The sequence below is a fragment of the Barbatula barbatula genome (assembly GCF_947034865.1).
Source record: "Barbatula barbatula genome assembly, chromosome: 9".
Taxonomy (NCBI): Eukaryota; Metazoa; Chordata; class Actinopteri; order Cypriniformes; family Nemacheilidae; genus Barbatula; species Barbatula barbatula.
The window spans coordinates 4,059,561-4,116,531 of NC_136772.1; the positions used below are offsets into that span (position 1 = coordinate 4,059,561).

General features: G+C 37.2%; 2 protein-coding genes across 3 annotated transcripts; both read left to right on the forward strand.

Moving 5' to 3' along the window:
• Positions 1-317: 317 nt before the first annotated feature.
• tfpia (tissue factor pathway inhibitor a) lies at positions 318-17,652 on the forward strand. Its single transcript, XM_079464944.1, has 8 exons — positions 318-777; positions 9,840-10,043; positions 13,067-13,237; positions 13,483-13,560; positions 14,533-14,616; positions 14,944-15,012; positions 16,424-16,603; positions 16,711-17,652. Exons 1-8 carry the CDS (start codon positions 696-698, stop codon positions 16,776-16,778), a joined length of 936 nt encoding a protein of 311 aa, XP_079321070.1. The 5' UTR covers positions 318-695; the 3' UTR covers positions 16,779-17,652.
• A 706-nt stretch (positions 17,653-18,358) lies between these two features.
• calcrla (calcitonin receptor-like a) lies at positions 18,359-47,652 on the forward strand. 2 transcript variants are annotated; one of them, XM_079464950.1, is made up of 13 exons: positions 18,359-18,558; positions 36,253-36,339; positions 36,584-36,737; positions 37,530-37,643; positions 38,368-38,480; positions 38,584-38,675; positions 38,773-38,899; positions 39,074-39,227; positions 40,270-40,330; positions 40,902-40,968; positions 41,226-41,444; positions 42,545-42,586; positions 46,645-47,652. In XM_079464950.1, the coding sequence occupies exons 2-13, from the start codon at positions 36,274-36,276 to the stop codon at positions 46,906-46,908; spliced, it is 1,473 nt and encodes a 490-aa protein (XP_079321076.1). In that variant the 5' UTR covers positions 18,359-18,558; positions 36,253-36,273; the 3' UTR covers positions 46,909-47,652. The 2 variants fall into 2 exon arrangements, with proteins under 2 accessions (XP_079321076.1, XP_079321075.1); XM_079464949.1 differs by lacking the exon at positions 18,359-18,558 and having other exon boundaries at positions 36,232-36,339.
• Positions 47,653-56,971: the final 9,319 nt, after the last annotated feature.

The following is a 56,971-nucleotide window of genomic DNA, read 5'->3' on the forward strand; positions in this document are numbered from 1 at the left end:
TTAAAGATTAAACTTTACCCCATGATACACAGGTTTAGGTTGTCTGACTTCTTTTAAAGTTATTTATGTGCTTTTCATTTTACGCAATTCAACTCTCGATCTAAAAGCCTAAGAATAGAAAAAGAGACACCAAGAGACAAAGAGATCAATGTTAAAACTGAAGACACGTTATACACACAGCTGAATAAAATGCAAAAGATTGTCTTCGGAATTTCCTGTAAAATGATTAGGATTTGGATCCTTGTGTCCCTGTGGGTTTATTTGTCCGAGCTTCCGTTTAATAGATGGTGTTTTACTTCCTCTAAAAGTGAATCACTGTATCCAAAAAGATAAAAAGGGCACAAGCAGTGAGTCACTAATGAGCAAAAGTCTAGTTCCTGTAAATGTCATGGCAAGACCACCATACAAATTTAATGTAAGATCAAATTTCCCAAAACATTTTCAATCTTTTTTTTTATACCAAACTGCGATTTACTGAACAAGCAAGCAAACATCGAGTTTATAAAAAGTGATTTATGCCCACCCCTCCCCTTCACGATGAAGGTGTTTGAGTGGTAAAGCCATTCATTACGTACTAAGCAAGAACCCTTCGGCTTAACTAGCGGTCTCCCGGAAGTGCGTGACATTGCAGTCAATGAATAGTTGCTGAAGTCTGCACACTAAACTTTACTCGCTTCTCAAAGTGTGAGATTGGAATGGCTCCATTACTGGACTCGTCCTGTACGGCGCTGCTTCTCCTGCCTCTTATCGGAGTGTGTTTCACAAATTTTGCAACCGGTGAGTAACAATATGTTTATTATTGTAAATATATATTCTCAAAGGTGGGATAGGCTACGTATACAGCACGTCTCTATAGGATGTACCGAAGGCATTTAACACGGTTTGAGAACAGACAGATGACCCGCGCTGCGTCCGCTGGATGATTTATAATGGACAACGCAAAGAAAAGAGAGTTGCGCTTGTGAAAAGTATTTGCGGTCATAAGTTGAAAACTAACCCCTCCCTTAAACGACCACTATTGTTGTCATGAGAGTTGCCTGAAGTCAAATGGCACAATATGAAGTTTTTTAACAAGTGTTTAACGGTTAACGTGCTCTTGCGACGGACTTTGGACTGAAGGACGCTACTGAAGTCATCCCTTATGAAAATGTACCATGGTTTTACTACAGTTCAAATTGAAAAAGCATTACTGTAGTAAAACAATGGTTATCACAAAATAACCGTGTTTTTGAAAAACATGTGTGTCCATTTTATAGTAAACGGTGGTTTTGCCCCAAGTGATCAATGCACCAATAATATGGTTACTGCACTTGTACCACAAAAAAAGGGATGAAATTATTTGCTCGAACATGTGTATTTTTTACATTCACAAATAATAATTTGTGTTTCTGAAGTTAGCCTACTAGTTTGCCCATGGTTTCCCCCACTTGGCATTCAAACGTATAAATTACAGTGGGAATAAATAGATAGAAAACATACGAATTCACTGGGTGTTTTTACAATATTAAGGTTTCCTGATAGCTGCTGCTATGTAAAACTTTTGGGAGCATAGAAAAACATTAAAAATGCACTTTTAAAAAATGATATAACCCACATATTTTTTTTAATGGGCTAATGAAATAATCTGATAGCTATAATCACCATATCGTGTCTGCATTTAATCCATTATTAAATCATAATATTCAGCGAATGGAACACAATAGGTGTCAAACAAACCGATGTGAGGATTACGTTTTTTTAAAACATTAAATTGGAGTTTAGCCCATGTATTTATCAAAGACAATAATCAGTGCATCCTCTATAGTGTGCAAACAGCACATTGAGACTGTCAAGTTAAAACAAAAAGTGCATTCGTATTTGTTTTGCGCGAAAGTGTGTCTTCGCCATACGGTGAGTATTTACAAAAAAAAGAAATTATAAGGCTTTATATTCCCTAACGCACCTGTCGACTTTTGAGGTGAGAGTAGAAGAAATCCGTCCAACGTCATATTCTCAACGCTAGAAACGCTGTTGCGTCACAGTCCCACGAATCACATCGAGAGCGTGACATATGACCTCCTCGGAAAATAATTTCTGTCTTCTCTCAACACATATGTTTTCTTCTTTTATGTGTTTTGGCTGCAGTCGATGTATTGTAAACTTTTAGTCCCGCTTAACTGCACCGATCAATATGCTGATTCTCTATCCTCCATAAATCTCTGTAACTTCACTGAATGCTTAGGGGGTCACAATCTTAACCCAACGTTCTGCTGTTATGATGAAAGGATTAAATGATCTTTAAAAATAGATCGGGGCATGTAGGGGTACAATGAAATATTAATAGAGCGGCGTTCTTGATGTGGTAATGTTTCCAAATCTGCCAGCTTGACACTATTTGCTTCATACTGTTGCATCTCATTTTGAAGGATTTGCATCTTTGCCTTGAAGACCACAGTAAAACACAGTAGCCTATATAGATCGAACACCGTTTTTTACAAATAAATTGTAATCACTGTATTGCTCATTCGTCTAAACAATAATTATTTGCATAGTTTATAATTTCTTATAAAAGAAATAATAATATTTCCCATCCAATTCAGGGCCGCATACATCAGTCATCTCTATACTTTTGTCTTTGTTGTTGTCATCCGGCACAGTGTGTGTTACTTCGACCTCATGAATGACACTCATACTGTTTGTTGTGTGAATGTCCTGTGAATGTGAGACGTCAGACTCATGGATGTCTTTTCTAAGAATAATGGGCCTGTGCTGTAGTACCAGCTTTAAAGCTCACATCCGCTTTCACCAGATGTGACCTCCGTTTTCAAGATGCTGCAGTGCTGAGATTAAGTTGTTGATTTGGCTTGACAGGTTATGAACAAGTGATATTTAAGTAACCTTTTCCCTGAGGAAACTTGTAATGTATTCCTGTTATGCCAATTACATAACTGACAGTATAATAAATGTATATGAAAATGAATATATAACGTAGGTAAATTAACACAGGCTGAATGGTTTTAGGGGATGAATCACCCCAAAAATACAGTTCTGTCATCATTTACTCACCCTCAGATTTTCTTTTTTGGGTGAACAGTGTAATGTATTTTAAAGAGACACTATCTAATTTTGCGAAGTTATTGTCCGGATTGACTATTGTTAGCTTTTGCTTATGTAAATTAAAAGTTTCTAAAACCATCAGACAACTATCTAAAAAATAATACACAGTCCTGCCTTTTTTTTCTGGGTTAAACATACGACTGTTAGTCATGAGTCATTAGAGGAAAGCATGTCTCAGCCGATAGCTTTATCATTTTCCTGAGTTCTGACCCTTTTTCCAGACAAATTGCTTATTTGAACTTTCCCCGTTTATTGAAACACTTCACAGAATTGCAAAAGCTCCTCCCTTGGGGCTTTTTGAATGGTCTGTGAAAGTGAATGTGAAACGAGCGGTCAGGAAAAACCGTGTACCCATGATTAGATGTCAACAGAGACTGATATTGCTTTTGTCATTCCAAGCAAGAATGATGTCATATTATTAAATATAGTATGATATGATTGAAAATGTAACATCACTGTAGAGACTTTATATTAAATGTAACAGGTATGGACGGTCATATTAATTTATTTAGAAGATGGCACAGAAGGACGTTAACTAGAATGTGTGTGTCAGTGGGTGCCCGTCATCCTTAACCTCCCACACCGACCACACACAACACATCTTTTTTTAACATGCTCATTGCTCAAGCAAGTTTTTCATAAAAAAAATAATGCTGACATATTTTGTGCATCCATATGACTCTACTGAAGCCACTGTACAATAGCTTTGTGTAAAGTAAAAAAGTTGTTAGAATATCCTCTTGTGTCTCAGATCTCATTTAGACCTTTAATATTAAACCTGTTTTAATTCTTATTGAAGCAGCAAGTTTTGAGCATTTGAATGAGTCTACATGAGATTTGGGTAAAAATAAGATCAGACATTAAAAACGAAAACCTTTTTTGTGTTCCATGGTAGAAAGAAAAGTGCAGTGGGCTTTGAACAACATGCACATGAGTAAATAATGACAGATTTTAACCCTAAAGGTTTATCTTTGTATAAAGTAACAAAGTGATGATTTAGAGATACGGAAAAAAGTCACTCGAGTGATGTTTCCTCATGAGATGGTGTTGCTCAAACGCGGGCAGGTATCTATTACTTTAGTGTATACTGAAGGTCAATATCTTTGTGTGGATTGTAGAAAGCATGGTGAGATTATACCCACAGATCAGCAAGACTCTTCAAGTTATTGTGTATAAAAGAAGCACGGTGACTCTTTGTGAGTACATCATTAATTTGATTTCATTGCAAAACCAGCTAAGCAGCAGGGTTGAGTCAAGGCACGCTCTGAACATTGTTTTTTGTCTCCTTGTCAGATCCCAGAGGAAATTTGTTTTGAGCAAAGATCACATTTCAAGACTAACTTATTGCAAATGCCCGCCGGACTCTTTACTTTACTCATGAGTTACAGCACGGTTGAATGGTCTTAACGTTGGATAGCATGCATGCACACAGCAGATAAAGTCAAGAGACTGTATACATCAGCTCATGTGGGTTGTCTTATATCATAATTGGACATTGGTCAGTTTTTATACACTGGATAAAAATGAATTCTGGGATAAATATTTTTGCATTCCTTAGTTTTTTTCCATGCGTTATGTATGTGGTTTGCAGAATGATATTTTTTTCCATGATGACGTCAGTTTAACACTTCTGCTGGCTTTAAACAGATATTGGAAGATATTGTGTAATCAAGGAGCATGCTGATACAGCTGCTTTTTACTTTATAGAAGTCTTCAACATATTTGTGCATGCATCTTTCAGATCAATAAAACGAGGCACTACTTTTACCAATGCGCTTATTGACTGTTTTAATGGAAGGTGGTCAGTCTCTCCATATGAAGAGTTCATTTGCAAAAACAGATGACACAGTTTTTTAAGGTTTTCAAAAATCATGATATTTGTATTGTGCGTTTCAATAAATATCAATCAAATTCTAGTAGGGTTGTTTTGATTTAGTAATAATAAGAAAAGAAATAACAAAATGTATGTCATTCAAGAGCGCATTGGATTATTTTCTTATTCATGTCAAGTTATTTGGCTATGAATCCATTTTTACATGTATTATGCAGACATACAGTTGTTTCCTAAATGTATATGTGGGTCAGTTGAGGGTCAAGGTCCTGCATTCTGTTGCATTCCATCTTAATCTTTAGTCAAATATACCTTTTTACGTTAAGTCTTTATAATTTATAAAGCCTCTTACATACTTCCCTTCATTTCGTCTGTCTAAAACTGATGTTATTGTGAGATAAATAGTCTCAATTTCCCAATTTAAGTCCCAAACTTACCGCAAGGAGAGATAGAAATAAGCCTTCACCTTAGGCGATTAACCTGCTATTCTGTAAATGGTTATCTCAAACTGAGAGCTTACAGCATCCCTTGTGATGCCTGAGGTTATTTTTCCCCTTCAGGCTAACGTATGTCCACATCAGGAGCTCTGTATGGTTGAGGAGACCGATGGCCGCACACTTATTTAAAAAGCAAGAAACCTCTCGTGCAGTCGCATGCGGCCTGAGGATGATTAATTGGAGTGTATGGGATTATCTGCTTCAGTGGGCTCTGAACTGCAGACCTCAGATAATTGCATGAGGTGACAGCGAGGCGGATTTTCTGTCCCACAAGAGATTCGTGGCATCCGTCGTTACAGGGTTTTACTAGGTCACCCATTGTTGTTATCACTGAACGGTGGTAGAATAAACAAGTTCTGATGGATCAGGGATTTGGGGGAGTTGTGAATAAGCAGACCATTGTGCAGACAGAGATGATCTACGATTCCAGGCCTAGAGCTATAGATGGAGTCCATAGAACTCACAACAACTTGAGACTTAACTAGGTAACAGGTCAGTGCGCTTTAACAGAAGACCAACAAACAGACGTATAGTTTTCATAAAACAGCAATTAACAGATTTGATTGTTGTGTAACGTAATGACGAAATGTTTATCATCAAGATAAACTGGACAACTCCCTTGCCTTGCCTTTCCTTTTCCGTTTGACGTCTACAACCAAATCCTTCAACCATCATCTTCACAAACATGCTGACAAGCGATCTATAAATGAGTTCATATAATTGTGTCATTTTAAATATACACACTGTCAACATATACACTAAAAATGAGACACAATTGTGAAAAGAAAGTCATGACTACATACACACATGAACACACATGTTTCCACGCTGTAAAAAACACTTAAAAACTTAAGTTCAAAATATCCATTCAATTATAGAAATTATATTAAAGTAACTTAAAAAGTTCATTTATATTTAGAATAACTTTAGTTTATTACTTCAGTACAATTTTTGGGGTAAACAATTCTGTTAAGTCAGTTAAAGATCATTTAAGTTTAAATGACTTGTAAAGCCAATTTAAGGCTTAAATGTAAATATTTATGGTAACTTCTGAACTTTTTAAGTTGTATTTTACAGTGCATGTGCACTTTTTATAGCGGTAATGATTTGTACATTCTGTATAGACAGTTTCAGCAGCAACAACACAAACAAACGTAATGTGGCCCCTAAACGTAACATCTGGTACCTCTGCAAAGAATCAATAACTGTTGAGTAGTTTTAATTTAATTTAATACAATTAAATATTAACATTAACTAATATTAATGTAGATACAATATAAAATAAATAGTTTATAACCAAAGAAAGACTTTAAGTCAACTTAGGGACATGCACGTGTATCCGATGATACTATATACAGTAGGCATGGCCAAAGTCACGATATGCCCGCGGACTCTGGACTTGATCTGGTGCTGCTTGAATCAGATAAAGACAAACATGATTCAGACTTGTAGAATCACAACCTTTGGCTCTGAGTCAAATCACGCCATTGTTTTCTATGTCAACTGCCTAACGCACCTATCTGTAGCTTTATTATTAAAATTACTTCTGACAAACAAAAGAAGATGACAGTTTCTTATATGCCACGCGATGAAAACTGACTCACCGGTTACTAATTTATAGATGTTAAATACTTCACTCATCGTCATGTTGTGCCATTGTGTTATAGTTCAGATCTGTTAGCGGTATTAATCACTGCAATGTTACTCAGGTAACTAAAAAACAAACCTTAGGCAAACATGACATGCTGACAGCAGTGAAGATATTAAAATGCATCACAACCGTTTTTCCTTTTACGAGACTGAGAGTTCCTGAATGTTCTCTTCTTTTAAGATACTAGCTGAATTCCAGTTTGTGATAAAATCAACACCTACTATTCTTGACAGGTATATAAACAAGCCAGGACTGAGCCTCGACATGGGGCAACCTGCCCGAGTTCTGCATTAGCAATGACTTTGGCACATCACCAGTTTTGGTTGTCCTGACCGGTATCCAAATTGAGGCTGAAGCCAAGCACGGCAAAACATTCCAGCTTGGCTAAAAGAAGAGCTGGCCAATGACATTTTAGCACACAGATGTGTTTTTTCAATCAGTCCTTTCCATTTCAGAGATTACAATTTTTTGGAAGTCTCCAGGTCCGACTATTGGCTTGAATAAACGTCTATTTTATACTGTACGTTTAATAAACGGTATATTGGCATGGTTGGCTAGACAACCACATTATGTTAGATGTTAAAAAGCAAATGAGCATTCTGCAATTATGGTGGGTGCAAATCATTTTTATAATATGTTCATGTTTAGCTGGAGTAAATAAAAATGTGTTTGGATAACTGATGCTTTTGGATGCCAGTATAAAGATGGAAATTGTTGCTGTCCTTCTGAATCTTTTATGTCCAAATTCAGTTTTTAGGAAATGGAACAAAAACATTGAACTTGCATACTGCGTTGTCAAAGTTGACAAGCACTTTTTAATATGTTTTATTGGTTAGATATTTGGAAAACCCAGTGACAAACATAAATGGTACTAATAATAATAAACCTTTTTTTATCACAAAATATGGAGATGCAAGGTTTCAGAAGGACACCCGTGACATATTCTGTTGACAGAAAAGTCCCAAATGGAATAGCTTTGGTTTAGCGACGTCATTAAATGGTGAACAAACGGAGACTCCACTTCTTCTGCTTCCAAATTATGTCTTAAGCTGTGCGTAGATGCTTTCAAAACCAATATATCTAAGCAGAGGGAACTTTTTTCGGAAACATATTTGAGACAGAGCTGATATTTGAAACACAACTCATAACTCCATCTCTCATCCATCTCCAAATTTCATGAGCTTGACAGGTACTCTCTGTTTGTTTTGATGTTTATAAAAAGACAAATGGTTGTTATTTGGTCAAAGAAACAGACCATATTTCATAAAAGCAAAGACATGGAACGGTTTTGCCTTGGTATTTTATTTATGTTTCTTTAAAATATCAAACTTGCCTCTGCTGTTTCTCCTAAAAGTAAAAAAAATAATACAACTGCTAACATACTGTAAAATGGTAAACATAGAAAGCTCAGATCGTTTCTGTGTTGGAAATGTGAGCACAGTCTGAGACTCCAAGAAACTTTGCAGAAGAGAGCCTGTTTCTCAGGAGAGAGATATGAGAAACAGGACTCTTTTGTCTCCATTGCTCACCATTTAATTCCGACAATGCAACTAAGATATTAATCTCCTGTGACTTTTCTTTCTAATGGGATGGAAAACAATAGCATACCAGTTAAATAAATACGTACGCTATGGGACACGGCTTTCAGCACATGGTAAAATGTATCCAGAGGAAGAGATGAGAATGTGGAAAAGTACATCAGAGCTCTCTTCAACCCAAGGGTGGTACTGAGAGAGACTGTTTGGAGAGCCGTAGAGAGATGAACTGAATCAGGATGTGAAAGGATAAAGGATCCTGCTGCCAACAGGATGTTGTCACTCAAACACAAGACCATCTGTTACTTCATTTTTGGTGCTGTAGATTCAATACTTGTGTGAACCACTGAGAGTTGACTTTACACGGCGTGTTTTTAAAGGAACGGTTCACCTAGAAATATCCAAAAACTTTACTTGCTGGTCTTTAACCTTTTCCTCTAGAAGTAACAAAGTTTAATAGATATTTTCTATACAATGAAGTGAACGTTGACCAACGGGAGTCAAGCTCTAGAAATAAAAAAGGGTGGAAATGACTACATTCCAAGATAGCTTTGGGTTAAAAATAAACAAAATTCAGTTATTGAGCAAGTACATAAAAATACTTTACTCTGAACTTGTAGTAATGATTTAGGATTTGAGCTGTCAGGTACGATTTAGTGAGGAAAGTGTCTACAGTAACCTGCACTTTTATGTTTCAACCAGAGATGGCGATAGAGAGGCAGCAGATAAGGATTAGTTTGTATGGTATATTGTATGGAAAAGAACAGTGTAAACATTCTGTCTAACGTCTTTTGTCCCCAACCGATGAAAAAAAAGCTTTTAAAACATGAGGTTGAAAAGGATGATCTTTTATTTTTGTCTGTTCTTTTAACTCAGAACAGTTTTCCTGTATAAGGTTCACTCTTTGTAGGGATTAAGTGCTTACTGGGGAGAAGAAAAAATATTTGATTCAAACGGTCACAATTTACATTCAAGAGCACTTTTATCTTTCTTATTGGATGGAGAGTTCAAGAATGTAGGCGGTTAAGCGTTAAAATACCAGGGGCAGAACTGTGATATCCGTAATATCAATCGCCCTTCACTTTAACCATTTTGAAGTTTGCAGGGCAGGCCTTCAGTTCTAGTATACGGATACAAGAAAGCTCTTTAACCCCGCTAGGCGAGAACTTGGTGGTCTTTGAATTATGTGCAGAGCGAAATTATAACGTCTGGCTTCTTTCCATTCTCAGCAGATGGAGTGAGATCTGAACTCCACATTTTCCATCACTCATGTGCCCTGAAGAAAGATGAAGGGCCCTGCAAGGCGATAAAGGACAGATTCTACTTCAACATTGACAAAGGTCGCTGTGAGGGCTTTGAATATGGAGGCTGTCAAGGCAATGCCAACAATTTCGAGACTCTGGAGGAATGTGAGCAAATGTGTGTTGTGAACGGTAAGGCCATCCATGTCATGTTTACCTTACTGGTGCCATTCAAAGCAAATAAGCAGATCTCTAGTGAGATCAGGTTGTCCACCCAGCTTACAAACAACATTCCTGATAAGCGTATATTGGGTTCAATAAAATAAGGATGACTTATATAGACGCAAGCAAAAGGGTATGACAGGCCGTGCTCTTTTGTGAATATAGTCACAGCTAAAGCAACGCATAGTGGAGTATATTCACAATACAGCATTGCTTCAGGTAACTTCTACATTAACCGGTTACATTCCGATTAAAGTAGAAAACATCAAACGTAGCAGAAACGTATTGTTTTGTGTCAAATGTTCACATATAGACAGTAATCCCCTCCGAACGCACACTTTAGTGGGGGAGTAGGAAATAGTCATTACTGTAAAATGGAATCTGCCCAACAGCATCGATGCTTTAGTGACCAGTCAGAATCCTGGACTGGAACTATGTGGTGATTTTGTAATCATAGATGTAATGTGCATTCTATTATAACAAAGTTTTATGAGTTTACTATGAGAGATTTCCCAGCTGCTTATAAACAGGTCATCATGTAATACAGTGTAGGGATGTAATTATTGTCTGTTTATGGCACAGTTTAGACTCTTTTTAACTTAAACTACAACCCGGTATGGCCAAAAAAAACAAAGAAAGAAAGAAAGAAAGAGGATGGTTGGATAGACGAACAGATGAATGTCACATGGAAACTGTTACATGGAAAACACATGGAAAGTAAAAATGAATTGGAACAACTTGTCTTGAGAGATTTAAGACACCATCCAAACAGCCTTATTTAAAAGAAATGAAGGATACTTGTCTCCCTCCCCCAAAAAACAGGACAAATGTGAAGTTCACAGTAAAGTCAGGCCATGTTGGATTATTTACAGCACTTTGGTTGGCTGAGTCGTATCTCATTACGTTTTCCAGTAGGGGTCTTTGCGATTTCGACAGGCCCCTGCAACGCCTGAACTCTGCTGCCTCCTGTGAGAGGTCCCAACCATAATCAACACAAAACACACTCCAGCATGTGTCTGCTAAACAAGCTTCGCAGTCCTCACAGCCACAGAGTGGCAAAAACAGGCACTTTGCAGCTTTTTTTGGACAAACACCTCCAAGGACACGAGCACTCAAAAATGAACATGAAGCACTGCCAAAGATCCCCTGTGGAGACAGAAAAGGAAATCGACTGCTGTGTTTGGATTTTCTTGGTCTGCTTTCTTCACCACATGCTAAATTCAATATTGCCAAATGAGTTTCTAAATTCTGTGGACATCCATTTCTCCTGATCCAGAATAAATAAATGGGCCAGAACTTTTGCATTTTTACAGTGCTGAAAAAAAGACGAATGAAGACGAGGTTCTGAGAGAAACGTGCACATTGTAAAATCGCTGCACTTAATAAAATCACTGCAAATACAAAATGAAGGATATTTGTCTCCATCTAGTGATTCAAATGGCTAATGCACTTTAAATGTGCTTTGTCTTCTTAAGTGTTAGACATGTAGGCAAATAGACAGAAAAAACGCAAGATAAATTAGATTTTTTCATATCAGACACTAAACCACGTCTCAGCTCAACCGATAAAGCATTTCATTAACAGCGCCACTGTCCTTCTGAAACCTTATATCTGTATATTCCATCATTGTAATTTCTTTGTCATACATCATTATCATTAGTTGCCCTTTATTTCGTCACTGGTTTTTGCAAATATATAATCCATAAAAAATTACAAAGTGCTTGTCAACTTTAACAACACAGTAAATAATTATTTAAAAAGTGCAGCGAATTGAAACATCCAAGTTTTCAGGACAGATCAAATCTGTATATTCCTATACTGATAAAATGTACAGTATATCTTCAAATCACTGCAAGTCATTTTGGATTAAAGCGTCTGTCAAATGTGTCTTCCAAAGGAGTAAATGTGACCTTTTTCCTTTTTTTCGTAGATGCACTCGGTCTTCACTTCTTTACGTTGTCGTTTTTGATGAAATGTCTTTTAATAAAGCAATTTTGCTTTGAGGCCGGACTAATATTCACACAGCCGGCATATGTCATCATTCCCATTCTGTTCTCCTCCACACATCGTATCAGATGTGAAAACCTCATCCTGCCTGATCTGTCTTCAACAAGATTTTCGGCTTATTCACGGTGTTTACCCGTTCTTAATCGCATTTGAGCCGCTTTTGAGCAACAGAAACATCTGGCTTCATTCTGTGCGTGATCGGGTTAGCGCTGCTCATCAGCATCTCTATCAGAAAGAAACAAAACAAAAACACTCTGATGATTTCCGACAACGGATTGGATGAGAGTTGCCTTTCTCCATGATGGATTGCCACTTCTGTGAAATATTTTAATTAGCAGGGCCCATAAATAAAGTCTGCATTACCGAGCAAAACGTGGATACAAATTAATCTATTTTTGTAATTTGTGGAGCCCTGGAACCCAGCCATTCATTTCTCAACAGAATATGTGCTATAGGTGGAGTGGAACTATATCAATCACCTCAGATTCTGTGGGGCGGGTTTGTTAACGGGACGGGTGATGTAAGCCGTTGCTTTACTAATCAATTGCAATATTTGTCCAGTTTATTTATATAATACTCAATACCTGTATTTATATTTCATAGTCTCTATGTTGTGCAAATGTATCTTTATGTAATTAATCTTGCATCAAAAGTAATAGAGGTTATTTATCGTGTCATCATTTATTATTTAAAATTGCATCGACCAGTTCACACTTTTATTATTTTAAAGAGATGTCAATTTTAATCATTTCAACCACACATCCAACCTACCAATTTTATATGTACATTTAAATTCAATGTCAACAATTTCATTTGTAGACAGATTTTTATTAAGTCTAAGGTTCCCCTCGTGATATCAGGATACCTATATTACTGAAATCACAGACAAACTTCTGTCAGACATCTTATGCATGGCACTGCATAAACAAAGTCAATGAGGTCACATGTGATTCATGGTTTGTTACATCTTCTCTCTTGTTTCTTAGAGAATAAGAGTCCATGCCACCTGGAGGATGAACCGGGGCCGTGCCGGGGTCTGGTGCCACGCTATTATTTTGACAGCAAGAATCAGGAATGCAGAACTTTCTTTTATGGTGGTTGCTTTGGGAATGCCAACAACTTCAATACCATCAAAGAATGCCAGGCCAGATGTCATTGTATGTACCAGCACAAAAGCATCTCTCACTTATAGTTTTTGTACAAGCTCAGTTTTAAAACTCATTTACATGACAAACATATTTGCCCCTGGGGTTTCTGAGCTCCCAATAACCTTCATTTCAAACAATAATTTACTATTTTAATGTAGAAAAAAATATATTCAGCCTGGCCCAGTTCATAGGGGAATAAAAATGGTAAAAATACAACAAGTATTATATTTTATTATGTTCTTACTTCTCTTTAGCGGACTCAAAACACAAGGACCTGAATGCTCCATCAAAGCCAGTGGAAGAAGCCAAACCTGAATTAACCGTTAAACATGGTGAGAAAGAACACACAACCAACTTATTGACATTCATGCCAGTTATTCTTTTTATTTTTATTCGATGTTTTTTCTTTTGACCTTTCATTCATATCTTTTCATATTTTGTTGATATTGTTTATTAACACTTCTTTTTTATTTTGAGCTGTTATACCTGCATGTCACCAGCAAATGTTATTGATGACACTGGTGCACCTTTTTTACATTACGCTAAAAATAACACAAATTCAGTTATTGAGCAAGTACATAAAAATACTTTACTCTGAACTTGTAGTATTGATTTAGGATTTGAGCTGTCAGGTACGATTTAGTGAGGAAAGTGTCTACAGTAACCTGCACTTTTATGTTTCAACCAGAGATGGCGATAGAGAGGCAGCAGATAAAGATTAGTTTGTATGGTATATTGTATGGAAAAGAACAGTGTAAACATTCTGTCTAACGCCTTTTGTCCCCAACCGATGAAAAAAAAGCTTTTAAAACATGAGGTTGTAAAGGATGATTTTTATTTTTGTCTGTTCTTTTAACTCAGAACAGTTTTCCTGTATAAGGTTCACTCTTTGTAGGGATTAAGTGCTTACTGGGGAGAAGAGAAAAAATTTCACAATTTATATTCAAGAGCACTTTTATCTTTCTTATTGGATGGAGAGTTCAAGAATGTAGGCGGTTTAGTCTCATTTAACCAAGCGTTAAAATACCAGGGGCATCAAAGAATGCCAGGCCAGATGCCATTGTATGTACCGGCACAAAAGCATCTCTCTCATTTATTGTTTGTGTACATGCTCAGTGATTAAACTCATTTGCATGACAAAGATATTTGCCCCTGGGGTTTCTGAGCTCTCAATAACCTTTATTTCAAAGAATAATAAAAAAAGGATTTAGACAAATATATAATTTCAGCCTGGTCCAGTCTTTAGGGGAATAAAAATGATGACAACTGGTATTATATTTTATTATGTTCTTACTTCTCTTTAGCTGACTCAAAACACAAGGACCTGAATGCTCCATCAAAGCCAGTGGAAGAAGCCAAACCTGCTATACAATTAATTGTTAAACATGGTGAGATAGAACACACAACCAACTTACATGCCAGTTATTATTTGAGTTTTTATTAGATGTTTTTCTTTTGACTTTTCATTAATATCTAGTCCTATTTTGTTGATATTGTTTATGCTACGGTTTTATTTTGAGCTTTTATACCTGCATGTATGCTTGCTGCATCTCACAAGCAAATGTCATTGATGACACTGGTGCACCTTGTTTTGTGAAGACTTATCTATTTTTGAAAGTCAGTCAGAAAACATGCCCGAAGCAGTCTCCATTTACTTTTTTTGTATTCGAATTGTTGTATTATTACTCACTCTGTCATGCATTTGGTCCTTTTAGACGATGCGCCTTTGAATGTTTCACATTTGCCCCAGCAGAAAGACTCACAAGTGGCTGCACAGGAAGCAGGTAAAACCAGATAAATACTATATTCCCAAATCCTATGCATGTGAATGTTTGAAACACATAACTATATCCAGACCTATTGTGTAACTTTTAAATGTTAGGAAACAAAGCATTTAACTACATGTACACAATAGATCATTATGGGTGCAATTATATATCCTAAAAAGGCAGAATATTTAGTGATTTGTACTTTTAGAGGAACACAAAGGAGCCATTGGGGGTCGCAGTGACAGGTATCGTACATTTAAAAGTACAGTTTTGTACTTTTTTCTGACAGTGTAGGCAGCGGCGCTTTTATGTCAGGCTGTCTGTCCTCTGAGTATAGAGGGCAATACAGTAGCAGACATTTTTGCTTGTACTTTCTTATTTTGACAGTCTCGAGCGGTATTCTGCCCTACAGATCTAGGGCAGGTTATATACCTGTCTGATACAGAGATAGCACTCACAAACAGAGTCAAATTAAGAGTCACAAATACTACGTTTCATTGCTTTTAATGAATATTCATATTTGATTTGATACTCAAATTTGCAAAACGAAGTAATTTAAGTTTCTATATTTGAATACAAAAACTCTTCTACATTGCTGTATTTACATGGTAATTGGAACTGTTCATGTCAACCGTCATTTGCCTCTTTAACCACAGTTCGTAATAAATTGAGCGTTAAGAGATAAATTGAGTGAATTACTGCATGTTCAAAATAAAATATAGCAGCATCCATTGTCAACAGGATTTAATTGAACTATTTTATCATTTATAATTTACTTTAGGGGTTAAACATAATTGCAAATGAATTATATGAATTGCTTTATGAATTAAAAGGAACTACACAGTTGGATAAGAAACGTTTGCAGATACTGTATCTAATTAGATTAGATTAGATTAGATTCAACTTTATTGTCATTACACATATACAAGTACAGTGTAACGAAATGTAGTTTAGGTCTAACCAGAAGTGCAGTTAGCAAGTGCAGGATATACAGTTAGAATAAATACAGAATACAATAGTGAGAATATAATGCAAAGACATTGGTTTTTAAGGGTGACTTGAGTGTCCAATATACTTTTTGTCGCTGCATGTCATTATCCCATTAGTTAAGTGTATGTCTTCGCAAACTAACTAGCTGTAAGTTCATTAATGTTACATCACATCTGACAAGCAGAATGCATCCAACTTCTTTTGTTTTAATGTGAAACAGCATATTTGTTGCCTTAAAGTAAAACATAATAAAACAAAATAGAATAAATAATACATCAAATAAATCTATTTCTGCGATAGCAGGAAGCAATTCATAATATGATGTTTGCTTAGATAGATGTTTTTTTATTTAATACAATTAGTTGTTTGGTACCACTGCAGGACATTACTGCCATCTAGTGGCTCAAGTTCATCTTGTATTTTCATTATATTACAGAGTTTACTCCTCATCCCTTCTGCATGAGTCCTATTGTGAGGGGGGATTGTGATGGATTGGAGCGGAGATTCGTCTACAATCCCAGGACTATGAGATGCCAGATGTTTCGCTACAGTGGCTGTGGAGGCAACAAAAACAACTTTTTGCATAAGAGACACTGCATAAAGATGTGCTTGAAAGGTGAGTTCTTCCCAGCACTTGAACACTTGTAAAATAAAGAGTGTTTTAAATAAAACTTTTGTATTCTTTCAATGTGAGTTTGCATTTACTGTCATTCTTTCTTTTAGATCAGAGACAGAGAAAGCAGATACGAATAAAAACACGGAACTCCAACATCTTATACCAATATGTCTAAGATGTACATTACTCATGATACTGCTATGACGTGTCTGCTAGAGGCCGGACATAATTGAGAGCTCATCTGGGTATTATACCCTAAGACGGGGTCATTGGATGTAACAGATACCAAATTACAAAACTTTCGACACTGCACTCCAGAAACAGTTGTGTCAGCTATATTGTTGACTCATACATTTTGTAATGCATATATGAATTTTAACCTGAGTTTTAAATATAGACATTGTATTTTACTAAGATTTTTGCCCCATCTATTTTATTGTTTCCTGGGGATAGAACGACGTATTACCTGTCATTATAGATTACATATGTAGTTTGTTTTTACACTATTGACTATGTATAGCTGTTATTAATATTCACATATAAACTCTTCTTTCTGTAATTATTTTTTAAATTGTTCTCAATGTTCAGAACTGTGTTTACTTTAGTATGAACATTTTCTTAATACTTGTGTTGGCATTGTCCTATAAATTTGTAGAGCAATAAACCACGGTGTGTTGTGTGTTTTAAGATATCCCAACATAATAAAAAAGAACAAAAGTAAAGTTCAAAAGGTAACGTACGGTGTAGGGATCGGAAGAAAACTCACCCCTCCACAACTAAAATCCCAAACATGTTATGATATCATTGATGCAATATGACAACTTCTATTTGTTTTAAGTTTCAGATAATATAATTGTTAACTAGTCCAAATCAACTTTGCCTATTAAGCCACTGCATCGAAAAGTACATAATATTTGAGAGACAGATTTAGCTATTTGAGACATTAATATTGTATATTATGAATGCATCTTAATCATTTTCATAAGCTCAAAACGTTTAGCCTAAAATGTATGTTTTAAAGCGTTTGATTTATTAAAACATAAACGCTTAAACAAAATAGATCGTTTGTATTAGATTACAGAAGTGTGAAAACCACAAGATGGAGCTGTAATGCTTTGGACTCATTGGGGACTCCACCAGTAACATTAGAAATTTTAAATACACTATGAATATAATTACGAGTTAAATAAGTAAACCATAGTGCTACAAAGGCGTTTTACAAAAGTAAAAAGATAAAAAAAAACTACAAAGTGATTTTTCATTTTTGTATTGAAAGCGCCGGTGTGCCATTCGAGCGCATTTGAGGCGGGGATACACGTGACGAAACAGGAAGTTACTACAGTACCAAAGTCCCTCCAAGAAAAGTCTCCTCACTCAGCGACCAATTTGCACTACATTCGGGCGGTTATTTCAGACCATCGAGAAAGCCCCAAATCGTTCACATAAATCACAATAAAACTATATATTTCCAACCGACAATTCAATCTGACACGAAGCTCAAACTGCGCTAATACAATACGTTCCAGTTTGCTCCAGCGGCTGAGCGTGCGCGAAGTTTGCTTACAACTCATTACAGAGCCTCTCCTCAAATTATCATGGTTGTTTTCCCAATGACACACTTGAAAGAATCGACGGTCTTTAATCGCTGACGATTGTAGTTTTTTACTGAGAGCTGGGACTGCGTTGCCCTTTTGAGATTCGTAGTAATAGAACCGTGGCGTCTTGTAAATATCTATAGTCTTTACCACAGTGGCTATGTGTAGAAGCGGACAGCCGTCGTCATTCACTGGCTTCTGCTGCGCTCTACCGACCAGCGCACTCGTGTTCGTTTCATTCTTACGCACGGCACGCTTATGCACAAGTAACGAGCGTTTGTTTTCTTGAATATTAAGGAGGTGCGCACGTTTCCGTCTGAACATCTGCAGATCCCACCTTGGATTTGAAATAGGCTACAGGTAAGAAAATTACTGTTACAGACTGCCGAAATGCATGCAGGAATACGGACGGAATGTAGCCATATGACAAGTCCTTGAGAATTCATGACATAGATTAATAAGTGAAATTTTGTTTCAGGCTTATTGTAGCCTACATGTGTGCATTAACTAAGATATCAACCGCAATTTATTTATTTGTCTACTGGAGTTAATCGTGGAATGTCAAGAGGGGCAGTCTCTTTTATCGTTGTATTGTTGAAGTATCGTATGCATGGTAAATATTTAAATGAGACTGGACCTACAACAGATGCCTCCGAAAATATAGTACACTATGAGAAAAAGTGATGCATTTATATAGAAGTATGTTAATATGATCGATGGAGATGTTTTTGATGTTGCACATGAAAGGACAAACGGTGTTAAAACCCTGAGTTAAGACGAGAGAAAGAGTCATTCATTGACATTTACAAGTCATAACTGGGGTTTTGGGAATCGAAAATCAATTCCAATTTGGAATCGGAATCGAAAGGCTTGGAATCGGATCAGGAGACAAAAGGAATTGGAATCGGATACTTGAAGATTACAATTTTTATTCCTCTTATCAATTCCTGTCTGCATATTTAAGAAAAGTGTATCTTGTGCTCTTGTGTCAATTAACCATATTTTTACTATAGTAAGCATAGTTTGACTGTAGTATTTGCATTAAAAAGCAATGGGACCACACATTAACCATTGTTTCATTATAGTTACGAGAGTTTAACCATGATGTAGTTCAACTATGGTAATACAAATTGTAATAAATCCGAAAAAACATGGTTCTGTGTGCATATATGCACAAAACGGTGCTCACAAATATATATAGTTTTTGCAAACAATTCAATAAGCAGGCTAAGCGATCATACACATAGACATCTGAATGTTTTGCTTCAACTGTGGAATCGATAAGAATTGAAATCGAATTGGAATCGATAAATTCATAAGATTCCCAACCCTACATAACACATCACATCATTGTTTTGATTTTTGATATCAAGTAAGTCAAAACATAAATCTATTGTATATGTACTATTAACTCAAAAAGAAATTAACTCTAAGAATGGACACCTTTTCAAGCCATTGTACCCCGTACTAATGAATTCAATACAGTAAAACCGCCAGTGCCAGGAGCCCAGCAGATAATATAAAATACTAGTATCATGATGCAACTGTACCGAGACTGTTGACACTTTCTTACTGACAGAAGGATCCTGACAACCTCTCTTAAGAGAAATAAACCGTGATAATGAATAGCCAACAGTCAGGCTTGAAACTAGTGTGAATTTTTTGCTGCCTGGTTACATAAGCAATGCGGTAGAGTTGTTGGGGGATGGATTACTAAAATGATATTTTTTTTATTCTGCTGATATGGCGATGAGACATGAGATCTTTTATGGAGAATGCTGCCTTCTTAAACTCAAATCATTAGTGGAACTTGCTAAGGCAAACATCAGTATTGCCATTGCTCATGGGGTTAAAAGGACAGTTCACCCAAAAATGAAAATTCTGTCATGAACTACCCACTCTCTAGTTTGTTTGCTTAAACACAGAGAAATATATTGGGAAGAATGGTTACAAACCAAACAGTTCTTGGTCCCCATTAATTACCATTGTATGAAAAATGTATTACAATGGTAGTCAAAAGTGCCTCAGAACTGTTTGCTGTCCTACATTCCTTAAAATATCTTATTTTCTGTTCAACATTTTTCAAACGTGTGTACAGTAGAGGCCAAAAGTCTTTCCATTTCATATTTAAGATTTTATATTTAAAGAAATGTCAATGCAAGATGTTTTCGATCGAGACACTAACATTTTAATTAGTCTGGAACTTTAAGCCCTGTCTAGGAAAAGTTAGAAAAATCTTCATCCTTAAGTATTTAACTCTGCATCTTGTTCAGCAACATTTGTGCTACGGAAATTAACGGCACCTCAAATCTGGTGGCTTGTTGAGGGGAGGAGTACTCCTAAATTCATATTAGACTTTTTCAAATAAGGACACACAAAATTTAAACCACTGAAAATGTTCTATGGACTTGTACATCTTGCAACAATCCAGCCATGCCCTTAAAACTGCAGAGAATATGGTTGGGTGCACCCCTGGGGCGTCACTAGACCCCTTTTATAAGTTTTAACAATTTATTTGTCAGTGTAATCGGTTCAATTAATAACAGTGGCAAATACGGATCTATATGCAACGTAGTAACCTAATTCACTCTTGTAAAAGCGACAGCCTTGTGCACTGTTACAGGTCCAAAAACACAATCTTGTGGCGTATTTTCTCGCAGAAATCTATGTCCACGTGCTGGGAACTAACACTCAAATCAGGACGTTTTTGAATATAGTTGTTAGCTTTGTTTGTTTGCGCACAAAAAGTATCCTCGCCGCATTATATAAATTTATACCGAATCACCGGAGACTCATGGACAATTCTACAATGTCTTTTCGCACTTTCAGCTCTTTGGATATTGGTTGCATTGCAGTCTAAGGAGGAGTCAGAAAGCTTTAAAAACGACCTTAATTTGCATTTTTGGTAAAAATGAAGGTCATACAGATGTTAAAGGCGGGCTGTCCGATTTCTCTTAGCTGTTGTTGATGTTCTAATCACCAAAACAAGCACATCCCTACCCAGTGGCGTAGCGCAAACTGCGTTGGCCCACCCGCAAGAGTGGAGGCGGGGCCCCTCACCGCATAATTAGATGGGGGATTCACCTTTTCATTTAAAATCGTGAAATAGAACGGTGGAATTTAATAGTAGGCTATGTAATTATTTCGTATTTATTTATTAAGAACTTTTCACAAAAAAAATAAAAGAAACACCAACAATAAAACAGCAATTACATTAACTTGTTAAAATGCAAGGGAGCACATGACGTCAAAATATTTTTTCTATCTGCAGTATACAACAAAGATTCATGACGTTTAACATTCAATAAAGGTAATATATATTACCTTTAAAATCCTCCAAAGCGCCCCTTTCTCCTAGCATTTTTCTGCGCAAAGTCCTTGACAATGTCTGTTATGTCCATCTGTCGCGCTTGCTGGCTTTCAATGCTGAGTATCGCAAGTTCAGAAAGTCTGTCCTGGCTCATTGTGCTTCTCATGCAGGTTTTTATTAGTTTTAGTTTAGAAAAAGATCTCTCGCCACTTGCCACTGTGACGGGGACGGTTAAAAAAAGCGTCAGAGCTGGAGCCACATCCGTGACACTTGGTAGAATGTATGCTTCAGAATCAGCAGTTCTGCCAGATCTTTAAATGAGCCCATTTCAAGTTTTTTTTTATCTCAGAACGTAGGGCACTTCGAAACGAAAGCAACTGTGATGGAAATTCGGAGGAAATATCATCGTTGTAAGTCACTGCAAATATTTCGGCACAAGCACGCAACTCATCATCAGTTGCATGTACGAGTTCACTTGGACGTAAGAAGCGGAATCGTTTCGCTATTGTATTCAAGCCTTTGAAACGTTGTTTGAGCTGGGAAACAGCTGTGTCAATGCACGCGTAATTTTCGGTACTTTTGCATTGAATTGCTCTTTTCGGTGTTGGTTAGACCGTTTTTGAGCTCCGCTGACATATTTTCTTTTACTCATTTTGTGCTCATAAGCTTCACTCTCTAAACAGTTGCGGAAATTCTTAATCGTGATTGGTTAACAAGGACGACGGATATGGTCATAATCGCCAAACACGGTAGGCTGCAATTACCACCAAAATAAAAGTCCTATACATTCACGTTATAAAAACGGTTTAATTATTTATTCGAGTAATTTTTTTGGGGGCCCCCACAACGCGGGGCCCCCCCGCAGTGCGTGCCCTGCGGGCCCGTCCGCTACGCCACTGTCCCTACCCACATCTTTCGCTTTCATCAGCGCTCGGCTCGATTAATATCTGTCCTGTGCACCTTACTGCTGATTGGCTACATGGTTATTTTGGTACTCGCCCAGACTTTGTCTAAACAAGCATGATTGGGAAATCGCACGCCCCCCCTTTAAGTACTTGAGGGTGAGTAATTAATGGCAGAATTTAAATGTTTCGTTGGAGTTTAAAGTTTAGGACATTACATAAAAAGTTGGCAGTAAATATGGCTTAGATAACAATATGTGCTAATATAGGCAGTACAGTTTAATGCAGTACAGTACAGTTTGTTAAACAAGTTTAACAACTTTGTTTGGACTTTTAAAATATAGTTTCTTTTAAAGATAAAATATGCTCCTTATGTTAGTTGGAGACATAAAATGACTGGTTTCTTGAAATACTGTAATTGTAAATTCTTGAAAAGATGTAATTATTCATTGTTATCGTTGTGTAATGAATGCAGACGTGCAAGAAATAAATTATTATTATACTGCAGGAATAGTGGGTTACACAAGGGAAGTTTGCATAATGCATTTTGTTGGATACTTCTTGCACACAGCAGGTTTTTAGAAAATGAAATGGACCCCAGTTTTGCGTGGGCAAGCACAAGTACTACATTTGAATCTTAAAATCTCCTTTTAAGTCTTAAAATCTAAGCTACATTTACATGACTAATCATACTTTATGAAGAATTGCGCTAGGGTGTGAAAGGTTTGTTGTACAGATTCAGCTGCATAAGCTTAAAAAATCAAAGTGTCTTACTATTGAGTGTTCATCTCTAGGGAGGCTAACTGGCAAACTAATTTAATTGAAGATAATTGGTTATTTACATTCCGAAGATCAAATATTCACTACATAAAACAAGTTAAAATGAATGGATTATTATGTTTATAAAGGGAGTAATGCATTTAGCCGTGAGAGAGTTTCGTATTGATCTCAGTGCAGAGCCCAAAGCGTGTGTTTGTCAAGGTTGAGCGGTGCATTCATTGAGGGTTTAATGTCAGTGAAACAAAGCTGTGTGCCCGGCGACATTGCATTGAGTTAGCGTGCCATCACCATGGCTTACCTCCGTCACGGAAATGCAGAAGTAAACAATACCAGAATGCTTCAGTGTAAATATAGGTATCTGCATCCTGTCCTCGGTGGAAACGCAAAGTGTGTTTTCTATCCGAGCAATTTGCTTGTTGTCCCATTTGTTGGCCTGATAAAATATACACACGCTGCTTGAAGTGCATGCGAATGCAAAATAATCTGTGAGCGTTTGAGAAATGTTATCTACATATCCAGTGTTCGACTGTAAGAGAGACCATAATTTGTAATGCATTTTATATTACAATCAATGTTATAGCTTGAATAGATGCTTTGCGTTAATGATAAAAGATGATCATGTTGCTTCATTGCAGGGTTTCAGAATCTTGTTTTAGCCATTAAACCAGAGTCAGGCTAATGGGCCAATTACATTTCCTCACTTTTAGATCCATTAAATTACATGAGCGTTGAAGTGTGGCAAGCCGATTTATTGTAAACTGCTATAAAGAGTCCTATTTGAAACCCTTCTATTCATTCATTGTATAATCTTTTGTAAATTGTCACCTGCAAGATACACTTAAAGGGATAGTTCACCCAAAAATCTTGCCTCAAGCCTATTTTGAGAAATGTCTCAGTGGTTTTGTGTTCATACAATGGAAGTCAATGGGGGCTAATGTTGTTTGGTTATCCACGTTCTTCAAAATATCTTCTTTTGTGTTCTGCAGAAGAAAAGTAAGTGATGTGGGTTTGAAATGACATGAAAGGCCATGGTCAGAATTCTCATTTTTGAATGAACTATCCTTTTAATTGTTCAAAATATTCAATAAACCGTATGTGCAAAAGCATGAAAAATAGCAAAGACTTAATATAAATATTACAGTAATTTATTCAATTAAGAAATATATGTTTTAGAAATTAAAAAAGTTAAAAAACCAAAGCATTCATTTCAAATGTGTGTACAGTAGAGGCCAAAAGTCTTTCCATATTATTTATAAGATTTTTGATTTAGAAATATATATTTCTATTTAGAAATATGTTATAACATATAAGGCTATACGGATTTCCTTGCTTTCTTTAAACACAAGCTCAGATTTTTCCCAAACTGTCTATGCTATGATAAGCATTCTGTACATAAATTGCATGTGCATTTTTATTTCAGCCTTTTCAAATTATATTTTGATAAAACTGCATTAAAATAGAAATGTGCAAAAATTAATTTCTCAGTTTTAAACTGCCACCCTGCTGTCTAGACATCAACAGCTATTAAAAACCAATATCAACCGGACCCTTTACACAGGCTTACCTAGAGTACAACAGCCGTGTGTGAACATCCCTATATATGTCGACTGCCATATTGTCCTGCCATGTGATTAATCAGGACTATAAATGTAGCTGACGACAGAGAGAATGGGACGCTATTATTTAGAAAAAGGGACCATGGAGTTGAAGGACTTGTTGGACAGTGAAAACATTGCTTTTTAGAAGGCATGTTCCACGCTGATATACACTGAACAAACTGCCTCGGCTTTAAGATTTATTGGCCTCTGCCACCAATCAAAGAGAAAGGGGGATCCTGGGAGTTTCATGTGCCTGATTCTAGGCTCACCCACTTCCAAGTGGATCATTCTTCGGTTATCATGTGTCTACCGAACGCTTCCTTTAAAGTGAGATTTGATACATCACAGAATGCTTTAGGAGCACAAAATAGTACAGTATTTTCCTCTTCTAATTTGAACGCTTAACCAGCCCCCAACCCGCCCCGTCATTTTCTGCTTGCTGAAAGTTTGATCCGTGTTGCATAACTCATAGGACCGCAGGTTTGTTTAACCGGTTCTACTCACCCCGCTCTAAGCGGGCCTTGAACTGGTTCGGTCCGGCATTTGAGTCGGTCGGGTGCTCTAACAAGGAGGCTAAAGACCATGGCCTCCAGTGTATGTCGCTGTTAGGTTTACACACTGTACAGCTCTTCACTAGCTTCACAACTAGTCTAATAAGAAGCCAGCAGTTCAAGTTCAGGACTGAAGGGTAAAGACTGGACAATTAAAAATAGGCATGAATTTGATCAGGCTTCTAGTTTTATTTTGCTCCAAGGAATTCTAAGAGTGCAGACCGGTGGCCTGTGGAGTCGAGTTCTGTTGTGATCGTGGGTTTATGGTCTACAGGGGAAGTGGTCTCAAGCACAGAACTTGCTGTCTGTACTCCGCAGGATGTTTTTGGAGAGGTTCTAAGACACAGTGTTTCCCTAGTGTCCCTTCTTCAGCTGTCTAGCTTAATATCTCGACCCCAAAAAAAGTAATTGAAGTTAGAATGTAGTCTCAGCCTCAGACATCACGCCCACGGACCGTTGGCCAAACGTCTGATGCATAAGGCACATAAGGTTTCCAGTTTTCTGGAAACACTTCAGCACGTTCGAAGTCATCATCTAATGGGTTGAATTCCGTACTATTTCCATGAGACGCACGTGACGCGTTCTTTAACAGTCCGCCTGGAAACAACACAAAGGTTTCTGATCTAAGAAGTAAGCTTGTGTAAATAGTTGTGTTTACAACGGTTGCAATTCATCACGATCAACTAAACGGTTACATCATAAAAACATGCGAGATTCCTGGGATAAACTTATAATCACTGTTGTTGCTGTTAACTTTTGAAACATTTGTGAATGCACACCGGTCTGTAACTGCTGGGACATTTCAATGCCTCTTAACATGATACAGCACAAAACAAAACGTGATTGGTTGCTTTACCTGTCAGTCATAAGGCTTCTTGGGCGGGGCTTGGCCAAAGAAAGTGGCGAAAGCTTCCAGACCTTCTGAATGAACTGAAGGTCTGGTTGCGTGAGACTAGTTACAATGTGACTTAGAATTCTTACCATACAATGGAAGTGGATGGTGACCAGGACAAAAAGCACCCCTAAATGTAATCCATATGACTTACAATCAAGCTTACAATGAAAAAATTTACGTTTTTACTATGGTATTAGGTGGTTCAAATACCCATGTGAGATCTATCTTCAAATTTGTAAAGCATTTGTTTATTTTTACTGCAGGATTTTTCATAGTCAGGTAAGTGCCATTTTCAGGATTGTCACATCCATAACGCCACATTTTGAAAATTAAAATAAAGTAACAATGTTATGTTCTATAAATACCATTCATTTGGTATTATTGCTTTAGGATTGTGCATTTTATTTCAATGAAATCCTACAAAGTTTGTCGCCTCCCAAAAACCGCCTTCTTTTTTGTCACATCCATCACACATGTTTATTTTCCTTTTTAAAATAGAAAATTAGTTCATAGACTGGCATTTCTTTATGTTTAGACTCTATCAAAAAGGGTTTAGTAAAATATAAACAGGTGGTTCAATATATTCGTAACAAATTCATTCTCTGAGCATTTTTATGTCACATCCATAACTCAAAATGTCATGTCCATTCATCCATTCATCCTTCATTCATTTTCTACCGCTTCATGTCCATAACGTTGGAATTGCTTCTGATAGAAAACAGTAGCTTATGCTTTTATGGCTTGTACTTTTCAGAGCTTGGTCATCTTTTACTTTAACTGTATGGAAGACCACTTGTAAAAACTGTAGATCAGGGTCTCACAGTTGGATAAGGTATGATGCATGTCCTTTGGCTGTTGCGGTAGGCTAAATGACAGTTATGTCTAGTTAATGTCAATGGGGTATTTTGGTATTCCAGCTAAAACTGCTGTGTAAAAAATGTGTATTTTCCCCATATTTCCATAAAAATATGAAAATAGAATCTACTTAAGAAAGATCGACCCTGTCCAGATGGGTCTTGGGAACCTGCTACCATACTGTAAATATTTTCTTGTTATATGAAAGAAGAAATCGTGCATGTTTGCAAAGATCTTTAATACATTGCATATGTATTTACACGATTGGTAAAGTTTCCGAGCGAGCAGTGAGTTAGATAGCAGGCAATGTTAATGTTTGTTGTGGGAAGTGGTTTTGTTTCTGTGGTTTGAGAAACTCCTGACTCCCATGGTTGTAGATGTGCTTTAGAAAAGTCATGTGAAAGGACATGTTATTAACAATCTTGATCTATTGTTCCTGCACAATATTTCAATTCAGAATGTTTCTTTTTTTAATCTTCACAGCATCGCAAAAGTTTTATCTTGACATTGATCTTGTTTCCAGGTATCTGTGTTGCATGCTTTGAGTAATACATTTCCTTTAAACAGTGAAAACTTTTTGTTCGCAAGATGTTCTTTGTAAGTTGCAACATATTTGAGATGAACACTAACGCCCGTTTCACACCGCATGCATAAGCTGCACATGTTAACAGATGAGAGCATTCATGTAAGCAGCGCGTGCCCGCAGGACAATAAAGGACAATGGGCACACGCTGGCAACGCTCTCCCTACACGCACTGCTCTCCCCTTACGCGGCGTAAAACGGACATTACACTTTTAAGCTAAAAAACTGCTAAATATCTATTCTGTACTATTCTGTGTAAAACATTTTATAAACATCATCACATATGTCTATATTCAGATAATTTCATCTCAAGTGTCTGCAAATCTATAGAAAACATTTGATTAATTCCTGGATGGATTGTGGTTTTATAATAACAGAAACATTGATTTAGCCTGCAGGTGTAATGCGGTATTATATGGTATGGTATTTTGGTAACAGTATATGCTTGGATCGGCCTCAATGTTTTTTTAGTGTTCTCGGACAGAGCATGTGTTTCTGTTTGTATCAGCAGCCATACCGGAGGATCATAATGGTTACCCCCGGGGTATTGCGTGTTCAGCTGTACTAGCTGGGGCAAGAGGGGGTACTTCATATCAGATTACTGAACATCAACACCAGCACATTTGTCCAGGTAGTTAGTTGCTAGGTTTCACAACAGCAATTTGGTTACCCGATTTATCATTTATGACGAAATGGCGAGCTACATTGTGCCTCCTTTCTCACCACAGTAGATTTCATTCTAAATAAAACATTTATACTTTATGGTACTACTTTATATACTGTTTAAATATTTATCTAGGTTAAGCTAGAGAGTTTGTGTTACAATAGATGCTTTCACAACTTGTTTTGTAATATCTTGCAGTAGTCTAGACAAACCTGACGTTCAACTTTACACAATCCCTTTGTAACTGTTACTGCCGCAGCTGCTAGTATTATTGCCATAATGTGACATTGAAATGACTGTATGCTGTATAGAAGTGCTCAGGTGTCTGCCGTGCCGTTTATTACTGCTGGTGTGTTGCGGATAAAAAATAGGTCACGGCCTGTTCAGTTGCAGACAACGGGAAGAAACATGCAAGAATAAAATGCATTTAAAGCTGTCATCCATAACGTTTGCCACATGTTTGAAACATAACATTGCAAGTCATTGCAAGCACAAAACTTGGCCTGACAGCTTTGTTTTTATATAATTATTATTAGCATTGGCCATCATTGTAATGTAATGAGACATTTGTTCATTTTTAACCAAAAACAGTTACAGATTTCCGTAAAATAACCGCAAAAGCATGCATGTATTATGCTTACAATCTTTTAAAAGAAAAGATAAAATGCTTCCTTATCTTTTGGTGTTGACTAATGTCAAATGTGTCTTTAGTATCTTGCCTCATTTTCATCTGAAACTCCGTAGAAGCTTGCCAGTATTTTGAAACAAGTTGAATGACATGCATTTATCCCCAACCATGAACAAAATACTGTCAAAAATAACATATCATAAAAGATTGTGATAAATCTGCTTGTTTATACATGTTAAATATCGGGTAACATGCTATTTCATGCATTCTGACTTCTTTACACTGTTGAACGTGCTGGCTTCTCATGCTAAACATGGTCAACTTGTTTAAAAAACTAGTTAACCCGTATGTCGTAGGATTTATGTGCTTGATACACTGCCCCAGCACTCCAACTTGTTTCGGAAAGTTTTTTATAAGTCTGTATCCCTGTTTCATAACAGGGATCCTATTCCTTTCATTGGGCAATTCTACCGGAAAAGCACGCCCACGGCAAGATGAAAGAAAGAGCGCCAACCAATGAGCAATAGGACGACCCGCTTATCAAGCATCACTGCGCTGCGTCGAGATTGGCTGCACTTTGGGCTGCAGTTGCAGCCATAGTGAGAGAAGTTGCGTGTTTGTTTGTTCACAGCATTTTAGTAATGGATGTTATATAAACGCTGGGTTTGGAGATTGTTTGAAACTGATAGATGGCGCGGTCCCAGTGTTAAAAGAGGCTTTATGCGGTAAGTCATACTAAGTCATATGTCTCGTTGGCAATCGGCGTGTATGTTCATAATGTAAAAAACACGAAGGGATTCATGCGATGATGTATTTTGTGCTGGTGCTGTCGTCTTTTTCCGGAATTAATCGTACAGCTCTATCTATCTTTTATAAATTTAATCAAACTGAATACGAAATACAACGTATGCAATACTACTGTATAGGTAGTATTGAGATTGGCAGAAACTGCGTGCGTTACCCCATCTTTAATATTTGATTAATAAGGCTATTTTTGTTTAATTCTTTATGATAAACGACACTTTCACTATGTTGTGTCATCACCATATGTCGGCTTGCTCTCTAACAGCATCACCAGACGTGTTCTTCAGCATCTTCATGACTTGATTATGATTTGCTTCGTAAGGCTCAACATCTGCTTGTGCCCAGGGCGAGCTGTGAGCCAATGTTAGCAGCACCTACTTGTTTGACTAATGCACATCCGCTGCAACCAACATAGGCTGCGTTTACATTTGTCGTTAACATGCAACCTGTATCTGGATGTTGTCCACATACACATTGAAAAGAAAAGTGTAAACGCGATTCTGATCTGAATGTCATCCGATCAGCGTGTCCTGATCGAAGACGCATTGTGATCGGATCTCGCTGACAAATACAACGGAAAGTTAACTCTAGCTCTCGCGAACGTTGCACAATCTTTCAATTTCAGTAAAAAAAAAATCTATTTCCCCACGAAGTGGACACGGATACTGTACAGTTTATTATGATTTGCAACTTACATATGATGTCAAAACACACAAGCTGTTTTACTTGACCACTTTAGCTGTACCATCATCACTTATTTATGACTGCTCAAGCTGCCATGATCGAGTTTTACTCGCACACATAGCTACGGTGTTTTTAAACGCATCATTTGTTTATTCATGTCACAGACTCGAATAGCAATACTAGAACAGCTTATCTCTAACATACCTGTGTGTGTAAATACTGTATACGGTGTAATGAGCACTCCTTTTCCGCACAGCTGGACACAGAACGCTGAATACACCGTATATATAATTTACACACAGAAACAAGCTGGTTGGTGTTGCTAATAGCTGGTGTCAGTAAGCATGCTATTCAGGGTGCAAACCCGAACCAACCTAAATAGACGGGAACGATGTAAGTGGTCGCTTTTTCTTCGACTAGTGCCTTTTCAAAAGGTATCCCTTGTGTAGTGTTCCCTCCATAATGGTCAGAAATGCCATTTGGAATCACAAAAGTGTTGTCAGTCGTGAGTAACAGGTGTGTCCAAGGTTGTTTCGCTTGTGAATGGTCCAGTGTGCAATAAAAAAAGCCACACGCGGAAATAAACATCACACACACTGTTGATAGTGTCCTACTGGCTACACCTTTTGTCTGTCAATGGCCCTGTTTTTAAAAACAAACTTTGGAGGCGTGTTTGCAAGACTCTAACGTTTACTACTACAAAACGTTTGCCGACATAAACAGTGCTGAGATTGTAAATTCTATTGAAGAACAGTGATGGAGGGCATGCTTCTTGCATGCGACTTTTAGCATTATACTATACATTTGTATCAGAGTACGTGCAATCCCTGGAATCGAACCCATCACCTTTGCATTGCTAGCACCATGCTGTAACCACTGAGCTACAGGAAAGTTCACAGGTGAAATATATTGTAAACAATAGAACATATAAATCAATATTTTACATATTTAATGCTCTTTTGCACAAAAAATATGCCATTGCATGTGTTCCACTACTAGCCGGTTTTTATCCACTTTTACACAGATAGGATTCGACTCGCGATCGTTATATCAAAACAAAGGTTTGAAGTCCCATTTTTATTCTGCATGTAGTTATTTGCACTTCTATCATAAATTACTATATTACTGTTACTGAAGCATCTATATCGCAAAACAGAGACCATATACCGACAGAAAACCCTTATAGCTTTCAAACGATGTAGTTTGTGAATCTTATATATAATCATTGTAAACAATGTTAAAGAAAGTGACGTCAATACCGTCCATGAACTAGTGCGTCTCAAGAGGTTTTAAACTGCAGCATTTATAAAATAATGGGTGGGAAACTAGAGATCAGATATATCCAGATGCTGACGCTGAAAAGTTTAAACACATGGTGTCCTGAATGTCTGTAGAGCCGATCTGCCTGTTCGGGTCACAGAGATTGCACGTCAATGACAAATATAAACGCAGCCATAGAGGCAGAAACCACATGAGTGAAACTTGGTTTTGATGCCTTGAAAAAACAAAGGCGGGGGGGGGGGGAGTTATGGTGCATAGGGAGTGAAACGCACCTGTGGCCTTAGGGCTGTGAATCAGGTGGCAGGTTACAGCTTGGAATATCTGGTGCAAAGGCACCTTATTTCTTTTATCATTTCAAGATAAAGTAGGTGGCTTTATTCCGGTATTATTGTCCAGGGTTTTGTGAAAATACTCAAGGGTCACAAGATAGATTGTGTTGCATTCATGAGATTGAATGACTTACATTTATGCGTTTAGAGCAGTCATTCTTAAAATATGCAGAGAGTTGAAATATAGTGAAAGGTCCAATGTATGAAATTTATCTGCATCTACTGGTGAGGTTGCGAATTGCAGCAAGTCCAATCCGTTTAGGGCTACTGTAGAATCTACATGGCGGAATTCCGAAATTAAAGAGACATGTGGTGTTTGTAGATAGATGACCTCATTCTAAGGTCATAAAAACATAACGCTTCATTATGTAAGGTGACACCCCGAAGACATAGTTATGTATATTATATTGCATTTCTTTCAATAGATCCTCCTTAAATTACACATTGGCCCTTTAAATATAAAAAAAATTAGAAACTTAGAAGCCAGAATGAGAATACTCTTTTTCTAGTCAGAGTTGAAATCCCTTTGGCAAAACAAATAAGTGAAAAATGTTTGTCGGGAGTGGAAGGTATAGATGGTACAAAAAATAAAAACTGTCATTATTAACTCACTCACAAGTTTTACACGAAACACAAAAGAAGAAATGTGAATGTGCTCCTCTTGTGTGCACAATTCCAGTGTTAACATTTGGATTAATCATAGAACTGAGATTTATTATTATATGTAATATTACACAAATATACAGGAAATAGTTACTTTTACATTAAACTGGCTTGATGTCTAGCGATATGATTTATCGCAGGCGCAGCAGATCCCATTGTGGGAATTCTGAGTGAGTTGGTGTTATTCTGGAAATAGAAAAAGGTAATTGTGAAGGCTTTGGAGGAATTTGGTCCTTTGGTCACCGTAGGATGTTTACAAGCTCGAACTGCATTCAAAACAATAGCACAGATAAGCTGAAACTACCCACTGCCAAACCTTTCTTTGCCATTCTAGACATTTTCCTTAAATTCACACATCCTTTTTGAATATACTGTATTGTCTTGGTTATAGAGTCAATAACATTGATTTATTTAAGTTGGGTTAAAGGTCCAATTATTCATGGCTACTGTGCCTAAATGGTCGTATTTTGAAACTATTTTTTTCTTAATGGTCGCACCAACTGATCAATATTTGATTTTTGAGTATTAAAAATCTCCCCTCTTTTAAACATTCTCTTCTCTATCAGTGCCCCCTCTCTCAAAGACCTAGCCTAATGCATGTAAGAGGCGCATTTAATGCTAAGATGAAGCGGAAGGACCGACGGAGCAGACGAGTGAAGCGCTCAATCTTGCAATTGAAATAAATGTGCATAATACAAGAATTTCCCCTGCTAAGGTACAAAACAGCAAAGATAACGAAACATGTTGCGTGTATTGTATGCAAGTGAAGCTAATGCAGGAAACATGTGTTTAAACTTAAAGCAATATACTATTGTGTAAAGCTTTCTAACAATAGTGCAAAGCACACAAATGTTAACGTTATACATCACATTAAATCCTATTTATTTGAGTGTCTATTAATAAAGCCAAACATGAGGATATTTTTGTCCTGTGTGAGCCACAATACAGTCCTTCTAAAGGGAGGGGTGGAGTGTGCCAGAGGCTGCAATTTATAACCTTAAAATCTCAACATTGCTCCTTTAAATTCTACTCTATTTCCTCCCTCATAATTCCCCCACATATATGGGAAACACTTTTCAATAATAATTTGTAAACATTAGTAAATACATTATCAACATGAACTTGCAATGAGCAATATTATTATTACTTTTTATTATTATAAATTTTTGTTAATGTTGTTAATATGAGTGTTCGTGATAGAAAGCAAATGCTGAAAGGAACATGAACTAAGTTAAGTATTGTTCACTGTTGCAGCTGATGCATTAACTATTTGTGATGTTTTAGCTGTATTTTACATTTTGCGTTGCATTGAATTACATTTTAGCAATAACGGAAGTTTCTTTACAGGTTTTTTTACAGTGAAGATATGTTTGACATACCGTATGGTCTTGTTAATAATCACACATCAGTCTGTAGTAATATAACCTGATGAGGTATTGAACGAAATTACAAAGTGACTGTCTTGTCCATCCATTTCAAAACACAAGCGACAGTGTTTGCGAACCACAGTCATCTGTAGAGAAGGAAACTCGATCCTTTCTATTCATTAATAATGGCTCCAGCCTACTGCAAATAATAGTTTGAGATATTTTCTGAGTAAACATGCACCCCTGCACACTTCGCTTTGTGCCTACCAACTCCCCTGAGCTGTCCTAAATTCACTGGAAATCAGTTTCCTGGGGCTTACTCCTTTCAAAAATATTATGGTATATAATGCTAGGAAATTTTGGTCTTTACAGAACTTATTGTGGAGGGTCCTTGCATTAAATTGGCCATAAATAAATCGTTTACTGAATGTAGTGTGGACGAATCTGACCGCACAAAACCCAAACCTGAACACCTCTGGGATGGTTTGAAATGGCAACTGCGAGTCAGATCACGCATCTGACCTCACTGATGTTTGGAGATCCACATACTTTTAGATGCATGTCTTTGGCAGATGCTTCTATTCATAAAGCGACTTGCATTCAAACTATACATTTTACTAGTACTGTAGGTGTCATCCCTTGGATCAAACCCACTACCTTTGAGTTGCTAACCAACCAATGCTCGACCATCTGAGTTACAGGATTTCCGTTTTTGAGAAAAACAACACGTTGAAGTTTAGATAAAAAGCAGCAACTGAACATTAAGCATAAAATATCTTAAGATGATCTACGATTGCATCAAGTTTTGCGTTAAGTCTGAACAAATTGCTTGTTCCAGGAAACTCTAAGACACGGTGTGATGTGTCCAAAAATCGACTTATATAAAAATAGCACAACTGAAGATTCGCTCTATCCCCAAACCCCTTTGAGCACCCGAGTACTGAAAATGACCGAGCGTACCATCCATAATTTCCTCTGCGCTCATATAGAAAAGCTGTATCAGCAAGATAAAACTGCTGTTTGTTCGAATAGTGCAGATACCAGCAGAACATGAAATAGCTCAGCTATCAATAGAAGACAGATATCAGCGAGAACAGCCTGTTGAACGGCATGCAGAACACCTCGCAAACACTCACTGGCTGTAACCTGCATGTTTATTCCCTCGAATGGAAAAGTAAACACAGTTTAATTCAGCTCTAACGTCAATGACGCAGCAGCAAGCAGATCTTTCAGTGGTCATGAAGATCTGCCAGGCCGGTTTCGTGATCTGGTGTATTGTTTGTAACGGTACAACCGTTTCTCCCTGTCTGTTTATAACAAGAGTGCGATATGACCAGACCTGAATGTACGCCAGACCCTTCTTGTGAGCAGCCGAGGGATGTTATTTTGTCATATCGGTGATCCAGAAGGATTTTTAGGATTTCTTTTTCATGATGAGATGTGGTTAAGGTCACTTCATCTGGGATTTGGGGAAACTATACAATCTGGGTTAAAGTGCGCACGTGACCTGAGTCATAAAATATAAAAATATTCATTTTGCATGGGTCAGTGCAATATATGGAATCATGATATAAGCTTGAACAAATATATTTGATCATTTCATGCATTTTCTGTCTCTTTTAATCTTTTTATCTCAAATGAAAAAAATGAAAGCCTGCATGAAATGAACATTTTAAAATCATATTTTTTATGAAACAATGTAGTGTTTCTTATAAGTGGCTTGCCTTTGCACCTCATTTTTTTTTATTCAGTGCCCTCATAATCTTAAATAAAAAAATGTGACCTCCTTTCCCCTTGAAACGACTTCACTTTCTATCATGAGGAATGGCACAAGGGCGGAGCTTTCTTTATAGGAGGGTGCCAATGGTTATACGTCAAGATACGGAAAAGAATACGATCGTAACTTCCGTTTCATGTCGACATTTTTTTATCAAATGCATAAATATCAAGATATATTTGTCGCTGATGGCATGTCTTCAAGATTCCAAAAAACCACTGGGAATCATGCATTTCTTTTGTCATAAAATATTATGCATGCGTGTCTTAATTTTTATGTAACAGTCTAGAAATGAAACAATTACCTACTGTATTGTTTCGTCAATAGTACATCAGGAGCACTGTGTAGTGTGAAGTGTTTTATTGACTTCAACTTCCTTGCAGATCAATACAGGATCATTGGAAATGTCAAAGAAGATGATAAGTAGCTTTTGGATGACATGTCTGTTGCTGCTGGGGTCTGTGACAGAGGTGAAAGAAATCACAACACATAATAGACATCTATGATATTACTGTAGCTTTAAAATATTAAGCGTAAGCGTTTTTTATTTAAATGCATTTGTGAGCCGATTTAAAACGATGTATTTGAATGATAAACAGGTCCTGTTTTAATCCTATTTTAGATTACAGTGCATTTATTCAAATGTAAGGAAATGTACGTACATTTGATACATTTTACAAAAATACATTTTCTTAATACGCATGTTGTGTGCAGCTCATTGTTCTAGCCAGTCCTGAAGTGAACGATAGCCAGCAACAGCATCCTCAAAACGTGTACCATGACCTATCTACAACCAGAAACAAGATTGTGACTGCACAGTTCGAATGCTATCAGAAGATAATGATGTACAACAGTCCACAAGGAAGAGGTAAACACCTTATATTAGAATATTATCATTGACAGGATCTTCTTTTCGGTTTGTGATAACCATGACCCAGCCCTTAAACTACAGTAAACCAAAATCTAAAAGTAGTTTTTTAACTGCTAAAAACATTAGTTTGTTTGAACATGAATATAAAATTGTTTTCTTGATTTTCTGATAGAAATTTTCAGATAAATGCAAAATATTTTTAGAATTTTCATTTGGAAGAAATTGTATTTGTATTTGTTTTCTGAAAATAATTATATTTTTACATTTTATGTTAAAATATTTGTATATGCAATACAATTTACATTTTAAATTACAAAAAATTATATTGTGACTTTCAGCAATGCCTAGTTTGGGCGGTCCGACATAGCAACACTGGCTTAACCAATGGGATACGTTTAGATTAAAACAACCTGTTTGACCTAAAAACAGAAGACACAGAAACAAAACAGAGCTTTGGGGATAAAAGCATTATTATTGCAGTTCTGTTTGATGACACTAGTCACAATGACAGCAGCTTTGGTGGCAGGTTATGTGGGCTTTGTGTCTGCTTTTTGCCACAAGCACATTGCACAAATGTGTCATGTCCCATGCCTAAAAAAACCTAGTAAGATTTTTAATATCCCTTGACATTTAGTAAAACAACTGTGGCATTATTTATTACTATAGCAAGAACGCAGAATTACTCAGGTAACTCATATTCATTGGGTGAAAAGGAATGTTTCTCAATGTAAAATGGTCCTGTTGGCTGACAGGAGAGAGCAATTCAATGTTTTTTTTTGTTTCCTTGAGCTGGCCCGGTGTGCAACAGGACGTGGGATGGATGGTTGTGTTGGGACGACACAGAGGCTGGAATCACCTCCGAGCAACACTGTCCGGATTATTTCCAGGACTTTGACCCTACAGGTGAATATAAGGTTATGTTGTCCTTTATAATGTTCAATCTGACACCTTTCCTCTCACGTGACTTTCATACTCTTCACGAATTTGGATTTTTTTCACCACTCCACTGTGCTCTACTGCCAAAACATGAGAATAACGAAAGAAAATGTATCTGGCCTGGAGGACATTAGGTTGGCGTGAATGCAGCTTGAATATTAACTTTTCTCCCACCACGAGCTAAAGTGATTAGAGAAAGGCCTTCTTGTAGAAGTGCATAAAACAGAATGCTAATGAAATTGATTTTGCGGTAAAGGCATTCATCAAGTTCAAGTTCATTTATTTATAGAGCGCAATTTAAAACAGACTGACCAAAGGGCTGTACATTAGAATGAATAACCAAAAACACCAACAGAAATACAAAGTTCAATTACAGACCAGAGGAAAACAGATCAGCATTCAGAGAGCGTAGAAATAAGGATAAAAATATAAAATAAAGTTGAATAAAAGTGGATTATTGGTAGGTCAGATCAAACAACGTGTGTTCATCACTGTCATCATTTCTAACAGCTCTGTTGTAAAGTGTTTAAATATGAAATAGAGTACAAGACAATTAGCCATTTGGGATAATTCATTATGAATGGTTTCATACTCTTGTTCTCATATACGTGCACAGAAAAGGTTCAGAATTAGACAAAATGTGTATGCATGGTTCCTAGTAATTTATACTCGCTATTTGTTTCCTACGCAGAAACGGTCACTAAAACCTGCACAGAAAGTGGCCAGTGGTTCTTGCATCCCGCGAGCAACCGCACATGGACAAATTTCACCCGATGTAATTTGCACACTAATGAAGGACGAAGGGTATGAATACAAACACTGCAGTCGCTGGAGATAAAGATGAACACCAATGCAAATGGACCTGTGATATAAATATCCCATGATTCTATTGTCTATTGTCTTGCAGACCGCAATGAACTTGTTCTACTTGACATTAATAGGTCATGGACTCTCCCTAACATCTTTGTTCATCTCACTTGCCATATTCTTTAATTTTAAGTAAGTGCAAATGTATTTTCAGCTATTGAATTCGTCGCTCAGTTTTTTAATCTGTTAAACAACTGATTTTGGTCGCTTTCTTTTCTTGCGCCCATAGGAGTTTGAGCTGCCAGAGAATAACCCTGCACAAAAACCTCTTCTTTTCCTTTGTGTTAAACTCCGTCATCACTATAATTTGGTTAACGGCAGTGGCAAACAATCAAAAGCTAGTCCAACAAAATCCAGTGAGTAGATTGTGTTGACAGTGATTTAAAGGGACGGTTCACTCAATATTCTTTTAATAATAATAATAACGTCAATGGGGTGAATAAAAAATGGTTGTACTGTTTCTTTCAATGAAAAGCACTGACATCATTTGATGTTTTAATCATCTTTATGTTCAATTTGCTTTTGTTTAGATGAGTTGTAAAGTTACACAGTTCATCCATCTGTACATGTTTGGATGCAACTACTTCTGGATGCTGTGTGAGGGGATTTACCTGCACACGCTCATTGTCGTGGCCGTGTTTGCAGAAAAACAGCACTTAATGTGGTACAACCTTCTCGGATGGGGTGAGTTTCTTATTAAACAAATTCATTTTTTTATAAGCATTGTACTATTTATACACTGTCAGAATTTTCTTTTTAAATGGTGCATATTAGGACCGTATTGCAGGGTACCGTCCCAGTGACAGCTTGGGTACATTTGTTGACCATTTTTACTTCAGCTTGAATCTTTTGGTAAATAAAACATACATTTTTCATTTTAATTTTTTTTCTCATCAAAGAGGTATTTTGGAAATGATTTAATTAATATAGGCCAAGCTTTAAGTCACCATGACAGGAAGATTCTAAGTGTTTTACACATTGTTGCAGTGATTATTATAAACGATTTATCTGCGCACACCATTATTTTAGTTGCACTTGTAATCTTTAATCAAAAACATTAAGCTCCTCTCCCCCGCTCAACAACAACTCTTCACCACATGACATATACAACAGAAAAGAGGTAGGACTATACTGACTGTCCAATGGCTAGGCATTTTTAGCCCTCCCCTCCAGGCCCAGTTTACAACAAACCAAGTTGGTCCCACCCAACATTTATTTTCTTATTTCAGTTTCACTCGGACATGCATCACGATACGGAAAAGAAGTCAATCGCAACTTCAGTTTCATGTAGATTATTTCAATTATTTATTTTAAACAAATTACTGACATAAAATGACTATGTACAAACACATAATAGCCTAATATCGTATATCCTCGTATATAATACTTGCTTCTAAGAAGAATTCTGTCATCATTTACGCACCCTCATGACATTCTGAACCGGTATGACCTTCTTTCTTCTGCAAAAGACTATATTTTGAAGAATGTTGGTAACCGAACCATGGCGGTACCTATTGACTTACATTGGTTTTGTGTCCATACAATAGAACTGAATGGGTACCGCCGTTAGTGGTTACCAACATTCTTCAAAATATGTTCTTATGTGTTTTGCGCAAGAAAGAAAGTCATATAGTTTTAAAATGAAAGAGTACGTTCTTTTTACCAACAGTCGGTGTTGTCTTAATCTTGTTTCAATTTGCACCTAATTTTTTCTTTTTATCACTAGGTTTTCCACTTATACCAGCTACAATACACGCTGTAGCCAGAAGTTATTACTACGATGATAAGTGAGTATACTTTGCCATTTTTAGATTAAATGTATAACTATTATAGTGTGTTCACCAAACGCGAATGAAGCGTTAAACGCGAGTGATTTACATGTTAAATCAATGCAAAAGACGCGATGACCTTGCGGTGCGCGAATTGACGCGCATGGCCAAATTGATCGTTCGCATGATTCGCTTTGAGTTGAGAAATCTGAACTTTGGCGAAAATTTGCGCCACGTTAACCAATCAGGAGCTTGTTCTAGTAGGGCCGTGAGCCAGCAGCAGAAGCCCCTCCCATGACGCAAATTTGCGTTTGTAATGAAGCAAATTTCACGCGCCAATGATGCGAGTAAACTCAAAATGTTCAAGCGTCCAACTACACGCGAATAGCGTGATTTGCCGCGTTTGGTGTGAACACTATATAAGCACGACAGCAGTTCTGTGTTTAACTAATACTGTACTATTCTCGAAAACACATAAATATTTTTGTTAGGACACTTACCTTTATCCTCATTAATTACAGTATTGTTTTAAAACTCTTGCTTGGGGGATATATATCAAGTGTTTGGCTAATCCTCTTCTAATCCACAGTTGTTGGATCAGCTCAAATACTTCTCTGCTATACATTATTCATGGGCCTATCTGTGCAGCGCTGTTGGTGAGAGATCCTATTTTTGGTTCAAGTAAATGTTTGTGCAAATTACTTTCAGAAGTTTGGGGTATTTGCCAATCTAAATTGACTTTGCCTCACTAGAACGATTTCCATGTGTAGTGTACCCCTACATCACACAGAATACTGGCACGCTGCAGCAGTTTAAATAACATAACCTACGAAACTCTTCTCAGACATCTGCCTGCCAGCTGGATGCTTTGTTTTGGCTCGTGCTTGCCTTTCATCTTAGCCTGTGTTTTCAGGTGAATTTGTTCTTTCTGCTGAACATCGTACGGGTCCTCATCACCAAGCTGAAAGTAACGCATCAGGCAGAATCAAGTCTGTATATGAAAGCTGTGCGGGCCACCCTGATTCTGGTGCCACTTCTGGGCATTCAGTATGTTCTCCTGCCATACAAACCTAGTGAACGTGTTTCTGCAGAAATCTACGACTACGTCATGCACATCCTAATGCATTTTCAGGTAAGAGTGTGTTAAGACCGTTTACTTCTGATAATTTAAATGATCTTTTGTTTTTATTTATTCTATTCTTTATTATTCAGTTTACTTGACTGTTTGCTTGTTTAGGAACCACTAGAGAACTTCTTTCAATATTTAATTTATTTGATATTTAGTATAACAACATTATTAAATAATATAAAAAATTAAATAATAATTGTATATAACAATACTAAATAATATAAAAATATTATTAAATAATAGTATTAAACATATTAAATATGATGAGTAATAAAACAAATGATATTGAAATAATTAAAACATATATAAATAATTTAAAAAACACAAATATTTATCGATCATTATTATTTTTGAAATCAAAATTATTTTACAATTTTCAGAATTCACTTTTTATAGTTATGTGTTCAGGTAAACTTATTATTTTGTTTTATTCTCTGAATTAGAGACAGCCTTACTCCCAAATAAAAATTACAATACAATTTTATATTCCTTTGGAAAGAACACAACACTCAAGTTTTGACTTGTATTTAAGAAGTGTTTACAATAATATTGTGTCTACAATTATATTTACAATAGTTACAAATAATAATGAATATGGAATAACCATTTTTAACTCCATTTTTCTTGGCATGACCTCATTCTTTCACTGTTTGAATTTGTTAGAATTGAACACACTTGAATGAAATGACCACAATACACGTAGAAATGCTGATTAAAGACACATTAAGAATGGACTCTTCGTTTTTTCAAGAGCATTGGGATTGTATGTGGGATTTCAACCTATGAATCGTCGCGTTCCTAGCACTCCTTAAAAATGACACGAGCTACAAAGTGCTCATACTTTCAGTATCTTTGGACAATTGGTGCAGCCAAGACAAGCTGAATCGGCACAATGAAAAATGCAACAAACAAGCTTGTCATCCCATGATTCCTCTGGCACATCTAGAACGCCTGCTGCTGAAAAACGCATCCAAACACGAGAGACAACCACACTCAACACCAGCCCACAAATCATTGTGTTGGGTTTAGTTATACAGTAGCATATGCTAGCTAACCGTTTTGTTGACGTACTAATGACGAGATTATTTGATTTTGTTTTGAAGGGACTGCTGGTGGCCACAATCTTCTGCTTTTTCAACGGCGAGGTAAGAGTTCAGCCAACCGAAGTGACATTCTTCCTGTTTATGTTCAAGGAATTCCAGAGATCAGACAACATCCTTTTCTCTGAGTGCAAAGATCGGAGATTTTTAACACGGCGTATTGGCTAAACTGTATTGCTATGACAAGACCGACACAGAGGAAACCTGTTCAGTTCAGAAGCAATGCGATAATGAGACATGCGATCGCTTTCGGTTAATAGGGTCACTGCATGTTCCCGCAATGGCCTTGCTGATCTCCAGTTACATTTGCATACCGTCATTATCCATCTTTCTTCTCTCTGTTTCTGAATTGTTTGTGAACTCATTGCAGATGTACTGTATTTGCATCTCTCATATTCTTGCAGCACTGTTATTCAATATGTGAAAGGGATGAGAAAATACAAAGCAGGATGACGTGAAGTTTATGTGTGTATTGTCGCTAGGCAACAGTGCATTAATATAGAGTTTATTTGATGTGCGGTCACAGTTGTTTTAAAGCAGCTTACAGTTAAAACCCAAGATAACTTACAGTCAAAACCAACTGTTTTATGTTGGTTTTACTGCTTGAGTTCTTTATTTCAAAGTGATAGTTCACCCCAAAATATCTGTCATCACTTACTCTCTCTTGTCATTTCAAACCTGTATGACTTTCTAAGATATTTCTAAGACACAAAATAAGATATTTTGATGATGGAGATGTTGGTCACCGAACAATGGCGGTACCCATTCACTTCTGTTGTTTAGACACAAAACCTATGCAAGTCAATGGGTACCGCCATTGTTCGATTACCAACATCTTCATCTTCTTCAAAATATCTTCTTTTCTGTTCTGCAAAAGAGGGAAAGTCATACAGATTTGATATAACAAAAGGGCGAGTAAATAATGACCGAATTTCCATTTTTGGGTAAACGATCACTTTAACTCGAGTGTTACATAATAAAACTGTCAATGCAGTGATGCCAGACTTGGATTTGTTAGGAATCATTTAATCTTTAGATTTATGCCGGTCAGGTTCCAAATAAAGAGAAAAAAACAAGTGTGCATTTTAATGCATTACACGAGGAACAATAGTAAGTAAGTAATTAAGTAAGTAATTTATTGCCATATCAACAACAGTTGATTGGAATTTGTCTTAGTGCCACTCCAGTTAAAAAGGCAATACATAAACATACACATAACATACAGTACATTAAAAAAAAAAAAAAAAAAAAAAAAAAACCTCACATAGACAATCATTCAAACCAATACAAGACTGTAAAAAAACTTGTGCTACTTTTAACTACCCAATAAAGTGTCTTGTGCAGTTCAGTAAAGTGCTTTTGAAAGAGGTCGTTTAGAAGCATTCAGGAGCCTAATAGTGGCAGGGTAAGTACTATTACAGAACCGGGATTTTTTACCCCCAAGGCTTTGGACTCTCCTACCAGAGGGCAGTAGTTTGAAGAGGTACCTGGCAGGGTGCGAGGGATCATCCAGTATTTTCCGGGCTTTATGGCTGGCCCGAGTGGCGTAGATAGAGGCTACTGATGGGATTGCATGTCCAATGATTTTGGATGCTGAATGCACCACCTTCTCCAACTGTTTCCTCTCTAAAGAGGTGGAGTTGCCGTACCAGACAGTAATCGAGAAGGCTAGCACACTTTCCACTGTAGCTCTGTAAAATTGGAGCATTGCATCCCTAGCTACACCAAACTTCCTGAGCTGGCGCAGAAAGTGAAGCCTCTGGTGGGCTTTACTTATGATGAGGTTGGTGTTAACCTCCCACTTCAGGGACTGACATATGGTGGTGCCAAGGAATTTAAAATTGGACACTCTCTCCACTGCCTGGTCGTCGATGATCAGAGGGGAGTGCACTAACCTACTTTTCCTAAAATCTATGATTAGTTCCTTTGTCTTGTTGACATTTAAAAATAGGTTATTCCTCTTACCCCATACCTCCAAGGCTGCCACCTCAGATCTGTAGTCTGACTCGCAGTTGTTACTGATCAGACCTACAACTGTTGTGTCATCAGCATATTTAAAGATTTTCACATTGTCAGAATGGGACACACAGTCATTGGTATAGAGAGAATAAAGCAGAGGAGAGAGTACACACCCCTGTGGGGCCCCAGTGTTGATGGTCCTGGGTTTGGATAACAGGTTGCCCATTTTCACAACCTGCCTCCTGTCTAATAAAAAGTTTAAGATCCAGTGACAGAGGGATTGATTGATTCCCATCAGCTGGAGTTTAGCAAATAATGTAATGGGTATAATAGTATTAAAAGCAGAACTGTAATCTATAAATAAAACTCTTGCATATGTAGCTGGGGCCTCTAGGTGCTGCAGGATGCTGTGGAGGCATAAGGATACAGCATCCTCTACAGACCTGTTAGCACGGTAGGCAAACTGATAGCTGTCCATCTCAACACTGGCTAATTGTTTACAGACAAGCCGTTCAAAAACCTTCATTGCAATGGAGGTCAGAGCAACAGGCCTGTAATCGTTCAAACAACTAATATTTGATTTCTTAGGTACAGGGATGATTACAGCAGATTTAAAACATGCAGGGACTTGGCACTCACAAAGAGACCAGTTAAAAATATCTGTGAAGACAGAGGCGAGTTGATGGGCACAGTTCTTGAGAGTAAAAGCAGACACACCGTCTGGCCCTGCTGCCTTCCTCACATTCTGTTTGCGGAGCAGGGCTTTGACTTCATGTTCCCTAATCACAAATGGTGGGGTAACAGGGTCTGTTCTAGGTGCAGGGGCTGTGTCAAGCTGGGGGCAATCAAATCTGCAGCAAAATTCATTAAGCTTATCTGGAAGCTGGGGGTCTATGTCTTGAGGTGCCTGTTTAGTCTTGTACCCAGTTATCCTCTGTAGTCCCTGCCATACCCCTCTAGTATCTTTAGCTTTTAATTTATCTTCTAGATTATCTCTGTATCTAGCCTTTGCTTTCTTCACAGCACGTTCAAATTCAAATCTAGCAACTCTATATAGATCTTTGTCACCACTTTTAAATGCACGATTTTTCTCTGTGCATAATTGTTTAATCTCTTTATTGAACCATGGCTTATTATTACTAAAAACAACCACAGGCTTTGACGTTATGCATGAGTTCTCTACAAAGTTGATATAGGAGGTGACTGTGTCAGTGAATTCATCTAAACCATCGCATGCTGCCCTAAAAACATTCCAGTCCGTTTGTTCCATACAGTCACTTAGCATTCCTGCTGCAGCGGGCGTCCATTGTCTTACTGTCCTTATGGATCGTTTAACAGTTTTTAATTGTTGACGGTACTGAGGCATTAAAAAGATCATATTATGGTCGGACTTACCTAGAGGCGCCCGTGCCACAGCACGGAACGCCTGTGGAATAGTGCAGTAACATTGGTCCAGTGTTTTCTCACCTCTCGTGGCAAGGTGAATCTGTCGTTTGTATCTAGGGAGTGATTTGTTGAGGTTGACATGGTTGAAGTCCCCCATTAACAGAAGTACCGAGTCCGGGTGCGCTCTTTCAATCTCCGTGACCTGGGCAGCCAGTTGCTGCATTGCAGTTGTGGCTACGGTCTGCGGGGGGATATATACAGCCACCAGGATAATGGAGGCGAATTCCGCCAGTCCGCCACGTCACGTCTGGAGCTAATTCGGAGGGACAGCTCGTCCGTCTTGTTAGCTAGCGATCGGACGTTAGACAGGATTATGCTGGGCAGTGGGCACCGGTGTTTGCGCCTCCGTAGACGCACGAGAGCCCCGGCTCTTCTCCCTCGCTTCCGGGGTGGTTGGTGACACAGTGCACAGTGTCCCGAATATGCAGTAATTCCAGTCTCTCATATTTTACAAGACAATCCACACGATCCACATTCAGACAAACAATTATCAGCCAAAGTAACCAATAGTTACAATATAACAATAATAAGGGCACGTATGCTTGCGTTATGAGGCTTATTTAAGAAAATGAACTCAAAGTAACTTGTCAAATGATAAACCATGGAGATCACATTGCATGTCTTGAATTATTTAGTGTGCATGGTCGGTTATGTAATTTGTGTTTACTCGGGAGCTAATCTGTCCAAACCTTTCCCAGGTACAAGCAGTTTTGAGAAGACACTGGAATCAGTATCGCATTCAGTTTGGAGGCACCATCACACACTCTGATGCGCTGAGATCCGCCTCATACACCGCATCCTCCATCACAGAGGTACAGGGATGTTACAGCATCGATGGCCATTCAGAACACTTTAACGGCAAAAACTGCCATGATATTGACAACATCCTAAAACCAGACGATCCCTTTGCTGAAGGCACTGAATACGGCAACGTGCCGTTAAATAAAACTGCTGATATCTGACAGCTGTCACATGCCTGACATGGACCCTTTACCCATAATTCACAGCTTGTGCTCTCTGAAGGGTGAAGGAGGAGGACACATTTCTTCTAGTATTTACACTGAAAAACATTTTGCTACCTTTAAGTAATGTTATTAAACGGAAAAAACGCTATTGGCGTCATCTTTGTACCACACAAGATTTTTATTTGCTTTAATACTGTGTGCGGTAGAAATACATGTAAATATATTTTTAGATCTTTTAGGTTTCACAGACAAGGCTTAGCTTAAGCAAGGACTATGCCTTAGTTTAATTAAGTTATTTAATTTTTAAAAAAAAAACATTACTGGTGTGCATGTTGAGACAAAACAGATGTATGTGACAGGCAATGATGTATTTAAGGATATGTTTGGGCAAGTTTTTCCCATTAAAACAGGTCAAACTTTCTTTTTAGTCTGGGACTAGTCTTAAGCCTTGTCTGTGAAACCGGCCCATTAGGTGTAATGCACTTCTTTGTCTTATAAGATCAGCCTCATTTGTGTAAATATATCTCAGCAAAATGAAGACAACAGTATTTAGATATATTTTTACGGAAAAATAAATCAAATCTTAGTTCTGTCTGAATACAGGGAAAAACTGAAGAGTGCCCAAACTAACCATTGCACCATTTTCTTTTATAATGTGGAAAATATTTTGATTTAAAATGTCAATGCATCATTTTACTTTTTTTAAATGTCGTTTGAATACTATAAATGTATTATAAACCATTTTTATCTGTTTTCTTGGAAAACAACTTCAGAAAGACATTGAACAACTTGGTCCTTTAAGGGACGGTACACCCAAAAATAAATGTCTCCTTTATTCACCTTTATGAGATCTGAAACCATATGATTAACATCAGAGTATGTACATGACAGAATTTCACTTTCAGGGATTATAACTTTACTTTGTATTAGAATGAATCAAATATTCCCCCCAAAGTAACATTTGACCATCATTTATGTAACATTTATGAACTCAATGTGAACGCCTTACAGTATGAAAACTTATCGGTTTAAAATATATTTAGCAACATATTCTAATTTATATGCATATTATTCTCCGAATGAGATTTAAACAGCAAATGCCAAGCCATTACTGGTAATTTTTTTTACTTCATATTCTTCACAAGTGCATGTTATTTACTTTAATTAAATAATATATATTTATATATACAATACTAAGCAGTCTCTCTCAGTCTGTCCTAAATTAGATTTTACGATCATTTCTCAAAGTGCGTACATATGATTCCTAGATCGAACGTATGCACAGAAAACGCGTGTACGCCTCTCTGTCTTATGTGAAATCTATAAATCGCAAATGATCGTGAAATTGCGCGCAGCAGTTTCAGATCTCCGCCTTTTAATGATGTCGAATTAATAACATTCATATACGTATGAAAGAGCACCTGTCAACGTCCAAATCCTATACGAGCGGCAAGAATGACTTCTTTTTCCAAAAACCTGCAGCACTCGGACAAGCAAAAGTGCGTACGTCTGCTCAGACCCTGAAGTGGGGCTAAACACTTTTCCACGTCAAATACCATTTTAATAAATATGAGCGTTGTCGTGTATTTTTCTGTGCTTTACGATCAAATCTGTGCGTACACTCGTTTTATAAATGAGGCCCCAGATCTTTCACTTTTAAAGCTGCTTATACCCAATTCAACTTGTAACCCATACTGCCAAAATGACTTACATTCCGTATGATTTGGAAAATGTGGCCTGTGTTTATTTATGTTTAATTCTCTACTTGGTTTGGACTTTTCTGACAATCCACATTATGTTACTGCCTAATATGCTATTTTTGTCCAAAAACATGCTATTTTAGATTTTGTTTGTACTATGTAAATATTATATTCTTAGCTTTGAATATTTTGTAGAGGTATGCATTGCTTTGGTCTCGCTTTGCATTGTGTATTTCTTCCATTCGGAACAACAGAGCTGTAACCTTACTCTGGTCTCAAAATAACCTTTTCAAATTACAAACCATAGCACTTCACAGTATGTACACAAATGCCAATCAAACATCAAAAACATGTATTGTTCCATCCGGTTTCTCTATGCAACCGAAACCAACGTCATATACTTTCTTCTTTAATATCTGTTGTCTTTTCATCAATGTGTGCCATTCGCTGTTTCTCTGTGCCCGTAATGGATCATACAGTACCTTTGTGTTTTTTGTGAAAACACTCACTGCAGGACAGTTTCACGTGTGTCACCGTGTGTTGCGAATATTATGCATTCTTCTGATCTGACATTTAAGGTGATCAGAAGTATCAGAATGTTAAAGCTGTATTATGTATTGTAACCATAACCAACCACTACAAACGTTCTTATCTGTAAGAATGTAATGTATTTTGTCCTCTTGAGGTGTATTTGTCTGACATTTATAATATAAAATAGTGTTGCAATCATGTGTATCACGTTATTTGGTAAATACAGATGATCAATTTCAAGTGTCTTATTTGCATCCTAATGTGCATTTCTCGGACATCATTAGGATGGGGACACAGATGTTGTGGTTAACTATAAAAGCATTAAGTCGGACTATTAAAAGCATTAAGTTGCCAATTACACAAAGCATCTACCCGAAGTCAAAAGACAATATAATATAATATTCTATTCACAATGTTTGTCATTGAGACACTATTGAAACCACGCTTTTCAGATGAAATTGTGCTTCTCAAATGGTAATGACAGACTCACATACTTCAGGAACAAGAAAGACTGGCAGCCTAACCAATGACAACTCAAATGCAACATTTCAAGATCAGGCGAACTTGACATACAGGTCACAAATGTTTTTAGCCCAGGAACGGCTAAAAATTGAGTGCATGTTCTGAAATACACACACAGTAAAGTGACGACAGCATATATACAATCACCTACATGACTTCTGTTGACAAGTGTCTATTAATGCCATAAAGTGATGTGAATTAGAATAAAGTGGAGGCATGCCAGGAGGATTGTTGCTGCCAGGAGGAAGACGGCTGCTTATACATGCGTATGATGATTGACAGGACTGAATGATTGTGTGGGACTACGATTACTTTCAATATGTGGGATACAGCACGTGACCGTAATACTAACAAGTAGTTGCTTCAGTGGGAATTTTTAGAGAGCAAATTCAAAGAAGGTTAGAACCGCATGTCGGCAGATTATTTATGGGAACTAGGGGGTATCATGCTGGGAATGAAGACTAAAAAAGGAAGTACTGGCCACCAGATGTTTCCTCTGTCATGCCACAGTTCAGAATTTAAGGCAAAACATATGCTGTCCAACATCGTAGACCGCATAATATACATCCTGCCTGGTCTCATTGTTTATAGGGATTTGAACATTAAGTTTACAAGCACAAAACGTACACTTCTGTACGTTATTATTGATGCTGAAACGTTACATTTGGACGTATATAAAACGAAAAAAACTGCTAAATATTTTAAGCTGAAAAACTTAAATATTTACAATCCTTGTATATTTCAAGGTTTGTAAATGTGTTTCAGTGTGTTTTTTTATTGTATCGTATTTAGATATATATTTATATTTTTATAAAACCTAAACCTACCCATTTTATACCGAAGATCGAATAGACCGAAATGCAGGAAAATGACATTTGTAGTAATAATATAGCATTTAAAATATATGAAATGGTCACAAATCCCTCTAAACCTCTTAAGAAAAAAGCCTCTTGTGGAAAAGACTTTTTCATAAACTTCCACAATAAGTAAGAATGTAAATGAAATGTTGAAACATGAGCAGATGCCAGCTTCAAAACAGTGTTCATTAGTTGATTTTTCTCAGTATCTTCAAAATATCTTCAAATTCTTACAGTTTTGCCAAACAATTAAGTCAAACATCTGTATTGGTGTATTCAATTGCATTATTCCAAAGACTATATAAAATATGAATGCATCAAGGCTATAAATCAAACCAGAACTATTAAAATAATTCTGTTTACTTAAATCAAATCAAATATCGGCCATAATATGATTTACGAAATTTACAGTAAACAAAAATTTGAAATGTTAACTCAAGAATAAACTGAAAAGCACAAAAAGATTTGCTAAACTCAAAACTTTATTAACTCTCAAATGCATATAAAAAACGAGCTTAAAATAGCAACATTAGTATAATAACTTGAATTAGCGTCTTTAAAGTGCCACGAAACACTATACAACATTTATTCAGATGTTAACAGAGTTGGTTGTGTTGCACATCATAGAAAACAATGTTAACAACTGTAAGTTATTAGTCTAGAAATCTAGTTAATTTTTACGCCCATTTTAGTTGCATTTTTTGTTGCTGAAAAGGGTTTCATGAACCTTTAAAGCAGAATCTCAAGGCACTTCACAAAATTTTTTAAAAGCAAATATATAGCAAAAAGGTCTATATAAAATATTAAACAATAAAACCATTCAAAAAGCTACCCCCAAAAAATTTCTGTGCAAAAACGTGTTCATTTCTCCTGACACCAGTGAGAATTCTAGCTGCAGAATTTTGCACAGATTGCTTGTTAAGTGTGGAGTTACGTACCAATAGAGCATTTTTGTAGTCCAGTAGCGAACCCTCAGGTCCCTTTAGGCCCTCTGTGATGACCTAAACTTATCTAATCTTAAAAATCACATTTAAAAACGTTTAAATGCTATGTTCGATAAAAGTGTGCCAATTTTCCCTAGATTTGTATATTTGACTTCCTGGATTGATGGGGACTCTATCCACGTGACATTTCCAAGTCCCACGAGAGTAATTCAAGATCACGGAGCAGTCCCAGTTCCGCGTTGTCCTACGCTGTCTGCACAGCCTGCGCATGCTGCAAGAAGTCGAACGTGTGCATGCACGGGGTTGGGGCGCCTTCTAATAGCATACCGCTGGCTGACAGTACAGTAAATCAATGTGAGAGATAATTTTGAGTGACAGTAAAACTGACCAATCATATCATTTTTCTAAATGGGCACGTTTTGTTTTTTGTTAACTTAACGCCGTCTGCCCTGTTGTTCACCAATAGTCTCGTAACGCAAAGGAAGCACACGGAGTTTGTTCAGCATGTGGATGAACTTTGTTATCAAGTCTCTGAAAAAAAAGAGAGAAGCTGATAAAAAAAGGAGGTAATTTGATCATCAAAGTTATTTATGATTTACATGGCCGCTGTGCCTAAATTCATTCTGGTTGCTGATATGCACATATGTTGTTTATGTTGCTTAATTGATACAAGTGCACAATATTGTGCATGCATATTTGCTGTTATTCTGCATAACAGTGACATTTTATCAGATAAATGGTAAATGCACATGTATAATAATGATTTGTATTTGTATTGCGTGTTATTTGTGTACGGCTTGTTGCGTTTCAAGTGTGGATTAGCACTGTAAATGTATCATGTGGTAAATGTGATGGTATAATATAATGATGTATTCTCACTTCTGTAGTAAAGGTAAAATACCTTACTGTACTGTAGTAAGTGTGGGTTTTCGGGGCAAGGCTCAAACCTCATGGATCGCTCCAGCAGTAGTCAATAAGTGAAAAAACTAAGGAGTTGATGAGTCTTTCAGCCACAGCAAAAGATAGCATAGGGCAAAGTTTAGCGATATTTCTGAAATGAAAACAATAATTCTTGACAGTATGATAAACCTTTGGGACAACAGACCAATTGGAGTCAAATATAACTCCTACATGTTGTACTTTAGTCTGAAACTCCACAATAGAACTATCAACCTTTAACGTTTGTGAGCTTTACAAAGTTGATGAGAAGAGCCAATAAGCAAGACCCCCGTCTTGTCACTTATGAGACACATCCAATGTTGAGTCATCCATATTTTTATCTCAGAAGTACAATGAGAGAGAAAAGAAACATCCACATTTTGACCGGGCTTAGAATGAATATAAATCAGAGTATGGACAGCGTAAAAGTGGTAGTTAAGCCTAAGCAAACCTAAAAAGGATAGAAACCTGGGGAACCCAGGTGGAGACAGAGCCAATATCAGAGCTGAAATCGTATCAGAAAGATAAGATTTAAACAAGGATAAAACAGTCCCAGAAATCTCCAAAACAGTTAGAAGTCGATTAAGTAAGAGGTTGTGATTGACAGTGTCAATTGCTGCACTTAGGTCAAGGAGGTGAAGGATGGAGAGACAATTCATCGATGATTAAGACAATTAATCGATCATTAGTGACCCTTACCAATCTGTCTCTATACTATGAAGTTTTCGAAAAGATTATAAGTCGTAAGATGACTCTGCATCTGCAAAAATACAACCCGTTCTAATATTTTTGACCAAAACGGAAGGTTCGAAATGGGGCGATAATAATTGAAGTTGTCAAAATCACCATTTTGCTTTTTTGGAACTGGCGTTACAGCAGCAGTTTTAAATGCTGCAGGGATCACCCCAGCGGACAGAGAGCCATTCATAATGCTGAGAATGACAGGGCAAAGCAATTTAAAACAATATTTAAATAAACTGCAGGTAGAGGATCAAGTACGCAAATGGTGGCTTTCATACAAGATACCTCCTTAACAAGCTACTCAGATAGCAGGCAGATAGTTGATCTAAGCGGTTGCTTAGGGACCTGCCACCAACAGGGGGCCCCAAAGAGCACATGAAATAACTGCTTTTTATTTTAAATTACACACATTCAATTTCACACGTAGGTCTGTACCCACAATTGTTTTCTGTGGTGTGTGTCAAAATAAGTGAGGTGGCCAATCAAATGAAAGGAGGCGGGAGTTACAGGTTACAGAGCCAAGCAGTGACCAATCAAATCAAAGAAGACGGAGCTACCGTCACGTCTTCAGCTGTTCAGTAAGAAGCTTCAGGTTTAAAGTTGAAAGAGTGCCGTGCAACACATGACATACCGTAAGTTACTAAAAATCTAACTGTTTAGTGTTTAACGATAGCAATGTTGAACATCCGACAGTATTAACAGATGCAAACGACACAGGGGGAACCCCAAATAAAATTCTGTTTAGGGCCCCGAAAAGGCTTGGGACGGCCCTGGTTGGGGGATCAATAATCTGGGCAAAGCAAGCAGATCTTGCAGACTCAATTGCAGATCTATGTTCCCCCAAGCTATTTTTCCAGGCTTGAAAACAAACATTTAAGCCAGAGTTACGCCACTTGTTCTCCCTTTTCCGACACACTGCCTTCACTGAGCGCAGATTGTCGAAAATATACCATGGAGTGGAGCGAAAGAAAGTGATTTCGCGAGGGAGCAAAGGAGTCCAAATTAGAGTCTTATTCAATTGTAAAATCTTGTCATCCAGTGGCCCTGATGAAAATCCATGAAGCAAGGAAACAATAGAGTCTGCAAAAACTGTATTAACTGATTTCCATTTACGAAACTTAACAGTACGTACAGATGATGGGCAAGACAGGGCCATATACGAGTAAAAAAATAGACTGCCAAATGGTCAGAAAGCCCAAAATCAACAGAAGACAGCTGAGACACATGAGTCATTTGCAATTACAAGATCCAAAGGTTGACCTTTTCTTGGGCCACTATCTAACAGTGAAACCTTAAAACATTCCTTGCCATCATACATAATGTTGGTCAATATATTTATTAAAATTTGAATTGAATTTAAAACACAGCATTGAAAACAAGTCAGCAAACTCAGACATGAAAGCACTTGCTTTTGGTGGTCGATAGACAGTAACAATGATAGTTCCTTAAGAGGAAGACAGGTTCAACACAAGGCATTCAATGATGCGAACTGAGGTTTGCATACCCTGCCGATGTTAATTTGCAACCACAATGATCCCCCAACATCTACCAGTCCGTAGCCCTGTAATTTGATTGAGGAGTAAACGTGCCATTTTTCAGTAAAAAAAAAATTCTATTTTTCTATCAGCAATAATGTACGCATTAAATAGCGCAGCATTTTCCGGGCTCAGAGACAGAGCTCAGAGTAAGGCAGCTCCGATCGAGCAAGTAATGACAGATTATTAAGGATCGCACCTTGAGATACCGATTTAAGAAAATGTTTTTCAGATTATAACAAGTTAAGAAAGAGATGGTAAATGCAAGAACCCTTTGAACTAAATTTAAAACATTACTCTTATATGGCATCTTTGTGAAGAACTTTTAAGAACCTGTATTTTCAATATATATGGTGGTGTCATAGGAAAAGGTTGAAAATTAAGATGATGCAGTAGTGATGCAGGTGAACTATCAGACAAAAGCTCCCGACAAACTAGAGATAAGCATTCGTTCATCTGCCCACATAAATGTTTTTCACCATATGTTTCACCATTTGCTTTATCCAAGAGGTTCACTGCACTTTCAACAGCAGCCTATGTCAGTGCCTAAAACAAATGGTGTTCATCTGCATGCAGAGAGATGTGCCAGGAATGAGGAGTCCATTCTGCCAGGTGAATGAGAAAAGACCCAACAACACCGTCTTATTTCGACTGATCTGATTATCTATCACTACGTGAAAATACTGTATACTATACATGTATACACAGTATATAAATAAATCTAAGTTCTCCTAACAAAAAATAGGGTTGATATGGATTTTGTCCATATTTTACCCATTGGCAACCATGCAACAAACCTGCATTTTTGTCGAGTATAAAAAGGGAGCAATACCTTTGTTTCAGTGCAATAATACACATCTATCTGTCCACTCTTCAAACACAATATATATTCTAAGATAATATATTTATATTAACTTTAATTCCATTCTCTAAACAGGGTTGCCTGCTCTTATTATTTAATCAATTGAATTGAACACTCTAGATATTAATATGTTTCAGATCAGTACACAATAAAGATAATGCAATATGGTTAACATCGATTACAAGACCCATATTTCAAGATTACTGCTACCTAAATAGCAGACAGGCCACACTAACGTGATATAGCACAGGGTAGAGGTTGCTCGAGGCCAAAGTCAGCTGAATTTAGCTTCAAAATGTGACGAAAACATCGCACAGATAGGTGAGACACACTTCCTTACACACCTTGAGAAAGACATCGCCGAGAAGAAAACAAATACAATACAAATCTTGCTCTTCTGTGTGTTCGTCAACATAATTCATACAGGACCAAATCATTGTTTTGTTGAAAACATTGCACATTTGCTTAAAATGATCATGACCGATCATTCTGTCATTGGCGAAGGCATTAAAACAATGCACAGCCTAACTTGCATGTTAGTAGCATTATATAAAAATAAACACACAAAATGATTTTGTTCGGACATTAACAGCAATTAAGAGCAAACAAGATAACCTCAACTTGTACCATACCATACGAGACACCAGAATGAATTAGACACATTTTGTTTTAATGCATACAGTATCAAAGAACCTAAAGACACATTAAAGAGAACATCCTTGAGCAGGAAATTGCAATTTTGTAGCCAAAACTGCACTTTTGAACTCTTAACTAACCATTAACCTGACGCCACGCGATCTTAAGCTAAATATATACGACCTCATGAGAAACTGCCATTTGAATTCTCCTGCAGACATCAGGCGATCGAGTCGACTGAGGAGGACCAAGAAAACGTACAAAGGGTCCGATCTCAAATCCGTGTTCTGTTTTCATCGCAACATTTCGTTGACTTCTGTTTAAAAAGAGTAAAATGTATGACGCAAACAATTCAAACATGTATAAATAATTAAGAGACATTAAAAAGGATAATATGTTTGTCTTCAAAGTACACACGTCTTGAACCCATGGTGCCCTTATCATCGAGACCTGGAAAAACAAAGTGGCTCCGGAAAGTAAGGCGTCAAAGGTGTGTTTGTTTTATCTTATCAATCCCTGTCTTTGAAAGCACAGGAAATAGAGGGGGTGGGGGTCTTACCCAATGAAAACAGATTAAGACTACACCGTAAACATTTTGCCGTATACAGCTAGTTGCCAGTAACTTACTGTATACTGTAGATTTATCGAATTTACTGGAAACCATTTGTTCAAAGATAAATGAACATTAAACATGAAGTCTTTATCGTTACAGAACAAAAATGATAAAATAACAGCCTCATAAGACGGATGCTGGGAACCAGAAACTTTGCATGGGGTTGTTATTTATAGTTAT

What these genes read in the sequence shown, in the direction of transcription:
- tfpia (XM_079464944.1), top strand. Translation starts at nt 696, where the DNA reads ATGGCTCCATTACTGGACTCGTCCTGTACGGCGCTGCTTCTCCTGCCT. An exon ending in TTTCACAAATTTTGCAACCG is followed by an intron (nt 778 to 9,839) that starts GTGAGTAACAAT and finishes TTCCATTCTCAG; the next exon opens with CAGATGGAGTGAGATCTGAA. An exon ending in CATAAAGATGTGCTTGAAAG is followed by an intron (nt 16,604 to 16,710) that starts GTGAGTTCTTCC and finishes TCTTTCTTTTAG; the next exon opens with ATCAGAGACAGAGAAAGCAG.
- calcrla (XM_079464950.1), top strand. Translation starts at nt 36,274, where the DNA reads ATGTCAAAGAAGATGATAAGTAGCTTTTGGATGACATGTCTGTTGCTG. An exon ending in ACACTAATGAAGGACGAAGG is followed by an intron (nt 38,481 to 38,583) that starts GTATGAATACAA and finishes ATTGTCTTGCAG; the next exon opens with ACCGCAATGAACTTGTTCTA. An exon ending in AGCTAGTCCAACAAAATCCA is followed by an intron (nt 38,900 to 39,073) that starts GTGAGTAGATTG and finishes GCTTTTGTTTAG; the next exon opens with ATGAGTTGTAAAGTTACACA.